Below are 72,089 nucleotides of genomic sequence, written 5' to 3'. Positions count from 1 at the left end.
CGGAAACCCACAAAGGCTCCTTCATATTCATGTCGCCAGCTAGCTGCTCAATCATAATATAGCAAAAAGAACAACTGAATGCAGAACAATATCATACATTCACCCCAGTACAGAGATCTGGGCCTAAATCCATTGTTTCTTTGCTCACCATGCCATTCAAGTTTGGACCCAGCCATATGCAAATCAGTCTAGATTCTGCTCCCAATAGGAACAGTCCTGCCCCCTCCCTTCTCCTGCCCCCGTCACCGCTCCTGCCCCCATCACATCTCCTGTCCCATCACTTCTCCTGCCACCGTCACTTCTCCTGTCCTGTCACTTCTCCTGTCCCGTCACTTCTCCTGTCCCTTCACTTCTCCTGTCCCGTCACTTCTCCTGTCCCCGTCACTTCTCCTTCTCCTGTCCCTTCACTTCTCCTGTCCCTTCACTTCTCCTGCCCCGTCACTTCTCCTGCCCCGTCACTTCTCCTTCTCCTGTCCCATCCCTTCTCCTGTCCCGTCACGTCTCCTGTCCCGTCACTTCTCCTGTCCCGTCACATCTCCTGTCCCGTCACATCTCCTGTCCCGTCACATCTCCTGCCCCATCACTTCTCCTTCTCCTGTCCCGTCACTTCTCCTGTCCCGTCACTTCTCCTGTCCCGTCACTTCTCCTTCTCCTGGTCCCTTCACTTCTCCTTCTCCTGTCCCGTCACTTCTCCTTCTCCTGTCCCGTCACTTCTCCTTCTCCTGTCCCTTCACTTCTCCTGTCCCTTCACTTCTCCTGTCCCCGTCACTTCTCCTGCCCCGTCACTTCTCCTGCCCCTGTCACTTCTCCTGTCCCGTCACTTCTCCTGTCCCGTCACTTCTCCTGTCCCGTCACTTCTCCTGTCCCATCACTTCTCCTGTCCCGTCACTTCTCCTTCTCCTGGTCCCTTCACTTCTCCTTCTCCTGTCCCGTCACTTCTCCTTCTCCTGTCCCCCACCTTCCTTCTCCTGTCCCGTCACTTCTCCTTCTCCTGTCCCTTCACTTCTCCTGTCCCTTCACTTCTCCTGTCCCTTCACTTCTCCTGTCTCCGTCACTTCTCCTGTCCCCATCACTTCTCCTGCCCCGTCACTTCTCCTGCCCCTGTCACTTCTCCTGTCCCGTCACTTCTCCTGTCACTTCTCCTGTCCTGTCACTTCTCCGTCTTCTGTCCCGTCACTTCTCCTTCTCCTGTCCCTTCACTTCACTTCTCCTTCTCCTGTCCCTTCACTTCACTTCTCCTTCTCCTGTCCCGTCACTTCTCCTGTCCCCGTCACTTCTTCGAGTGGAGGATGGGCACATTTACTTATTTTGCTTGGTGTGCATCAGAGGTTTACTGCAAAATGGGGGGCATTCTAATTTTCTGACTACTCCCTTGGTTGGATGGAGCATTGAAGGCCGCTCTTTTAGGGAGTGCAAAGGACACTCTCATCACGTGCTGCTTGCCATTATAAGTGTAGTTCAAAGTTCGGGGCATTTTGATTTTCTGGCTTCTCCCCTGAGCAGAGCCTCACACCTTAAAGGCCACAGGATCGCAGAGGAGGGCTTAAGATCACGTTGTCCTCCAGTTAAAGGGGTCTGTCAGTTTAAAGGAAAACCCCGTTCTGTTTATCAAGACCTGTATTTCGAACAATCCCCAACAATAGGTATCCCACGATGTTCCCTTGTTCAATTACGTCTACTGGGTGTTGAGACTTATGAAATATTCGCCGGATTTCCCCTTTAATGCATCACGTACCGAGCAGCAAAACACACTTCTAAAAACACAGCTTAGAGCACTAAGCAAAATATATATTCCATAAAACGCATTAGAAGAAGCAAGCAGTTTCGGGCACGCCATTGACAGCCACAAGTGTTTTTACAAGTATACTGTCTATAAAAATAGCTTGACCGAATGTAATGCTTTTTCTCGCCTCCTCCGCGTCGTGGACGTCAGGGTTGTGTTTTCCAAACAGCAGATTACACTGCCTACAGCGCACCTCTCACGCCCCAGCGGGATTGTTTAAAAGTTTTGATTACACATTTGCGGACCCATCTCGTATATTTGTTGCACAATGAGCCATGGCCTGCACCCAGATACCAGAGACACCTCATGCAGATCTCGCTGGCATATGCAAAAGGCAGAGGGCGGGCACATTGTCATTCGAAAGGGGATAATCAGCCTCAATCGGAATGATAATGGGCCCGCCCTCGGTCTGTGCAAGCTCAGGGAGGGGCTGCTGCAGCCTCTGGAGTTCAACAGAGAATGCGAGCAGCCCCTGAAAGCTTAAAAAAAAGTTATCGTTTTTAGTAGGACTATTCTCTCCGTCCCGGGATGCTTTTTTCAAAGAAAGAAGTAGGGGAACGGGCTGAAATTATTTTTAGAAGTAGGGGCACGCCGTGCCCTTCCGTCCCCGCCCACTTCTACCGCTGATCCTAGCATATAAGATACGGCTGGATGAAGTGTTCGCATCATGGGGCAGCTTCAGATATCTGCACCAATAGCTATTTTATGGGGAAAGACGGACATTTTACAGCATATGCTAATGAATATTTACAAAATAAAAACAAACAACAAATAAAAGTGTTCAAACCCAAAATAATAGACAATAAAAATATGTGCATTTAAGAGCCCAGGAGTGAGTGACTGCCCAGGGCATTCTTCACACCGCTAACACACAAGAGGGTGGGTGCATGTAAAGGGGAGCTGCATGTTTTGGGACAACTCAAGCACAACCAAGCTAAGAAAGCACAGAGCTATTTGTCGTGTAGCAGTCTCTGCATAACCTTGATCCAAAGCAAAGGGTATTTAGTCACTGTTTTTTGCCGGCTTGCGGCACTGATGTGAGAGTAAATTCACACAATATTTATACTTTAAAAACCTGTGAAGTATTTAGCTGCGGCTCCAGAAAGACGGACACAAAGCCACGGAGCTACTTTGAGGTGATTTGTTTTTTTGTGCATATAAAGCATACAGGGGCATATTATCAAGGGGGTTTATCTCTGCATTTTTGGCTTTAAAAGCCAAGAAAGCGGAGATAAAATTATCTCCCTATTACCTAGCTGTCGCTAACACCAGTTAGAGACAGCTAGTAGGAAGTAGGAGATAGCAACCATCTTGGGCCCCGCTTTGCATGTCAGTGATATTTATCACTAATGACATGCAAAGTGGGCGTGCCAAGATGTTAGCGACTGGAAACAGCGCTAACATTGCTATCTCCTATTACCAACTTTTGGAGATATTCGCACTAAGCGCGAATATCTCCAAAAGCTAACACCTGCCCCTGAGCAGTTCTTAGCCATGTTATCCAATGGTAGGTGGATAACATGGCTAAGAGCATTAGCTCGGTAATGCATCAATATCGCTGACTTTTCAGCGATATTCATGCATTTCGACCAATTTGTATCGCTTAGGAGATAAACCTTGATAATAGCAAGGTTCCTAAGCGATAAAAATCGCCGCTGCTCGGCGATAAAAATATCGCCGCTAAACCAACATAGCGATAATTATCGCTAGTTGTTGGTAATATGCCCCAAAATTTCAAGAGCACCTGGGTGCAGCTTTAACACCAAGCAGCAAGATTAAACGTAATCTCTTAAAAGACGACCGGCACACACTAAACAGCTCTAATAAAAAAAAAAGTGTGTGTTTTGGCCTAGAATGCAACTGATCGGCAGGGGCTCTAACTTTTTGCATTTCATGAACATCACCCGCTTAGCAAAATACAAAAAGAGCATAGCATAAAAATAAAATGTAATCCAAAATAATAATACCAAGCGGACCAAAACTAGGCAACATCTGGAAATATATATAAATGATAACCCGATATTCACACAGTTGGTAGGGGGAAAACCTTTTACAGTCTTTACGCATTGCACTGAAAATTAAAACTGATTGCTTTTGCTGGCGAGAAAGTGTTGCTTACAGTTGTTAAATATAAGTTATAATTACAATAAAATTAAGAAAAAGACACATATAGCAATCTCAAATTTTAGCAGCTATATGCAGACAATTTTGAACAAAAGCGCCTCCTGAGTTGGGCTTATCTCGAGGAAGCGCATTCCTCAAAGGCTCTGTGAAAACTAGCTGAAACGCGAGAACAAGCCCCCAGTAACAACAGGATGTTTATGGGCTGTTACCAGATCTATTATACACATTAAACCAGGAAAAATTAGAAGTTGATCCCAAAGACTATTTAAACCTATGCACAAAACAAAAAAATATAAAACACACACTGATTTGCAGCAAGCAAAATAACCTACAAAGTTACATGCAGATTTAATGGTTAAAAAGAAACAACGCGATTAAGATGGCACATCCTTTTTATCCCCGGTCACAAAGTAATGTTGGAGAATAAAACGTGAACTAGGTGAAAGTTCCCCTTAGCAGCAGACAATCACAGCTACACGGGGAAATAGAGGATATATAAAATATGTGCATGGAGCGCACGTTCTACCTAGGTGCTCTAGGCACTTTAGTACGTTGAGGAAAGATACAAGGTCCGTAAAAAAAGCTATGAAGGTTCTGGTGTTATGGTAAGGTGGATGAGAGTTATACTTCCCTTACTGCAGCGGCTCTAGGGGCCTATGGAGAGTCTCAGTGGCACCATTAAAGTATAGTGTACACGGGCCAGTCATTAAACCACAAAAAAGCAGAAACTGATCCCAAAGACCGTTCCAACTATAACTGCTGTTCTTATAGTAAAATACTGCACCTGCAAGGTTCAAGGTGCCCGGTGCCACTGCACCTACTGCAGGTAGGTACACCCTTGCTCTGCAGTCCTGGCAAGCCGTCTCTTCGGTAGCGTAAATGGCGTCTATTTTAAGAGAACATGGGAATCTTCAGGTCACGGACTTTCAGTAAAACGCAGTCGGTTCTCGAGCTGCTCTGGGCCCGTGGCGGGTCAGATGCTCCTGGGGCCTACTCAAGGACGGACCTTGCCCTGGCGCTGAAGGAATGCAGCCGGCCTAGAGAGGCACTTCGTAGTGAGATTTTTTCCATTTCTCGCAGAGAACAGGCTGGGCTGGGCAAAGTCTGCAAATAAAGCGCCCTCTCGCATCCCTGTGAATTTCTCCTTCCCTGTGTGAGTGGGCTGAGATCCAAGAGGCGCTCCCCGCTGTCCTCTTTACGCTTTTACTTCCCGAGGCAGGAGGCAGATGCAGGGCTTTCTGTTCCCGCTGTTCAGATCCACCTTTGGCGCGGCCATGAGTGATTTGCCGACCTCAGTAGAGGAGAGCAGTGCGCCCCCAGGAGGTGAGTGTGTGCGCGTGCCCGTGTGCTAGTCCCAGTGAAAGGGTCTGTCAGTGAATGCTGTGACGTCACTACCGTTCTCAAAGCCCACACTCTGACAGTGTGGAGATCTGTCTGATGTCAGTTGGCGTCGACTGATGAGGATGTATTGATTGGGTGACGAGGACAGAATGCGATTATAAATTCAACAAGAGGAACAAGCCGTGAGCATGAACTCTCCCGAACTTCCGGTGTCGGGATGTGCACGGTCACGGCTGTCGTGGGGCGGGACTTCCGTCTTATGCGCCCACGGAGTGGATGGCCGGCCCAGAGGAGCGGTGGCAGCAGAAGTCAGGAGTGGCGGCTGAGGCGCTGATGCGGTAAGTGGGGCTTAGTCTTGGGGGTGTGTGTCTGTGTGTGCGTGTCTGCGTGTGCGTGTGTGTGTGTGCGCGTGTGTGCGCCCGCATGTGTGGGTGTGTGTGTGTGCTTCTGTGAGTGTGAATGTGGAGCAAGAGATGTGCCCGCACGTGCGCATCCACGTTCCCGAATCGCCGCGCGTACCCCGGCCTGTCTCCCTTGAGAGCCGACTCCACAGCAATAGGTCTCGAGCGAGAACTAAAAAGTACCACAAGAGGATGTGCTGGAGATTTCATCAAGGGATGGACATGGTGACATACTAATGCTATGTGGATCAATTATTGTGAGCTTGGCTCTGTGTGTTATCTGTATTGTGAATATAGTTGGTTTAAAAACAAAAACAAAAAATTGTAAAAAAAAAAAATTTAAACTTTGATTAAGCTCTTGCATTATCCTCACATTTTTATGAGGGGAATTTCTGGAAAATGGGGATGTAGAAACTTCCTACCGACCGGCACTCACACACTTCTCCGGGGTTTGCGTACCTGAACCTATTACCTGAGGCAAGAACGAAGTAACCCATGGACCCTGCGAAGACCACAATGATAGCACAGTAAATTCATATGGCCAAATTTTTCATCTGTACCTGTTGCAGGCACATCCTTTTATGAGCTCTTAGCCGGTGTGACATGTTTTGCTGTAAACTGATGTTTACCGTGATAATACAATTGTGGATAGGAGCTGAGGTGTGTGCCTAAATGAATGTATATTTTCCCCAATAAAGTGAATTTGAACATACAAGTGAACAAACGCAACAGAATAATAAATGTGCACTGGAACAGCCTCCCCCCTAATTTAGGAAGCACTGCAAGTAGGCCGGCTGCACCTGTGCGTCTGCGGCCTCTCTCCATCGGCCATCACAGGCCTCTCATTCTGTGATGTTGCAGCCTCGGATCCCCTCTGGAGCCAGACTCCTGGTGGCAACAACACCGGAACTCAAGTGCAAAATATAGGAGGGCCCGTGAGTCTTCATCTTGGCCTTTTCATCCTGCGTGGTGAACCAGGCCTGAGGAGCTAATCTACAGGCGTTCTTCCCTTTCCCTTGAGGCTGTTTCACTTAGGGGTGGGCAGACCACTGAGCGCTCGCGATAGGCTCGAGCCAGATGCCAAGATCTGTCTCAGCTCAAGTCCAAGTTGATTACTCAAGCCCAAAGTGAGACGAGCTTTTATGTGGCTGCTGCCAGCCACTCAGGCTGTTGCCTCATGCACCAAGAAACAAAGACAAAGCTTGGATGAAAAGAGCATTTAATGTAAATAAGACAAGAGAGAAACAGACAACCGTCTAGTGGTAAACATCGTTTACAACAAAGTCGATACAATGCATGCCATTACAACGCAGTCATTACAACGACCGCGTTGTTACATCACATACCATTACAATGCAAATCATTACAATAACTTGCTGTAGGGGGCAGATGGTGTTGGATTTGAAATCCAACACCTTCGCTACTGTTGCACAGACTGGAGTTGGAATAGTAAATTATACTATTCCAAACTCCAGCGCCCTCCCTACAGCAAGTCGTTGTAATGACTTGCGTTGTAATGGTATGTGTCGTACCAACGCGGTCTTTGTAATGACTGCGTTGTAAACATGTGCATTGTAGTGTGTCCTATTCCCATTTAGGGGCCAAATCGAAGTGTGTAAACAAGAAAACCTGGCTTTTCCCTTGATGACATTTTGTGAGGCTAGGCAATTCTTTTTTTCACTAAGACTCCTTTTTCTCCATTTGAGATAGCCTTCACATTTGTGCATTGAGGATATTTGCTGCATAAAAACCTCTTGTTTTTTTGTTTAATAGGCCATAATCTTGCTCCGTCCAATAGAAATCTGCACCACATATAAAGTAACCCTGGTCGGTGAACTCTGTTCCCGGACGCGGAATTTGCTGAGTTTTCTGCATTCCACGCTCCACGGAGCATGCAGAGTTCCCAAAAACTCGGCTCCACGGAGCAATTTTTTTTTTCCTCACTCGCTCTCATCAACGTCAAGTTGGTGAGAGATTAAATTCCACCCATGGTGAGAATTTTCCTCACTCACGCTAGCCAATTACTAGTTGGCGAGAGCAAGCAAGGAAAATCAACCTCCTGGCAAGATTTCTCAACGCAGGCGGTCAAATTTATCAATGCGAGTGGTCACATTTAGAAAGCTGCAGCTCGAGTAGAACATCTACTCGAGCAGCAGAAAGGAAACTGTGCAATCTTACACTGCGCTTGGTTCAGTTTGTGATGATTTTACAGCACGGGACAAACACTCTCAAATGCTCAAAATCACCTCATACAGCATGACCATAACGCAATCTGCCATTCACGGAACTCCACGTAATTACTTCTTGGTTAACTAATGGCATTATCAGGAAGGCATGAATGCTTTCATTTTAAGTGCAGGGAAGATATATTTTTGTTGGATTACATCATTATGCTCTTAGGACAAACAAGGTCTCAGGGAAAAAATATGTCTTCAGCCAGGGATCACATTATGGCCTTGCACCAGCTACAAAAAATGGGGGGACAGCTTAACTTTGAGCTTAAAATCATCCCCATGGCCCGCCCATTCTCGTGTTCCACTGCGCAAGCAATGTCAGGCCTAAAAGAAAAGCACCACACTTGGTTGTCCGCACTCAGTTTTCTGGCAGGATATGCAAATTTGTATGGCATTCCTGCGTGATTTTAATGGCAATGTGGCCCGGCCCAGTCCCTCTATGTCCAGCCCAGAGCTGGGCCTAATGACAGACGCTGCAGGAAATGAGGGGTTTGGGGCCCTCCTGGGCCTGGTGTGGTCTGAGCAACATTGGCCAGCATGGTGGGTGGAGTCTGGCCTGACAGTTAACATCGGGTTTTTAGAATTGTTCCCCATTTTGGTGGCACTAACCACCTGGCAAGAACAGTTTCGCAATCCATATGTGTTTTTTTGATCTGATAACATGACGGTAGTTGATTGCATTTACCATCAATCAGCTAATTGTAAAATGATGCTGTGGCTGTTAAAGTAAATAGTACCCCAATGCATGAGATTGAATGTGCTGTTAAGGCGATACATTTCCCAGGAGTGCTGAATCACGCTGCTGATGCTCTGCCTCGTTTTAAGATGCAGGTTTTCAGGGCTTTATTCATGTATTTTGGTTTTTCTGAATCATATGTTTTGAGTTATACATTTGGAGCTTTGAAATTTGTTTTAAGTCTCCGTAACTTCATGCTTATTAAATATGAATTATAAAATAGAATTGTGGTGAACATTTGAATTTTTGGATTTTGAAATTGTTTTTTGAATTTTTTGAGTTTTTTTCCATTTGAAGTAATTAAACGCTGACCCCTATTCAACGTACCTATTCCATGACCCAGGTCAGGCAGTTTTCAGGGTATATCCCATTTAAACTCAACAAACCACCCAGGAGCAGCGGAAAGTTCAACACCATTTCCAGACTAGTTATGGCATCTTGCTGCCCCAACCTATCGGACCTGGTGGCAGCTAGCCTAGCACCCAGGACCAGGCGGGCTTATGAGGGGGCTTTTAGGGCCTACTGCATTTTTCTTAGGGATGGTTGGGAAGGGGGTTGGCATGTGTCATCTGCTGTCGTATCTTTCCTGAGGGCATTGAGGGATGGGCGGCATTCTGCGTCGTGTGCAAGGTGCCGCATGACGTGATCTCTTTTTTGCGCAAAAAAAGCGGGGTCACCAGGATCCCACCAGCTCTTTCAAAGTGCAAAAGTCACTGAAAGGGTGGCAGTGTTTGCAAGGTCACCAGCCTGATGTCGGGTGCCCAATTAGCATTGACACGTTATCAGCGATAATGGGGGCACTGTATGTAGATCCACAGGGGAGGTTCATCTCTTCAGGGCGGCCTTTACCCTGGCCTTCTATGGCGCCTTCAGGGTTGGAGAACTGGAGGCGGGTAACAAGCAAGACTGCCACTATTTGGCCATGTTCAAATACAGGGCGGCTGGCTATCTTTTTCAATCTCTAGATCAAAAACAGACCAAAATGGCTCGGGAGACCCAGTTATTGTTTAGAAAGCGCAATGAAGCTCATGCTCCAGTGAGCTACCTAGAGTCTTTCCCTTGCAGGGCGGCATCGTTGTCGTATTTTATGTGATGGTATCCTTGGTCTGTGGGAAGGTCATGATTGGCTGGGCATTTTACAGTCCTTAGTAGGCATCACCATTGTTAACCCCATGGCTGCTAGGCGTTTTCCCGTCCTGCGCTGGGGATTATTGTTTTACATTATTTTATGACGAGCTGGCCTTGTCATCCGCGCACGGCAGGTAAGCGCCATGACGAGCCCAGCTCGTCATTAGCCTCGAAGGGGTTAATGATGACACCTGGGGGGACAGTGGTCTCTCATGGAACTCCGGGGGGGCATTTACGGCCGCTAGGCTGGAGGGTGCAGGTGTTGGGAAGTTCCACTCCTGGCAGGCCTTCGGACCAATCCCCGCACAGGAGCCAAGTTGGCATAATAGCACAGGCCCTTGGAGGTAGTATTTGAGGGCGCAGGGGGTGCCCGAGGGAAATAATCTTCTGGGTAACCAGACCTCCTGCACAAGGTCACTCCGGTAGGAGGGGTGGACCTAGCACGTAGTTGGACCAGTCATGACCTTGCCCATAGGCTTACATCGGGATGCAAAGAAAATAAAAAATGGACATCATTTAATTTTAGGTTAGGACTGGCTATGTATTAGACAATATGTTATGGTTAGCCATCCAAAATAATTGAAAATACATTGTAAAAGAAATTTGGTTGATGCAATAAAATTCTGTACTGATGTATGGGTTTTCTGCGTATTGTAAATATAAAAACCTTAAACATGTTTTTTATCATTTAATAAAATACAGCCGGGGTTCTTCTGACCCCTAACCCAAGACAATAGTGTTGATTTATATCCATGCCTCGGGGGGGAAAGGGAAGCTTGTTGTGGTACCCATGGGGTCATGATGGGAAAGGGATGTCAATTTGGGGAGCGGACCCGGCAATACCTGGCCATATTATAATTGAGTAACATCACATGAACAAGCGACAGGGTATTTATCATCAAACTCTCCCCGTCGAAGGCCGATCAGCCTGCCGCAAAATGTGGGTGAGGGTTCTTTTTTCTCAATAAAGGATTCTACAATAAGACAACACAAGAGCCAGTCAGCAGGACAGAAAATTTCCCAAAGGGCCACTTAGTTTGCTGGACTAGTTTTTATTTTGTGCACTGGAATGGGCAGCGCACATCACTTGCAGTGCATTACCATGAGTCTGGCTGGAACACATGATCCCTTAGTTCCTGGTTGTGGGGAGCACAACACCACAATATTGTGTGTCCTTGTCTCCGTGGAACTGCACTGACATTATGAGAGGAATTATTGTCTCAGACCTTAGCTTTATTTGTCCTTGAAAATGGTAGAAATCAATTGTATGAACTTATTTCGGGTGAATTGGTTTCAATGTGTGGTTGTTTCAAGAAATGCTCATTGCCTGGTCCCATATGATACCAAGGAAGAGCTGGGGCGAAATAGGGTGGTCCAGGGCATTGAATGCCTGAGTCAGGTGCCTAACTACAGCTATTACCCCTCTGCTCTGGTCCCAGTGCGTACGTGAGGAGCACACTGCATAAACTGCTGCAATGGGAAATTTGCTACATAAGGATAAGCTCCATCTATCCCCTAAGGGACAGGTATGGACGTATTCATCAACACCTTCCGGGCTCCTTCAGCATCCATTTTGGCAGGTTGGGTGGGAGAAGGACCTATGGGCCTTGGTGCCTGTGCGGCAGTGAAAAAGATCTCGTCGTAGCAGTGCTTTGATGTCTCTAAAGGACTTGGACTTTGATGGAACTGGAGTAACTGTGTGCATTTTCAGTCATGTCAATAATGTAATCTCTGAGGAAATGGGTGATGGGTTCAAGCTGCGGTATAGTGGCGGGGACACATAACCTCTGATCCTGCCCTCGTAACTGGGGTGGAACCTCATAGCCAATCTGGTGATAGTAGGGTAGCCGGTCTAAGAAGGTTGCCCATTTGGGTAATGCTTTGAAATGCCTCCCCTGAATGTAAAACTCTATATTTATAAAGTGTGAACTAATTACCTGTAAGGGTATCCAGGCACTGGGGGCCATCAGGGCGATTAAGTGAGATATTGCCCAGAGTCACATGATGCAGAGTTGACCTGCCTCTGACCCTGTAGATCAAACTGTGGGCCTCTCGCTTGCCCTGGCCGCTGTGCCACACCTCTCCCCATGTGGGTGCGGTCACCAGTGGCATAATACAAAATGATGCTCCCACCCCTCAATATGTGAAGAAGGGCCCCTGAGTCTCCCATATTCCACAGAGGTTCATTGGCCTTTGGCTGAATCAGGCCTCCTGAAGGGTTGAACACCCCGCCATGCCACAGAGGCCTGAACCACTCCTGGCTCCACCCACAAGATGCTGGACACAATAGGAATGCAGGGTTTGATTATACACTTATGAAGTATATCTCCTCTTTTTCTTAAGTGTAAATATTGTAAATCGGTCAGACATGGGCTAGAACAGTTCTTGATGTTGCAAAACTAGAATGTAGGGTGAACATATGTCTTTCTTTAATGCTGTTCATGGAGAAAAAAAATTGGGGTTTTTGGAATTGGCAGTGTATCTTAGTGCTTTAAATGGGCCAGTACTCACTGGTACTGAATACCGGCACTTCCAAATTGTCTACCCTTCAGTACCAGCACTTTTCATTAGTCAGGGAGAGTACCAGTACCCTCATTGAGGGCACGGCAGGCTCAGGTTTGGTATCTCCTCCAGATGCCGCTCTGCTTCTGGATCTCTGAAGTCGACTTTTGCATAGAGCCTGCTAAAGTCCAGAGGCGCCCCTTTGAATGTCCCTCAATGCAGGGGTTTGAGAGGGCTTGCATCAAGCTGTGATTAACAGGACAGGGTCTAGGCAGACCCTGCACTATTAATTAGGCGTGCAACGAGCATTCAGGTGTTAGTGCTAACTGCCAGCATGAGGTCTGTCAAGTCAAGTCAAGAGATTTATATAGCGCGCTACATACCCATAGGGTCTCAAGGCGCTAGAGGGAGGGTGGGGAATTACTTGTCGAATATCCAAGTTTTTAGTTGCTTTCTGAATGCTAGGTGGTTCTGGGTAAGGCGAAGGTGAGTGGGAAGTGAGTTCCAGGTTTTAGGTTTTCCTTGTCTAGAAACGCCTGGCTCAGCAAACTGGTGTCTCGCTGGTGACGGGGCACTGTGTAAGCATTTTTTCAAGGGCATGTACATTTGTTTGTTTACTGGCCTCCTTCGACCCCGTACTTGTGATCTTTACAAATGCTACTTTGTATGCTGCTTTTCGGAGTGGGACATTGAGACATTTTGGCATTTCCCCTGAAAACGTCGGAGTTGTGAGTTGCCATTTTTCCCGCTATGATTGCTAGCCAATTACCGGCATGAGGAACTTAATGAGACAATCATGTTTCCTAAGGAAATGCGTTTTAACTTTTGGCTTTCACTGAGTTATTTCTATGATAAAATTGCCCTGTACATAGGGCTTATGTTAATTTGCAGTAGGTTATGCCTCATATTTGACTTTTTTTTCATGTCGAGACTTACATAATTTACATAATTTAACCTGAAGCATATGGGACTAGTAGTCCCGGTTGTGTTATGAATGTTAGCATGTAGGCGGACATTTTTGTCTGTAAGATTACACAATTTGTGTTTTTCAGCCTTTTGCATGTTGTTCATTAAGGTTATTATTTGATTGCCCCTACCTGTTGAGTGAGTATGTGTAGTATCTTGTGGCACACTGTTTATTGGGCGCTTTAGAATATCGCTCCCCTCTGCAATACAATAATAAGACAGTAAGCCTTATTGGTATGTCATTTTCCGATTTTATCCCAAATGAAATACTGTCAATCAATCAATCAATCATTTGTAAAGCACACTACATACCCGCGAGGGTCTCAAGGCGCTGGGGGGGCGGCGGGGAGGGGGGGGGGGGTTGATCAACAGTCTCCTCTTAATTGGTCTAATTATATATCAGCAGCAAGTTTTTACTATATGTTTTAACACGTTTTTATTGAGGTTACATTCACTGAAGGGTCAGCGCCATCTTATGAGTCTAGTCATACACATTTTTGTGTTTTTAATAGTATATGCCCAACCCTTTGGCAATTTGGTCTTTCGTGTGCTCTTTCATATTCACTGGTAATGTGGACAGATTACGTCCCACGTAGTCAAATGTATTTTATAATTTTGCAGACTGCTTAATTATGTTTTTGGCTATTTTTCATCTAAATAGCCACACTATTTGAGTGCTGAGTTGTGAATTATTCACTTCATGTGTCAGAAGCTCCACGAAACGTCTCATTTCTATGTTTACCATGTCTAATAGTGGTGGAAGGCCTAATTAAGCTCACATGTATGGCGCAGGCAATATTGAGAAAGGCTGCTTTGGTAGCCAAAACCTTTCTCTTCAGTTGTAGGGTCGAGGGAGACCTTAGAAAATAAAGAATGCCATTTACATTCAATCCTCCAGTGCATGCCTTCTTCTGATGGGAGCAGGATGGATTGTGAATATATATACATATATATGTATATATATATATGTATATATATATATATATATATATATATATATATATATATATATATATATATATATATATATATATATATATATATCCTGTTTAGTTTACATTGTGTGTAATGTGGTTACCTGTTTTGTTTACATAAACACATTTCTGGTGTTTTAATATGTACTGCAACTTGCATAGAAGTCATTAGCTATAATTATGTCTTGCCCTTAGCCCCGCCCTAGCCCCGCCGCTAGCCCCGCCCACCTGCCCCACCACTAGCTCATTTTAATGTGTACCTGCACTTATTTTTTCCCATTTAAAGCACTGGTGTAAAGTGATTTAAAGAATGATTGTTTTGCATTATTTAGAAAACTACGACCAAGGTTCTATACCAAAGATTTATTGGAAAAGTTTTCATTGCCTCGTTCAGTGGGGAGGGCGTATCTGAAAACCTCCTGGACTGATACACAGACAAATTTGCATTCGCACATTAGCCACACAACAGATCAGGCATGCAACGCCCATTGGGCTTAAATGGCGTCAGACCCCCCCCCCCCCCGCCCCCCCCCTGTGTGCCAGCCCGGGCTGAGACAGCTTCCCGGACACACACTGCCGCACCCAAGTACTCCACGTGTCATTCAAAGACTATTTACTTGCTAACGAGGCTTTGTTGTGTTTTCACCCCATCTTAGAGCCCCTGCATCTCCACTCTGCCTATTGATGGAAGAATCACCCACCCCCCCCTGAAATTTTTAGTAGCCTCCTGAAACGTGGCCCTAGTTACGCCTCTGCACAGATTCACTGAAATCACCTAAAGATGTGAGAAGTGAAGGGACCACTGAAAGAATCGCCGCCCCTTATCAAGCACCCTTCAGCAGGGCTGCTGTGCCTTCAGTGGGACGGCACCGGCGCCTCCCACCAGGTCCACTGTGGCTGCAATGGAAGAGTTTCTCTCTGATGGGCGCCTGTGCTTTTCCGTAATCTACAGGAATGTGGTACCAGTTATAAAATACCCCAATGTAGCAGCTGGAAAAGAAAGTGTGCCCAGCATGTAGGGGTTCGCCCACACTCTCTGACGTCATGAAAGCACCCCGCCCCCTTCCTCTCTGGTGTGAGCTTCAGAGACCCTTCAAGAGAAGTCAGGTCTCCCAGCTGTGTTTGTGTGTGGGTGAGACCAGTCAGAGCAGCTCAGCACCTCGGACAGCTCCCCTGTTGCGTAAAACAAGCTCTCACAAGTCAATGGCGCTCCGGGTGTGTTGGATTGTAGTTCTTCCATAGCGCTTCATTCCAGGGGGGGGGAGGAGGAGGAGGAGCAAAGCGCAATATTGTTTCTTATGAAAGAGAGGACTTCACGGCAGCACTCCACTCGTCACCACAGTATCATGGACTGTCAACACAGCCAGTGTGTGATGTGTTCTCAGCAGCGTGTTTCTCCCCTCACTTCCCTTTAGGAGGACGCATTCCAGTGTACTGCCTGTGGTATGTGTGTGTGTTCTAGCCGTACCAACACCACAGACTCCACCTCCTTACCCCCCGCTATACTGCTAGAGAGGTGCTTGGTCCCTCTTCGATTTCTGCAATCTCACCGGTTCACCCTGTTGAGTGCTCCATTCATCTTCTCGCCACAACTCCCCAAAAGTGATGCGCGCCGCCCACCCCAAGTAAGGCCTGGTATGCCTCGAGCGCTGCCTGCCCGAAGTCTGCTAATCCACCAAGTCTTGGGTGTTGGAGAAACAGTGAAGTGCTACACACACGACCTCAAAGTTCAGTCGGACACCTGTGTGCTTTGCGCACTCATTCAAACTCCCCAGAAATATATATATTAATTAGGAAGTGGTCATCGTAATGTAATAAGCAAAGACACATCCTGTTATTAAATAGCTATTTACTTTGCAATTTGTTTTTAAACGAATGGCTCACCCTTTGGCCTCTTTGCATATATTTAAACAGGGGTGAAGGTGTGCGGTGGGGGAGGGAGAAGCGGGTGTATGTGTGTGTGTGTGTGGGGGGGGGTATATGAGTCAATGCATCACAAATTAAAGCAGAGGTTGACTTGTAGAAGGGAGTCAGTCTGTGCCCCGCCCTGTTAGCTCCTGAGTGCAGTCCTTTTAGAATAATAAGAGAGTCCATGGGTGAAAGTCACTTCGTACAACCCCAGACCATGCAAATGAAAAGCGCTGCATGCATTACCTCGAACCCGAAGCATGCCCATGCACATTGTGCCACCCACACTTCTGCCAGCCCTCGGCGTGATCAGTGCCCGCCCTCCTCTCTGTGGTGTCAGACCTCACATGTATGAGAGTGTCCTGCAGGAGTGCGTCAGGTCTCCCTGCTGTGTGTGGGGCACACTCACACGAGACAACAACCAGCTTAACTCTGACACCTGGTCCCTGAGGGGTGAATCAAACTCTCACACATTGTGCGTGGAGCTCTCTCGCACATCAGAATAATAACTTGCTTTTGTACAGTGCTGCGCACCGCGCTTCTGCCGTGTTGGGGTACTTAAAATAACAGATAATACTCTTACCAAGTTATGATACTCAATGGGTCAGTTGTGCATAAAACTCAGCCGTCGAAATGAAAAAATTGCCAAAGCTGTTAATATTGAAAGTCTCTTTATTGAGCTCTGTCATTGAACAGGTGACATTTCCACAGAGTGCAACAAATCCCTTAATAAAGCAGGAACAGTGAAGAATCACATGACAGATACACAATGTCAGAAATGTCACATCTGAGGCAAGAGGATAAACACAAGACATTCTCTGGTACAGTGAATGTGCTCATCACAGGACAAAGCACTGAGTTTAATTCTGTAACTGAATGTGTTTCCACTGATAATCAAAGCCCTACAAATATTGTAGAAGACCCAGAAGTAGGACATACTCAGTCACTGAGATACAAATCCATGGCTTGGAGTTCACTAAACTGAACATCTTTATAAAAGAGAACACAGCATTGTGTAAGTTACACGTACAGTGCCAAGACTCCTAAAATGAAGACTCAGCACTAGGGATAATCGTTCCTCCTGTTCATTCAATAACAATAAATGTTTGACAGAGGAGAATACAGAACACATGTGCACATTGTCACATACACTTTTCAGAGAGTGGTCGCACATCCCCAACAGTACATTTGCCTTCACTGAAGGCAGAGATTTTACTCATACATTTTCAATCGAAAATACAGATATACCAGCGCTGATTTTTAAAATACTTATTAAATGAGCACACTGTCACTTACATTTTTCAGGCATAATGCATGTTTCTAAAAGTACAGAAACCGACCTGGCCTTCACAGAAGGGAAGTTCTTTTCTTGATACATTGTCAATTGACAATACATGTATATCAACATTAATATTATAAGCCCAACATCAATCAGCGGACTCAGTAATTCATAATCATGAAATATGTAAATGTTAATAAAGTGCATGTTAAACACATACTGAAGGCGCACCAGGACTCAGCCGTGTGTGTGACTGTTGTAGATGTATAGATTCACTAAGCAGCCAGCGTGTATGCTACAGAGGTATAATATTCACACTGTAGGGCCTATCATCATATAATAATCTTACACTGCTGGCTGTACGGTGGTATAATATTATCACACTGTCCATGATATGAGGATATGATAGTCGTAAACTGTCCATCATATATACATTCAGGATATACAATAATCTAACGCTGCCCGTGGTTCTGGGGCAAAATATCCGCACAAAGGCCATTATGCATGTTTATAACAATCACAATCCCCTTCCTATGTAGATATAATATTCACACACTCCCATCCTATGAGGATATACATTGTCCATCACATGAGGGCGAATAGTCATGCATTGTGGAGATACGGCATACAGGCTGTCCATCACATGGGGATGATTCGCAGACTGTCCCTTCTCAGTAATCTAATCTACTCGTGCTGTCCATCCCATAATGAGGTAATATAAACTGTCCATCCTGTGAGGATATGATACCTCTCTTCATTCGCTCCTTGGAGTGCAGTAAACTCCCCTGCACAGCAGGGCGCGCTCCAGGCACGAGAATGAATATTCTCCCTCAGAGAGGACCGAGGCCGCGAAAGAAGTCCGAAGAAAAGTCCAGGCCGCGGCCTCCGCATTACCAGGGTCTCCACGGGGCTCTGGGGCTGTCCTGGGCGGGCTCTTTAGTGCTGCTGGGACAGGACGGAGGCCGAGAAGGACACACCGCCTCTGCTGCAGGTCTATGGAGGGCCCGCAGCAGCTTCATTCGGGTCTCTGCGGGGGCTCCGTGGAGGGAGAGGAAGTGCAGAGAGTCCTGGAGGCACCGGGAGTAACCTTCACTGGAGGCCGCGGCTGCAGGGAGAGACGATGGGTTAATGTTTGGACAGCCTCACAGCAGGAAGTGACAACACAGAACAATCATAGCTCTGACCTCTGAGTATTGCATGACATGAAGACTAAAGTGCTACAATGTATCCTAAACCAGATGCTCCTTGTATGAAAAGTTGGCTGTGCGCCCATAAAATCATATTACAGACCAGTAATGTAAACATGCATTTATAGTTTGTGTGTTTCCTTTATTGCTAGCTTAGTAACTATAAGAAACAACGCCCACGCTTGCTCTTCACCACCTCCGCCTGTCCTTATACAAACTTTCAACTTATAAAAGTCAAACTCCAGTCACGAGCTCTCACCTGGTGCCGGTGTCTGCACGCGCTGGGCCAGGTACGTCACGGCCATTTCCAGGATATCCGCTTTCTCTGCTTTGGCCGGAAGTTCATGTTCCTCAAACTCTCTCTGCAGTAACATCCTCAGCTGCTCAATACTGCTGTTGATGCGATCTCTCCTCAGCTTCTCCACCACTGGCTTCCTCAGCTGCAGAGACAAAACGCAGATTTGTTATTGAATTATAAAACCACTTGAAATTTGACTGCGTTTACGTCATTGTAATACGAGTTGAATGAAATGATAATGCTAATTTAGAATTACACTAATTTGATCATGCAAACAAAAAGCCGCTACCGCTTAGTATATTACATATACATCGTTGCTTTGAAAGTAGTGTCATTTCCCTATAGTACAACAGAAATATGCATCTTGAACATTAATTTCCAGACTCTTACCTTTCTAATGTGTCTCTCCTCGCGCTCCTCTTCATATTTCCTCTCGGTGCTGAAAGGCGCCATCTTGCCCGGTGTGGGGTGAAGAGCGGGGTCTCTGCAGTGAACCCACAGTGATCGGTATCTGAAGAGCTCGCTCCCTTCTGCCCTATTTATCCCCCTCCGCCTGCAGGGTAGTGTGTGGGTCTGGGGCTGGAGAGAGGTTCCCACACTCAGCAGCCAATCAGAGAGCAGCAGGGACAATGGAAGTGTGGCACATTACAGGGAGGGGGCGGGGGACATCTGGGGCCGGACACAAAGGATCAGAGTGTGGGAAAGAGCTGCTCGTTCACATAATCTTTGGTTCATTTAAATCACAGCTCCGCCTCTGGCACCTGCCAGCCTCCTGTTTTCTAAGAACATTATATATATACTGCAGTTATCAATAAACAGTGCAGAAGAATCGGTGAAATAAAGGCACAATGCTACATTTTACACATTCAAATGTCCAAAACGTACTTTTTTCCCCGGTAATCAACTTTGTTGTCGAACACTGCTCATATTTATTGTACATTATACTAAATATTGTGCAACATTTAGCAAATAAATACACAAACACACGTTTTCTGTGTTAAATGCTTGTACGTCACCAATAGAGATAAAATGGAGGAGTGGGTTCTCTTCGGCGCCGCTCTGATCTCTCTGGATTCAGAACGGGGGATTACACAAGCGTCAGGTGTGAGTGACAAGAACCCCTTATACAACACGTGGCACCATCGTGCACAACAGATGTGTGTACAGTAACCCGGGGCTGGTGGGAGTACACGGTGTGTGCAGTTGTCCAATGACGTGAATCTGTAGGTGCAGGGTTGGTAAAAGCTCCTTCCCTGTAGCTCGTGTTTATTGTCACAGGTGTGTTCGAGTGATAGATCCAGAGATGGCCGCAGGTGTTGCACCGATATTCACCCCAGCCTGCAGCTGCTCCGCCTGGAATGCGTTTGTAATCAGTTCAAATAGTTAACTTACATTGTTTTTTTATCTTTACCTGGACTCGGCATCGCCGGTGGGTTCTTAACCACGTCGCTGAGTTGTAACCCGGGCTGGGGTCTCCCAGAGGTCCCCACACTGTCGCCCATCCGTCCCATTCAGAGGGGATACAATAGAAGTCTGCCAGACTGTATTAGGCCTCACTCCCCAAGGCACTGTCCGAGCCTCACCGCTGGACAACATCTGGAGAGAAGCCCCAGCATGGCCGGTCTGGCCTTTGTACGCTGTGGCATTACCTCCTCGTCACACCTCCAGGTATTGGCTAAGGAGTTTTGCTTGGAAGTTCTCGGGAGAAGCTATTGCTCATATGGAAATGACTGTGACGGGATGTCTACGACTCGGAGTGATGATTATTACCTGTAAGTAACCGGCCAGCTGCCTGCTGGGAGGCGGGGGGAGGGGGGGGGGGGGGGGCGCGGGGTGCTCAGAGCAGGATGGGTTACCGTGACCCAAGCATACCTGCATGGCCCATGGTAGTCGAGTCACCCTGCAGGTCGGGAGTAGAGAGGACAGTTTTGACAAGGCTGCTTTTGGTTAGTAGTGTGACCTTGGCCCCCAGCATCAGTCTGGAACTAATGCACAGGTACTTGCAGGCTCTCGGCACTGGCACTTTCTGTGACTAAGCTGTAGGACGCTAGCAGGGCTTTGCATGAGACAATAAAGGCACTTTACTCTCAGCTGTAGCATTAGTGACTCCCAACAGAATTGGTTTTGTTATATGGTGGAGATGGCAGAGTACCTTCTCGTGGCAGCAGGATTGTCACATTGAGTGGGACTGAACAAGCATTTCACCAGGGCAACTTCAAGCAAAATAGAACAGAACCAGCACTTCTCAGGTGAGCTGCTACGGTTTATTGAGGCAGTACCTGAACTTCTCAGGTGAGCTGCTACGGTTTATTGGGGCAGTACCTGAACTTCTCAGGTGAGCTGCTACGGTTTATTGGGGCAGTACCTGAACTTCTTAGGTGAGCTGCTACGGTTTATTGGGCAGTACCTGAACTTCTCAGGTGAGCTGCTAGGGTTTATTGGGGCAGTACCTGAACTTCTCAGGGAAGCTGCTACGGTTTATTGGGACAGTACGAGCTCTTCTCAGGTGAGCTACTAGGGTTTATTGGAACAGTACCAACACTTCTCAGCAGAGCTCCTCTACGTTTTAGGGAACAGAACTGATACTTCTACAAAGACACTATACTATTTATAATCGTAGCGTACCATACTAAAGATTGGGTTTGTAATACGAGAGGAGATAAACATATTCTCATCCGACATTCGCTGAATTTAGATAGACAATTCCATTACTTATTGTGACGTCCATCATTCCTTTATTTGGATAGTGTAGTGGCACGGCAGCTGTTCTATAATTAAGGCTCCCTGTTTTCCGTTTTTATTGATTTTTACAGATAAATACAGATAGAAAACATTAATTTTCTTGTCTGTATTTATTTTTAAATGTGGATAAAAACAGAAATTGGGTTGCTTTTTGAGTAATTATAAATACTGTCTGCCATGACTGCCAGGCCAATAGATGTGTGGATTGACAGATAAGGGTGGTAAAAAAAGGAAGGAATTTTAGTAGAGGCTTTAACAGCTGCAGATATGTACAAGGTTGATAATGAAATGTGCATATTTTCATAAAAATACCCTGATTTGTCTTCTGCGGTTGTTCATCGCACTGAAACCTGGCAGACATTCAAGCATGAGAGCATATTTATCAGTTAAATAAAAGTGGAAATATACAAATTTCAGCTTAATGTTTCCTCAAAACCCAAAATAAATATGGATAAATGCAGATAAAATTAGAAAAAATAAATAAGGATAAATACAGACAAATGGCAAAAAAAAATACCATAAAACCGGGAGCCCTAACTATAATTGGGATAGTAACTGTGATTCTCTTTCCTAACATCATGATAGTACATTCCTAAAATACCACATCAACATGTGAAGCGTGCCCAGCGGTCAGGGTGTTACCCAGAGTGCTGGCAGCCCCAGCATCATCAAAGCACCGCCCGGTGCCAGATCTCTGCGGGTGTGTAAACTCGGAGCCTCCGAGGGCCCTGCAGGGGGCGTCAGATCCCACAGCTGCTTGTGAAACACGTGCTCACACTCTTACACCAGAGAACAATCTGTCTTCATCAGGCCCGATGTCCCCGGCGCTTGAACGAGTTCTCACTCTGGGATCGGAGTCCCCCTCCCCCAGCAGGCCATGTTCCCTCCGCAAGTGCACGTGATGCGCACGCAGAGTCGCGCGTGCCACTGAACAAGCGTCAGGGTGATGTAATAGGGACAGTGGGCCTCTACACTTTTACCCCTCACTGTAATTTCAAGTGTACTAGGAGAGAGGATGGGGTGGGATCCTCTGAAGGAAAAAATGATACAAGGTGACGGCGACGCATCTCACCATTTAATGGGCCAACGCACGTTATATGTTTATTTATAAAGTTTTATATAGCGCGAACAAGATCCTGAAGGATATCAGAGCGCTTTACCAAAAAAAAATGATGGTGGTTTTCTAACTAACCCTCACTTCCCATGTGGTGCTGTGATGTGCAGGTCTCTGTGCGGTCCGGCACGCGCTGATTTCTTCAGCTTTGTTTTGCAGGCGGTTTGCTCATTTATTTATTTATTTATAAAAGTTGTATTTAGCGCGAACAAGGATATCAGAGCGCTTTACAAAAATGATGGAAGGAAGGACATAAGAGCAATGACGACATCGAGTAAGAATAAAAACAAAAAACAAAAAAAACAAGGAATAATCACATAATTACAAGGGAGGCCAGGACACGCTGCACATCAAACTAGCCTGTCGTGGGACAGGCCGAACTCTTTCAACTTGTGTCCAGGGGAGAGAGACAACTCCTCGACTTCTAGAACCCTTGCGGAAACATACATTTACACACCCTTGTATGTTGCAGACTATACACTTGCACGTGAAAACAGCTTGCAATAAAAATTGCGCCCCTTTAATTTCTGTCATTTTAGCCACGTGTTCATCGTGCTGCCGCCGGTGCATCGGAGCAGTTACACTGCAAGCAGCTGTAACCCCCCTGTTCTGGAAGGACTTTCCCTGCCTCATCAGAGTGACAGATAAATATCGACAACATTCTATATACAGAGACGCCGCCTGTTGTGACCAGACGACCCGGAAATGGAAACATTGATTTTTGGAAACAACAGGTAACATAAATGACTTCCGATGTTACTGCCACTTACACCTTATGCACGTGTATTCATCCCCCAAGGAACTGTATGCACGAACACAGCTTCTTGGTCAACACACTAGAAATGTACACTAGAGAAAAGTTCGACCTGACGGCTGTGAATGTAATTCTATATACTATTCTCGTGCCACATTCGTGGTACTTGGTGGGCCCGTAAATAACAAGGACGTGTTCTGTTGACCTCTTAGGGGTTAAAGCGGCCAGAAGCAGCACCCCCGGGGTGGGGAGGCTCTCGGGTGACTCCGGCAGACGCATGAGCCCTCTGCTCATTTTCACTGCCTCTCTCACGTCTCGTTAGCCCCCTCCTCACATTCCGTCGATTGGCCCCCTCTAGCCCCCTCCCCCGTCACATTCCGTCCATTGCCCCCTCCTCTCTGCAGCTGGTCCTCGGCCGGACTCCACCTCACGTTGTCCCTTCAGTCTGTGTTTGGGCCTCAGCGTGGGAAACCCTTGCAAGCTTCAGATCCGTCCATTCAAGCGCAGACTGAAGGGCGGGGGGGGGGGGGGGGGGGGGAGGTTTATTGTGTGACCACGTGGAAAGGTCTTGTCCCTGAAAGTGATGTATGTCTGCGGACTTGAATGGCTTGTGTTGTGTGTGCACATTTCACTAGTGCTGTGCCCTAAAGCCTCACGTGGGGTGGAAAGATGTCCGCATGAAGGTAAAGTTATCATACTGTTAAACGCGAACGAATCGTGTGAGAGGATGTGGCCTAACAGGCGGAGCTGCCGACTTTGAAGCTGGGAAACCAGCTTCGAGTCTGGGCGTGGCCTCAACATCCTGTGATTCTGAGCAAATCACGTATTCTCCCCGTGACTACAACAACGTAACGTGTCCGTGTGTAATGTAACTGGTGCTCGTGTAAACCTCCAAGACCTTCGGGGCGAGTTCGAGCTATATAAAACTGTGAAATAAAAAGCCACATAGAATTCACTGGTGTGTGAAATCCGCACTTCAGAGAACCTTCAAGCAGCCACGGCTCGTGGAGGGAGTTACGGTGGGGCAGGAGGGTGGGGAGGGGGAGGGGCAGGGTGGAGGTTGCTAAAAACCGGCATATGGATAATTGCAGGTAAGTAAACAATTTAATTAATAAAACGAATTTCGTAGTGCGCCTTGCATCGCAAAATGCAATGCAGTGCGAGCTACGAAATTCGTTTTATTAATTAAATTGTTTACTTACCTGCAATTATCCATATGCCGGTTTTTAGCAACCTCCACCCTGCCCCTCCCCCTCCCCACCCTCCTGCCCCACCGTAACTCCCTCCACGAGCCGTCGCTGCCTTCAAGAGGTGTCTGCTGTGTGTGTGTGTGTGAGAGGGGGGGGGGGGGGGGGGGGTGTCACAGAGGGAGGGGCATCGGAGTCAATGCAGCGCCAATTTACACCCGAGGATAATTTATAAGGGAGGGTCAGACCTGTGTCCCACCCCTACTTACTAACACGGTGAATGCCAGGTTGTACAATATCTAAGCATGTAAATAAAATATAGTGTTGCATGCAGCACCTTGAACCCGAAGCATGCCCATGCACATTGTGCCACCCACGCTTCTGCCAGCCCTGGGCGTGATCAGTGCCCGCCCTCCTCTCTGTGGTGTCAGACCTCACTCATGTATGAGAGTGTCCTGCAGGAGTGCGTCAGGTCTCCCAGCTGTGTGTGGGGCACACTCACACTCTCACACGAGACAACAACCAGCTTAACTCTGACACCTGGTCCCTGAGGGGTGAATTAAACTCTCACACATTTTGCGTGGAGCTCTCTCAGCACATATTAATACCAGCAACGTGCTATAGCGCTTCATACCATGTTTCTGCAGATTCTAGGGGGCATATTTACAAGCCCCTGGCGCCACTTTTAACATTGGAAAAGTGACGCAAAAGTGGCGCAAGGGGCTTGTAAATATGCCCCTAGGTCAGTGGTTCCCAAACTTTTTTGACCTGTGGCTCCCCTGACCTAATCGGCAGTTGGCCGTGGCTCCCCACCATTTTTTTACCGGTGGGTGGTGTGTACCTCCTGTTATCCTCCTTAAAGTATTTGGGACGCAATGAAGGTATTATTTTGGTACTGAGACCCGCTCTGAGAAAATGGAACATTGAGTTTGGTCTGTCGTAATCAGTATCCCCAGCCTTATTTTTAGACTAAAAAGGTCTGTCCTTCCATCTGTGTGCCCATCTATATCCAAACATATTCAACCAGTTGCACACCTATCCACCATATATCCTTCCGTCCATCATTTCACTCATCCATCCCTCCATCCACCCTTTCACTCATCCATCCATTATTCATCTACCCACCTTTTCACCCCATCCATCTGTACAATCATCCATGCATCCACTCTTCCACCCAGCCATCCATTCACTTACTCATCCATTCACCCAGTCATTTATCCTTCCACCCATTCACCCTTTCAGTCATTCATCCTCCCGGATGTATGACATTACAACGCATGCTTTTACCACGCACGCTTTTACATCGCAAGTTTTACTACGCATGCCTTTACAACACACCCTTTCACTCGGGCCTAGGTGCTTCAACTAACAAGTGGTAGTACTTTTATTCCTTCACGGTACCCCCGTGGTGAATTGTACATAAGTCTCAGTCGTCCAAATGAAAACATTGAGAAAAGCTGTTAATATTAAAAGTCTCTTTATTGAGCTGTATTGAACAGGTCACATCTTCATGGACTGCAACAAACTCCTTCATAAAGGATAACAGTGAACACTGACAAGAAACAAGGTCACAGTAAGGTCACAGCAGAGACAGACGATCAACACAGGGCATTCTTAGATCGGATACAGTGAATGTCTCCACCAAAGGAGCGAAATCCTGGGTTTCATTCAGAAACTAAATGAGTTTCTGCTGATAATCAAAGCCCTACAAATATTGTAGAATAAAATAATACATACTCAGTCACTGAGATACAAATCTATGGCAGGGGGTTCACCACACCGAACATCTTTATAAAAGAGAACAGAGCATTGTGTAACTCACACAAATAGCGCCAAGACTGCTTCTAAAATGTAGACTTGTCACTAGTGAAAACTGCTACTTCTTTTCATTCAACAACAATGAATTTTACACTTTGGAGAATACACAATACGTGTGCACTTTGTCATACACACTTTAGAGAGATATTTCACGTACTTCCGATGAATGTACACAAAAACACTGGGACTGCACAGAAGGCAGACATTTTACTCATAGGTTTGCAATTGAAAATCGAATTATACCAGCACTTATATTTAAAAAACAATGTTTCATAATGTAGAATACTTATTAAATGTGTACACTGTCACAAACATGTTTCAGACATATTGTTTCCAAAAGTACAGAATCACACTTTGCCTTCATAGAAGGGATGTCATTTTCATGATACATTTTCCATTGAAAATACATACATACCAAAACTGATATAAGCTATTTTGTGCCACAAATCACTCGATAGGCTCAATAATTCTTAATCATGTACTGTGCACGTGGTAAGAAAAGTTAATGTTTAAAGACATACTGAACTTTCATCGGAGTTCTGATGCCAGTTGTATATATGATAGTTTCAGGTGTGTAAACTAATGTTTACTAAAATCACAGTGCAAACAGCGCCCCACCTCAGAGGAGTAGTTTGCACACCCTGGTCCTTCTGTGAGGATATATATGATATAGACACTGTCCATCCTATGAGGATGTATTATAGTGACGCCTCAATTTTAAATGCCTATCATTTTCACTTCGTCCATCCTATGAGGATATACGGTGACTCTTCACTCCGCTCCTTGGAGTGCAGTAAACTCCCCTGCTCAGCAGGGCGCGCTCCAGGCTCGAGCATGAATATTCTCCCTCAGAGAGGGCAGAGGCCTCTAAAGAAGTCCGAATAAAAGTCCAGCCTGCGGCCCCCGCATTACCAGGGTCTCCACGGGGCTCTGGGGCTGTCCTGGGCGGGCTCTTTGGTGCTGCTGGGACAGGACGGAGGCCGAGAAGGACACACCGCCTCTGATGCAGCCGCAGGTCTATGGAGGTCCCGCAGCACCTTCATCCGGGTCTCTGCGGGGGCTCCGTGGAGGGAGAGGAAGTGCAGAGAGTTCTGGAGGCACCGGGAGTGACCTTCACTGGAGGCCGCGGCTGCAGGGAGAGAGGAGGGGTTAATGTTTGGACAGTCTCACAGCAGGAAGTGACATCACAGAACAATCTTAGCAGTCAGTGCTCACTGCGTGACTTGAAGACAATAGTTCTAAAATATTTCCGAAACAAGGCGCTGCATGTATGAAAAGCAGCGTTTACACCACATCTTTTTTTTAACTAAGCCCTTACAGACCAGTACGCCCAAACATAAATTCAAAGGGCCTTATGCCTTTATTTATGAAGGTCTTGCGCCGCCGGTGCGTCACTTTTAGAATGGGAAAAAGTGACGTTCCAGTGGCGCAAGGCCTTCATGAATGAGGCCCACAGTTTGTAATTTTTTCTAGTTTGGTAACTAAAAGAAACATCAACCGCTTTTGCTCCCCATCACCTTCACCACATGCGCCTGCACTTATCCAAACGTCACACTTCACCACTTTAAAGTCAAACTGATGTCACGCGCTCTCACCTGGTGCCGGTGACTGCCCGCGCTGGGCCAGGTACGTCACTGCCATTTCCAGGATATCCGCTTTCTCTGCTTTGGGCGGAAGTTCATGTTCCTCAAACTCTCTCTGCAGTAACATCCTCAGCTGCTCAATGCTGCTGTTGATGCGCTCTCTCCTCAGCTTCTCCACCACTGGCTTCCTCAGCTGCAGAGGCAAAAATGCGGTTTTGTTATTTTATCGGAACAAACTTGGTTGTTAAAAAATAGTCTACGTTTAGAACATTGCAATATAACAGTTTAAATTAGTAATAATGTTACTTTAGATTAGAATCAAACTATTACGATGAGCGTACAGTAATATAAACTAATAATAACTACGAATCGCTGTTTTGTAAGATTATTTCTCTATAATAGAAAGGCGAATATAGATTTTAAATATTTTATTCCAGACTCTTACCCTTCTAATGTCTCGCTCCTCGCGCTCCTGTTCATATTTCCTCTCGGTGCTGAAAGGCGCCATCTTGCCCGGTGTGGGGTGAAGAGCAGGGTCTCTGCACTGAACCCACTGTGATCGGTATCTCAAGAGCTCGTTCACTCCTGCCCTATTTATCCCCCTCCGCCTGAAGGGCAACGTGTGGGTCTGGGGCTGGAGAGAGGTTCCCACACTCAGCAGCCAATCAGAAAGCAGTAGGGACAATGGAAGTGTGGCACATTACAGGGAGGGGGCGGGGGGCATCTGGGGCCCGGACACAAAGGATCAGAGTGTGGGAAAAAGCTGCTCGTTAATGTGATATTAGCTCAGGCTTGTGTCAGTGCCCCCGGCATCTGTTACCAGCTAAACAGTGTGTCATAAACATTAAATAAGTGTGTGTGTGTGGGGGGGTGGGGGGGGTCGTTCCTGGCAGTGCGGCAAGCCGGGAAAGAGCTGGAACTATCAATTCACCATTTTAAAAGCTACTTTTTATTCCGTGAATATATACAGATGTTTGCTCTTTAGTCGACTCAAAAAGGGAATGGATGTTTGCAAAACAGGAATTGTCGCACATATGCTTTCTGATAGTAACACATTTCTTTCTAAAATCATATATTTGAAGAAAAGATAGATGTTTAACGTAACGCGACGCATCGTTGCGAATAGTACAAAATAAACAACACGCCAAAAACCTAGTGTGAAACACACCTTGTTGTCTCTCCTGCGTGGAACTGTCCAGTGCTGAATGTCAGGGATTGGCTGCTTCGCGGGACACCGCTAAGGCTAATAACTGCAATCAGGGGAGACGGGCAGAAATAAACAGGTCGGGTTATCAGCAAAACACCGCTTTATTATGAAATGTATGCAGCTGGAACTTTAGCCACATTGCAAATCTTGAAACAACCCCACCTCACTAATACAATGATTTGCCCTGTCCCCTCCCACCCGTAGGCACCCCCAAACTGCAAACATCCAAACTGAAACTCCCCCCATTCAAACCACTCCTCCTTTCATTCCATTCACCATCCTTTTACGCTTGCCCCAGTGTGATTCTCCTGTACTAGCCGGGTCTGGTAGCCAGTGCACTAATGCATCCACTGCAGGGGCCTGCGTTCGACCTCATTTATTTATTTATTTATTTATTTTGAAAGTTTTATATAGCGCGAATAAGATCTTTGCAGATATCAGAGCGCTTTACAGACGATGGGTACAACATGTAAGTAAATAACAATTTGGGTGGGGAGGGTAAATGTAGGAGCGTAGTCAGATAGATACATCAATGGTGATACAAATAAAAATAGGTGGCAGCATAAACAATCAGGTAAGTCAATAACACGAGTCATACACAATGCAAAATGATCAGTAGAACAGAATGGTTCAGCGTTTGTGAAAATCTTCCCTAGTGCTAATTCAAGTGTATTTAGCCATGAGGATAGCCTTTACTTCTTTCTTAAAAAGTATGGTGGAGGAGATGAGTCTGGTTTCAGGGGGGAGTGAGTTCCAGATCCTGGGTGCCATTCCTGAGAAGGAGCGTTTATAGGTTTTTTCCTTGCGGAATGTTTAAGGCTTTAGCAAAAGATTGTTTGAGCCTCTAGTGTTTCTGGAGCCTCCAGAAATCGTCAGCTTCTGAGCGAGGTATCCGGGTGAGCTCAGGTGGACAGCCTTGTGCGTCATGCAGGCGATTTTCAAGTGTATTCTGGCTTCAGAAGGCAGCCAGTTCAGCGATTTCAGATCAGGGGAAATGTGTGAGTGTTTTTTTGATCCAGTGATGAGTCTCGCTGCTGCGTTTAGAGACGCTCTTATGGGTGCCGTAGTAGTTAGGGGGAGACCGCAGAGGGCGATGCTGCCGTAATCTATTCGAGGGATGACTAGTGCTTGTACCGCAGTTTGGAAATCTTTGGCTGGAAGGAAGGGTTTGAGTTTCCTTAGGGTATTGATCTGAAAGTTCGCACCCTTAGTTGCTTTGTTGATGTGTTCCTGCATGTTGAGGTTGGTGTCAAGTGTTATGCCTAAAGATTTTTCTGAGTCCACGATGGTGGGCTGAACATTGAGTGCCGTTAGGTGTTTAAGCCAAATTTGAGCGGTAGTGATCTTCGCGGGAGGTGAGATCAAGAGGAACTCTGTTTTAAGAGCATTGAGTTTGAGATGATTAGCGGCCAGCCAGGATTGGGTGCTTCTGATCGTAGAATTCAAGAGCATAATGTCTTTGGGTGATTGTAATTTGAGATACAGTTGGGTGTCATCGGCGTACATGTGGAAGTGAACATTGGATGCTTCTAGCAAGGTGGTGAGAGGCTCCATAAGTCACAGGTTCTAATCCCGGTGGTCCACTCAGCCATTCATCCATCTGAGGTCAATAAAATGAGTACCATTGAATTGGGCAACAATATACATCTGTTATTCAGTGCCTTGAGACCTTCGGGTGATACGTGCGCTTTACAAATGTACATGTTATGTCCTCCGTCTGCCAACGTCCCACCATCAAGGCCCCAATACTTTCCGGCCCAGTGCCTTATCTGCCTTGCAGCTTCCTGTCCTAAGCAACAACTAAAGTTTAGCTTCTTCCTGTATAACCAATAAAGCAAGCGCTAGCTACTGTAAACGTTTTGTAACCAGCTAAGAAGAAAGAGGGAGGGGTCTTGGTGCACAGGAAACATAGTCTCTAACTGGCAGGACCACCGTTCGACTTGCTGCACTATCCTTCTGAGGGAACTTAACTGCATTGAAGACCCCGTCCCCGCCGATGAGCTACCCACTGGGAATACCCACTGGTCCTGGCCTGCACCACTTGGCTGAAATAACTGCGGAGTGGAACTCCTAAAGGAAGCCACCCCCAGGAGACTAAAGAACACCACAGAACAAAAATAAGAAGGCCAGGTTAAGAGCAAAAGGCTGCTTTGGTAGGACAGGGACCCAGCTGAAGCTTTAACACTCTTACAAACCTTGAAACAACCCCACCTCATGTATACAATAAATTGACCTATCCCCTTCCACCCTTAAGCCTCACTCCCAATCAGCAAAAACCCAAAATGAAACTCCCTGCATTCAAACCACTCACCGTTTCATTCCATTCACCATCCTTTCACACCTGCCTCCAGTGTCACTGTTCTGTACTCCTTCCGCCAACATCTCCCCAGCAAGCCACCAAAACGTTCCGGCCTTGTGCGTGACCGCCACCCAGCAAACCCTATTCAGGTGTCTTCCGTCCCCCTTCCTCTGTATTGTTTATTTGTAATCTGGTTGAACCTCTAACAATCCGTATGCCTTTTCCAGGACCTGGCTGTCACCCAACAGCCTAATCACCCCCAAAAACCTCTGTCTAGCTGTCGCCCAACAGCCTAATTGTATACTACCATCCCTTCACAGGAAAACCCCTGTATGCTGTAGACTGGCTTAGGGATTGAATTGGATCCTGTGGAGATGGAGTCACGACTTTTCTGTGATCAGACTGGAGATCTGATTGATTTGTTGGAGGAAGATATAGCAGTGCCTAAACTTTCTCTGTATCAAGTGCAGGGTCTGCTTGGACATTTGAACTTTGCATGTAAGGTAGTGAGAGTGGGCAGGTCTTTTTGCAGAAGGTTGGGTTTTGTGATGTCTGGGGCTACATTGCCCCACCATAAAATCAGGATTTCAGCGGCAGGTTTGTGTTTCTGAAGAACTTCACTGGTGTGACTATGTGGTCGTTGGATTTGGGCTTTGCATGGTTGATACAGATTTTCTCTGATTAAGCTTTCACCTCTATTGGGAGGAAAGGTGGTGCTCTGAAAAGTGGCCTCTGAAATAAATGCTAGAAGGGAGAAGTATTGCTATCTTTTATTTTTTTCCACGGTAGGCAGCTATTGCAATCTGGGGGCAAGAACTAGCAAACAAGACAGTCTCTTTCAATGTGGACAATTAAACAGTTGGTGAATGGGCAAAGGACAGGAAACGTCTGAAGCTTTTGCAGCATTTGATGCATGGTTGTTTAATGTACAATATTGTTTTTAGAGCTAGACATGTGCCAGGTGTGAAAAATAACATTGCAGATGCATTGTCTTGTTCACAGTGGCAAGGATTCTGTGGGTTGGTACCCAAATGCAGACACACTGAACACAGAGGTACCGGAAGAGATTTGCATGTGCTAAGTTTAGTAGAAAATCCAATCGCCATACCCATAGCCTTGAAAAAGTTCAGGCAGACAAAACACGTGTCAGCTGCAGCATTTTTGGACAACATTGTATGGGAATCTACACTTGGAGTAAAACACGTTGTGCAATACTTTGGTTTGTATGGACTGGATTTGATGACTGGCTACAAACAGGAGACTCACATTGTGATTGGAACTGTGTGTGCTTGAGTGCGTTTTTGTTCTTATATCTAACTATGGAGGGCCCTATGACATATATGTTTATATCCTGGAATGTCCACGGGCTTAATAATATGTGCAAACGTTACAAAGTGTACAATTATCTCAAGAGGTGGGATTCATATCACCCTCATTTGACTGCATCGGAGGTCCTTGTGCCCTATAAACGCTGGAGGGATCAGAGCTGAGCTACTGTTCACTCAGCTTTTGCGAGGAGTGTTCTGCTGTGGATGAGACCTTGGGTCCCTTTCCTGAAGATTGGGGCTCTAGTGGACTCAGCTGGGACATATGTGGTGGTCATAGGCAGCTTGGCACTCCAGGACCTGGCCTTAGTCAGTATACAAGCCCCTAACTCAGACCAAGTTGGGTTTTTGATGAGTTATCTAGGGTCATGGCCCCATACATGCTAAATGCTGTACTCCTGGGGGGAGATTTCAATAGTGTTGCAGAGCCTGCACTGGATAGATCCCCCCCTTGTGTGCATCTCCAGTTGTTCGAATGGTGCAAAACTTGCACTTGCAAACTTTAGTGGGGGCTGGTTGATCCGTGGAGATCCACTCACCCTCTAGATAGGGTGCTCCTTTTTTATTCCAGTGTGCATGAATTACATGTCCGCCTCAACACTTTCCTTTGTTCACCATGGTTGCATGGGGCCCTACAGGATGTTGAATATTTGGCCAGAACAGTTTCTGATCATAATCCGTTTTTGCTGCCCTTGAAATAGGAGCTGGTGCATTCCAGCATCCCTGACTGGCATTTGAAGGTGAAAGCGCTGGAGGATCCAGTGTTCCAGCAGTAAATTGACAAGGAGGTGAGGCGTTACTTTGAGGATAAAACAGATACGCCAGGTTCACCACTAATTGAGTGGGATGCTTTTAAAGCTTAGATCTGGGGCCGTTGTATTGCAGAAGCGGATGGAGTGTGGCGAACTTTGTTGTAGGAAGAAGGAACTCAGGAGGAGGCACTGAGATAAGTGGAAAGGGCTAGACCTGGAAACCCTGCTTTACAGCAGCCATTGCCGGACACCAGGGAGGCACCAGCAAGGCAGGTGGAAAAGCTCTGCTGCTTTGATTATTGGGAGTATATGGGCAGGGTTCATGCAGAAAAGGACAAAGTGGGTACCCTACTGGTATGGCTGGCTAATCCCATCAATAAAGGGGTAGTTGATCCAGGAGCATAAGGCCGAGTGGAGGGGGGAGAGCGACTTTATGGGCAGGACAGTCTTAGCAAGAGGTTTGGTGAGTATTATACCGCTTTGTGTGCAGGGACCCCTAGTCGGGGACATCAGGAAGTAGATGCATTTCTGGGCCACGCGGTCCTCTTGGCGATTATCTGAGACGAAGCTGAAGTGCTGGGTTTTTCTTGCGCTCCAGTAGGTCATGGCAGTGGTGATAAACAAGGGGAAGGTGCTTGGGGAAGATGGGCTCACGGTAGACTTCTATGCTGCATATGGAGATGTGCTAGGCCCCAAACTGGTAGTCCTATACAGTGCGACATGGAGCGGCTTCCACCTGTGTGGCTTTAGTGATTCCTCTATTGAAGCCTGGCTCCCTCCCCATCATGTGCGGGCCTATAGGCTATTATCGATGCTCAACGTCAATTATAAGAATCTTAGTAGGATATTAGCCACTCTTCTGCTGCCCTACATTTAACAGTTGATTCAGGCTGATCAGGCGTGGTTTATCCCAGGGCCTAATACTGTGATCAATATTCAGAGATTACTAACCCTGATGGTGGATGCCACATATGATAAGGAGAATGTGGGGGTCATGGTAATAGATATCGATAGGGCATTCAATAGTCTGGATTGGGGGTTACTTTACCCGGTGATAGATAAGATGGGATTGAGGCTTAGCTTTGTGAGATGGACTAGGCTTCTATACTCTAGTTCCACTGCACCAGTGAAGACTGCCAGAGAGTCCCAGGTTTATGCATAAATTGGCAGGCATCTAATCTGTTCCCTTTAAGTAGGGATTTGCACCCACCCCCAGACCTGAGAGGACTGTGATGGGAAGCTAACTGCCTGCAGTATCTGGTAGTTTATCATGAACTGCAGGACTTCTTAGGGGGTAACGTGGGAGCTGCTGTCTGGGCTCTGCTCTCCAGTGTGTATTTTTGGAAATCGTTGCCCTTATCTGTGGGTGGTCAGGTCACCCTAACTAAGATGGTTGCTCTTTTATGGCTGCCCTACTTTTATTTTTCCGTTACTTATCCATCGCAGTATATTCTGGGATCTTGACTCGCTGTTGATTGAGTATGTTTGGGGGTCTGGCAGGCAGTGGGAAGCAATGACTTAATTGCGCCCGGTGGCGGAAGGACTCTCACTGCCAGATTTTGAGGCCTATTACCTGGCAGGACATCTGCAGTGGTTCATCCAATGGATATACCGGTGCCAGACTCCTGAGGGGGAAGAACACCAGCTCGTTCCTGAAGCCGGAGAACTATTTCAAACACTTTTGAACCACCGCCTGTTTATCCAGAAGTGCCCTATAGAGCTCCTGGTCATGAGACATTGTTGGCTGTAATGCTTACAAAAACTCGCATACGGGACCCGTATTCTCCTTATTTACCATTGCAGTGGCTGGGGATTATAACATGGGGCACTGAATGGCAGGGGCTCTCTGTGTGGGTGGCCACTGGGCTCGTCCGGGTGGGAGATCATTTTGGGGTCTGAGAACTACTCCAGTTTGAGGGCCTACGCCTGAAGTGTTGACTCCTGGGAGGTCAGTTCTTGCTGCATAGGGCTGTAGTTGTGACAGTTAGGAGACATGGGGCTATGGACGTCTGACCCCTCATACATAAGAGCTGTCATCTGTATCTCCACTGGGCGTTACAAGGCGGTTACATGCAGGTGCTCAAATGTTTTTAGGAGGCCACACCCACTTCCCCCAAATCCACCCACTTCCTCCATTGGTTCCACCAACTTACTCTATTGGCTCCACACAATCCTCAACCCTCAACTGGCACTGCTAAAAGCTAGATGTAATATCACCATACAGATTGGTGCATGTAGTGCTCCAATGCAATAAGTAACACTTCACAATACTTGAAACACACTTTTACCAAGGTCCCTACAGCACAAGGGGGACCGTTTATCCACATGAACAGTTATCACATGGAAGGAACCATGGATCACACAAGACATTTTTAATACACGGTACTTGGCCTTTTAACACACAATTGTGAAGCAGGATCATCTTAACTCAGTGACTTACTGTACCACACAGACATTTGCCACATGTCAGGCTCATTACCACACGGATGGAACTTAATCTTCCACTGCGAGCTTTACCACACTGGCATTTGTCAGCTTTTCACACACGTGTTTCTTAAACAAGACCTTTACTGGAGGGATTAATCACATGGCTGTTGGCCCTGCGGAACTTTGATCATACACACCATGTAGCATCCATAAAGTTGTTTTGTTTGGGTGAAACCAGACTTCACATATTCATAACAGGAAAGGGTCAGCGAGTTTATTTACAATAATATTGGTCAGCTTCTGTTTTACAATTTTGAAAACATATCTCACTATCCCTGAATATTAGATGAAAACACATTTAGAATTTGGACGAGGGTGCTTCGTCCCCTGTCTGTAACTTGGCTAAGGACGGCACGAAAGAGCTGAAACTGGATCATTAAATCCAAACCTGTTCTGAACAGGGTCCCACAAAATTAGTTTAGCCCATGGACCGCAAAATCCTTATAATGTTCCTGATCTGTCCTTCCTAAAACTCAGGCCTTCTCCAGTCATTTGTATAAGTATTAAGTGTGAGTGTCAAGTTGAAGCTGTGAGGCTCTGTGTTTTGTCCAACACGTTCAAACATTCACTTTTGTCATTTAAGTAACCTGGACGTCATAAAACAGCAGCTCCTTGCAACTATGGACCTGCGCGAAAAAATGATTAAATAGATAAAATGCTTAGGAAAGTAACGTCACAAATAAATTCAGTTTTGACATTAAAATGCACAAGTCGTTAAAAAGAAATATGTACTGCCTTTTACAAATCAGTGGTAGGTCGTGGCCACATACAGGTTAAATACAAGAAAGAATTATGGCAATCAGAGCATTCTTAAAAAGTATGCGAACTGTTAAAATGTTCACAATGGTTGTATGTTGTTGGAAGAAGTGCCATTCTCATTTTAGCTTAATTATTGGTGTGATAATATCTTCATTTTTAGGTACGCCTGGGCTGGGCTGATATAGCAATATCAACTGGGGAGAGGATAGGGCCTAACCGCCAGCACTACCGACCTTTGTGCTGGAGAACCAGGTGCGAGTCTTTGTGTCAGCTCAATATCCTGTGTTTCAGGGCAAATCACTCAATCTCCCCACGCCTCCCAAAACATGAATGCGTCCTTATGCAAACGTAACTTTCTCGTCGACTTTGCACTATATAAATCTGCAAAAGAAAACAAAAAATGATATCCTCCTACCCTTTCTCCTGTACTGATGACGGCTGCAGCAGAACATAAAAGGAAATGTTGATGAAAAGCATGACCGTTTTTCGCACAGATTGCAGCGTTGGTATAGACTGACGCTCTGCTGCAAGACATCAGAAAGCCCTGAACTCCAGGATTCACAGAGTGAAAGTGAAACTTCTCGACGTTCTACGCAAACATCTTTCTATGGACAGAGACTTCACTTCATCGATTGATCCTCGCCCTCTCTCTGCTGCAGGCATGGACGATATTGTCCTCCACATGTCCCCGGCCATTACAAAGCATAGCCACGCAGTGACAAAAAACAATCTCCGGCGGGGTGGCCGATCTCATCACGTGGGACAGTGACGGCCAATTGGTAGTATCCTCCTGCACAATGCATGTGCAGACTGCGCATGACACAATCTAGTCTCGCACCCAAGATTGTGCCTGGACCTGGGTGGTACACACTCTAGAACTACCAGGCAGATGTGCAATCGAACCAGGAGAGGTAGGTAAAATTATTTTTATAAATTACTGGGCCCATCATACAAGGGGAAAAATTCAATAGCCCCAACCCTGTTAAATAAGTGCCAGTGCTTAGCACCGGAAAGCACCAGCACAAATTAAGCACTGGTTACATGCCTCTATTGGGCTCTTAGAGCTGATATTGTCAATCCCCTGACAGACCTCCTGAAGTAGTGGGAGAAGGATTTGTGAACTCAGATCCTAGAAGCAGACTGGTCAAAAATCCTAGAACATGTTCCAAAAGTGTTAAAGAATGCCAAGTTCAAGCTAATCAACTTTTATTTCCTCCACTGAGCCTATCTTATGCCAGGCAGCATAAATAGATACTACCAGTCTGTCATAGTGACATGCCCCAGATGTGGAGAGAGGGATGCAAAAATGTATCATATGGTGTAGGCCTGTCCTTCTCTTTTGGGATTTTGGGAGGAGGCGATAGATTGTGTAAATGACAATACTCATTGCTCCATTCCATGCTCCCTGAATTCATGTTTACTGAGGTGGTTCCCGCGTCCATCCAAATACAAGGCCAGCAATAGATTTACCACTATGGCCATGATTCTGCCTAAACAGGAATTCATGATGCAGTGCAAGGCCTGTCGAGGTCCAAGGATAGTTAAGTAAGGCAGATAACTTGTTAAATAGGTGAGCAATTGATTCTCCCCTAAATGAATGGCTACCACATCTGGGCAACCTTCCTTGCCTAGCAACCCGCTCAACACCAATAACAATTCCTTCCATAGAATACCACCTTTACTGTTTCACATCATTCTTATCCTTAGCACATCAAAGCCTAACTGGGCCCTGTGATGTCTCCTGCACAGCCGCTTCTGCTCCCCATTTCACAAATGAATGGCCCACTATCCAGATGGTCATATCCTCCCTGTTCGGACCTGGAATGGTACCTATAATAATTACCAAGAAAGAAAATTAACAGCACATCCATTCATGCTTCTTTGTCCTCCTGATACACATATCTCCTGTTGCAATATAGTGAACACTTCTCCATATGCATTATCCTGCCCCTGAACCAAACACAACTACCCACCCTTGTCTCTGCCTCTATTCTAAATGAATGTACTCCGTATTCAGCTATGGGTTATGATGGAGTTTGGATTTATAGCTCTGTTTTAATGGTCATGTATTGATGATTTTTTCTTTTTTTTTAATTGTAAAATTTTAATTAATCATGCAATAAAGTTATTATTATATTGTGCCACTGTAGCCCTCAATTTACCAGTGTCTTACGCAAAGCCGCTGAAATGCCTTCACCTCCAACCCATCTTGGTGCTAGAAAACCCTGTCAAACATGTTCCCTCCTTGAAACTATTGACACAAATACACTGGGCAAAACTGCTGCACCATATAAGACAGGGGTCTTCAAGCTGGAGGGTTGGGGGGGCCTAGGGAGGCCTCAAGTGATCCCAGAGGGTGCTTTAGGCTCTAGCCAAAAGAAGCATTACGCTGATTATAATGGTTTGTTTTCAGTGGGAAAAAATGAGCGACAGTAAGCCGCTCTGTAATGGGCCATAACTAACATCTTTGTTGTTGGTCTTTACGGCTGTGTGTTTCACCTTTACCCAGGGATTGGAGAGTGACCTTTTGATGCCGCCGGCCTCCGGGTTGTAGGCTGTATCGGCTGTGTATGCAACTTGAAGGTGTAATAAAGTACAAATTTAATTAAAAAAAAAAAAACTAACATCTTTGTTATTTACATCCAGTCTGGGAGACTCCAAATATTCTTCAAAACCCCAATTTCATATACTCACCCTGTGGATACTTTTACACATTAGTAAGGCATTCCTGACCAGATTAGTATGCAATCATGTATTGGATTGCATTTTTAAAACTGTAACAGAACTTACCAGCAATGTATAAATAAGTCTAGACATATTTAAACATTGTCAGTTTAATAGAATAATTGTGAACATTTTAGAGCGGGGACACTATGATTTATATTTGCTCGGGGGGATTAATAATGTTTGAAGATCACTAATGTAAGATGAAAACAACCTCAGTTTCCTCCCTCTGGCCCTTTCATCCATTTTCAACCTCCAAAGATGTATTTCTACGCTATCCACCTGCACCTCAACATCCGCCCAGTCCACAATGCGGCCCTCTTTTCCAGCAACTTAGATACCCAGAACAACCAAGGAACATCCAACTCATGAACAACAACAAAAATATCTCGTCCTCTTCACTGTGACATCTTGCGTGCAAAGGGGAAACGTCGTTTACGACGCAACTTTTAGCACGCAGTGCTATTACAATGCAGACTTTAAAACGCATTCCATTACAACGCATTACACTGGGGGGCGCTCTAGGATAGGGAATAGTTTTAATTTACTATCCAACACCTTCCCTAGTGTCCACGGGGACTGGTGTTGGAATAGTAAATTAAAATATTCACTATCCAACACCCCTTAGTGTAATGCGTTGTCATGGAATGCGTTTTAAAACTTGCCTTGTTACAGCATGCGTGCTAAAAGCATGCGTTGTAACAATGTACATCTGTGCAAAGTGCCAATCACTCCGTGAAACACTAACCAAACCAATGGCTTTTATGTACTCCCCCTATTTTCTCTGTCTCTTACCCAACCTTCCAGCAACCTTCTCCCATTTCACTAGCAGAAGGGGCTTAATCCCAAAGCAATGCCTGCCAACTGACCCAAAATCATAACTCTGGCCCAACCTTTGTCTATCAAATCCATGATTTGATCCACCAAATCTTCACGTCTCCACCAGGCCTCTGCATCACTCCATCCCAATCATTAACTTCCCAGGCTCCAGAAACTCGTTCAACACCTGCTCATACCCCCTCCTCATAGACTTTGTCTAAGATCCTATTACCAACTGCAAAATCCTCCTGTGCCTCTCTGCCACAGCTCGTCTGGTATTGCTGTTTACTTCTCATGTGCTCCCAAAGCAAGACCACATAATCTCTTCCACTGCGAATGAGATAATCATCCACAATATCATTATCAATTCCAGAAACAGGATGAATCATGAGCAGGATATTATGGCCCAAAACTGCCAGGTACAACTGCCCTCAACCGTTTCAGTACTTTTGTGTCCCTTTCTGGCTGACTTAACTATTTGAAACACTACCATATTCCTCACATTGAGCTACATTTTAGTTGGCAAACTTGTTGTCCCACAAAAGCAAAGCAATCACCAAAGGAAAAAACCCCATGAATGTTTCTCCCACCATTCTTCCACTGATCCGCCACTGTTCCGCACTCCAATGCCCTTGCCAGTATAGACCAAGTCCTGCACTTCAGCAACATCCGAGAAGATCTTTCTACTCCACTCCGCTTCCTGCTCTATTCCTAGTAGTGAAATACTGTTGGAATGCTCCACAAATGAGTGCCTCATGCTCAAGTCCTCTTTTACGCCTGTGGCTAGCCTTAGCCTGAGGTGCAGGAGTGACAGGCCTGAGAAGGCCAAACCCAATCTCCTGCAGAGCCTCCTGCCTGCCCGAAATACTCCGCATGAAAAATTCAAATACCCTATAAGCACTTTTTTCTCCCACACTTGCACCTTTTTCTTTGCCAACATTTGACCAATCAGCAAAATCATCACCACTTTCTTATAATCTGGCAACCATGTCTCAATTGTAATTGCAACCTTTTCAGTCCCCCAACATGTCAGCACCGTGTGTGGTTCCAATGTCTTTTGAGCTGCTAAAGTCACTCCTTTGTCCTCCATTAGCAACATAAAACTTACCAGCATCCACTAGCAGTCCATGCAGCCAGGTGCTTCCAATAAAAAGAAGTCACCTAGGTAGTGTGTTACTGTCTTCTGTCTGCCACAAATGTGAAAAATTATGCTAGAAATGAGCTAAACCTCTTCAATAGGGGGCCTGACATGGAGCAATCCGTCACCCACATAGTGTAGGCTGGGAACTGCACAGATACCTTGTGGATTTCCCATATTTTCCCACCCACGAAAACCATACCCTCACTCTACCTGGTAAGGTTTCTCAGCCCACATAGCCAGAGACAAGGCAGTTGACATTTTTGCATTTTGAGAATAAAACTAAATTTTAATTCAACTCAATTTACAATTACAGAAATGGCTTTATCATAAGAACCATGGCCATATGTGTAAAATTCCAAAACAGCAATTCCCCATATCGAATCAGTAAAAATCAGTATTTGGGAATCACAAATTGGAATGTATGTAATCTGCGATTTCCTAATATTGATTCCTACGGATTCGCATTCGCTATTAGGAAATCGCTAATTAGGAAATTGCAAAATTGTGATTTCCTAATAGGGAATCACAATTTTGGAAACTGTGCTTTCAGTTGCAGAATGCTGATGTCAGAGCAGGAGGTTTATAAATATAGGAATCGTTCACATCCCAGAGGCCTAGGATGGAAGTAAGGAATGCTCCTGCGCCACCACTGCCACTGAGGAGCAGAAGACCATGGCCACAGAAGATAGGTGCAAGGACTCAGGGGTTAGCAGAAAGCAGAAAGGTCCGTTTAATGAGAAGGAGCTGGAGCTCCTGACTGCGGAATGTGTGGCCTTTATGGACCAGCTATTTCGAAAGGCCTCCTTCTCTGTGCCAGCATCCTGGAGAAGTTGAACTCACTAGGAGTCACTAAGAGGACCATTCCTGAAATCCGCAAAAGGTTGGTATGACCTGAGGTCTCGTATGAAGGAGAAGGTGGCCAGCAGGATAGCAAAGGGATGTTAAACCAGTGGAGGACCCTCAAACACCCCCCTCCAACTCCCATGGAGACACTCATAGAGTGGACCCTGGAACCAGAGAGTGTGGTGGGAATAGCTGACATTGACTCCTTCAATCCACCACACACCATTCAGGGTAAGTCATCTTCCCCTTACTTACCTAACAAAACACAATGTTTGCAAATCCATATATAATACATCACAGCATGTGCAACTGCACTGAGATCCTTGTCTCACCCCACTATTGCATCATGGGAGTTGTAGTATGCATCATAAGCTTGCTAAACTGTGTGCTGATGACAACACCAAACATATCTGTAAAACATAAAAATATCAATGTCACTGACAAAGTACCCAACCTCAGAGTCTGAAAGAAGTGAAACACTCAGTGGGATGAGTCTCCTTTGTTTTGTTTGGCATTAGTCACTTTGTTGTTAATTTTCTAACAATGTTACCTTCACAAGGATGCAGTTTATCCTTGCGTGTAACAATGTTGTTGCTACCTGAATAAAATGTGTTGTCTCAGTGATGCATTACGCATTACCATCATGTGTGATTTCTCATTATTTGATATTTTAATTTCACTTACCACAGAAATATTTGTTGGTGATCTCTGTGCATCATGCATGCCCCTCTGATGAATGTGTGTCTTCCTGATGCCCCTGTAGTGGTGGTAACTGAACATCAGAGTCGGAATCTGGCTCAATGAGAAAGTCGTGCTGACACCTTTTCTTTGCAATGTTGTGTGTATTGGCACGAGTGGCGATGATTTTACAGCATGTATCCAGACTGTATTGTAGTGCCTCAAGTCTTTTGGAGGCAACGAAAACAAGGCTTCAGGATCCCAAAGGTCCACTCAATGATGGAGCATGTTGCCTTGTGTGCCCTGTTGTATTGCCTCTCACTTCGTGTCCGCAAAGTCAGGTACGGTGTAAGTAGCTAGGGACATAAGGCATATGCATTGTCACCTTAAGAGCATGAAAAGTAAAACCATTAGGTAATATTACACACATCATGCTGGCCACTGTATTAATTGAGTCTGCAATACCGCTACCAAGTAGGAAATCATCGTTAAATTCACCATGTACCAGTTGATTTTGTTTTTCATTATGGCGGAATATGACTGAGTCATGGGTGCTGCCTGGGAATCTAGCTGCAAGGTCTGTTATGATACAGGAGGTGACACACACTACCCGCACATTGAGTGATAATGAGCTTTTCCTCTTCTTGTATATGTTTTCAGTTGCTGAGAGGAGACATATGGCAATATGTGTGCCATCTACACAGCCAATGACATTGGAGAACTATGCTACCCTGCAAAACATCAATTTGGTTTGCTGCAATGATTGAGGAAGGTATTGGGGAATGAGATATATTGTTCAAAATTGGTCACCATGATGTCAAGGAGCCTGCAAAGGAACCTGGAAAGGGCACTTTATGACCCCCTCCCGCCAATTCCTTGACCCCCTGGTAACTGCCCCATGCTATGAGGAATAGGTAATACAATATCTGCTCATGTGGAGGTATTGCGTTGTTTGTGCGTGTAGGGTACTGTAGCTGAGGTTGTAACTCAGCTGTTAAATCAACTATTACCTGACTACTCAAGCTTTACCTTTCAAAAATCTCCTCCTCTGTCTGACAGAGTGATCCTCACCCTAAATATCTTCTCCTGTCTCCTCCTCCTTCTCTGCCTCACTGCAAAAATCCTCATACTCCTTGCCAAAACATACAGGGCTGCCATTCTGAAAGAGCCTGATGCATTTTGGGTGCCTTTTTATGGTGAGCATCTGGTACCACCTGATCAGATTCAATGGTAATTGCATTTCCTGAATAGTCATTTTGTGACGTCGCAATTAGGAAATCGGTTGTACATGCGGTTTGCGATTCTCTATTAGGAAATCGCTATTTTCGATTTCCTATTTTGTGATTTTCAAAATGCAGCTTCTACAAGGTAGAAATCCCATTTGCACCACCTCAAATGCATTTTGTGCATAGGGAAATGGCATTTTGCATTTCCTAAAAGTCCGAAATAGCAATTCGGACCGTTAGGAAATGCAAAATCCATTTGTACATATGGGCCATATCCAGTACAATCTCTAACACATGAAATCTCCTTTTAAATTCTTCAAAGGAGTCCTGGTTGACAACCCCTCAGGCCCTTAGCACTTCAATTGGCTCTGAGATCCTAGGTACAAAACACCATAAGCTGTAGCTTACAAGGTGAACTCACCTGATCCCTCAAGCTACAGTGAGCACTGGTGAACATGGAATCTGTCCCCCAACTACTGCACCATGGTTGTATGCTGGAACCACGCATGCGGTTACCATGCATGCCTTTACCACACAGTGGTTACAATGCGGGTACGGTTATCATGTGTTACCTTTCCCATGCCTGATGTTATAAAGCAGCATGTAGTAGCTTCACAACTAGAGTGTTGACAGGAGTGGGATCAGGGAGTAGTAACCCATGGTCTTGATGAATAGTCTTGGGGTAGGACTTGAAACATGTTGACCTTTAAAACTCAGGAACATAATTCCATTGAGTTTCATTATTTTCCCCACTTTTTAACCACATCGGCTAGAGGTACAAATACAATGAATGTTTCCTACTAGGCAGGTATTTTTAATCTTGCACAAACCCTCCCACTGCTATTTTTATATACATTCTCTTCATCTATTAGAGACAACACCATAAGTGCTACCACGTAACTCGTGGGTCGCAGCATGCCCTATTCCACAGCAGGATGAGAGGAACCCAATGATGAAGCATGCCACCAAGGGAAAACCCTGGTAGTTGAGGGTTAATTAAAGAAAACAATCTGTTTTCCAAAACCAGAAGTGGAAACAAAGTCCAAAAGTGACGGATGAGCTCACTTTGTTTGCGGTTAAGTTAAATAGGAGGACGAGTCCTTGTGTCATTCTTCTCTACCTCCCCCGTTGATTGATATACTCCTATCATATGAACAAATAGGGAAGTGGCTCCCAAATGGGGATGCATCTGAACGAAATTGGGTCTTGCAGCTACCAGACACCTGGCAAACCCTCCAACTCTCCTCAGTATTCACTGGTTCCCTTTCCCAAATTGGTCCGACTATGAGCCTACTACCATGGCTGCCCCGCCTTTCCCATCTAGCACATGTGCTTGAGTAAAATGCTGCCGTGCATGTCCTAATTGAATCTTGCCACTAATCCTGAGACCCTAAAGCCCCACATAAAGCAAGAAAAAAGGCTGTCTTGAACAGTGTCACGTTATACTCTCAGTCTCATACCTTGGGCAGTACCCCAATGATTGTTACCAACTTGTTAATATCCAGGGGACATCTGTGGTCTGGTGATTATCCAAAAGTCCGAGGACCGTACCGCTATAATACCCTAGCAATTCCTGGAGCACTCTGGAGCCGCCTTGTGCACCACAATAGTCTCTCTACCCGTGCCTGATGTAACTCATCAGGATGCCAAAAAAAAGTCCTTCTCTCCTAACCTACGCTGTCACTCAACCACCTCCAAGGGAGTCCCGGCATCCAGGTTCACCCCACCTTACTTGTGTCCAGTGTTACCTGTCCCTGGTGTCTGCCGACAGTTACCGGCTGAAGATCTCAAGTGCAGCAGAAAAAAGGCCACTCAGGCACCATGTGGCAATAAGGAATGTTTCCCTGCTTTTACCCTGCCCCGGATACCACCCCTAACCATCCAGGAGTACACACAGATTTCATCCCAGCCAATGGCCGCGGGTACAACCAAGCCTGTGAAACTTAAAATGTTGGTGTCTACTGTGGGCTCCAACACGGACTGATCTGATCCAGCCCACGCCTGTCACCTGAGCTCGGAATCTCGAGGCCATCACCCTTGGTTCATTGTCCATTGAACTGTATACCTAGCAACTCAAAATCAGAGGGTGCACCGCAAGTAGTTGAATTCTGACTTTATGTCACTCCTCGACATGCGGGCACCTTCCCCCTACCAGGTTCACCAGTTCAATGGCAACGTCGTCTGATGAGTATGACAGCCATGACAGTTCATCTGAAATATAATCATTCACTGATTCCCCCTCCGTCCATGAAAACTGTTGAATCAGCATGGCTGCCCTTTTCTTTTGTCTGTACTACTCTGATAGGAGACATAATCAAATTATCTACAGAACATGTATCAAATGGGCCTGCCGTTCTGCCTTCCTGTACTTAATTTTCCAGGTTTTCTGTCACCACTTGAGGGGAGTTTCTTCACAGATTTTAAGTTCTCTCTCCATCTCCTACCCTGCAGTATGACATACCTCAACTCAAACTTGTGTTGAAAACCCTCCCACAACAACCCAGCATCCTCTTTCGTTCCTTACCATTGCACTCAATATGCCTGCTTGTGTAAATTAACTGGCGTATGAGCCTTTGCCTGCAGGTCCCTGCATACCTCTACACTCACCTTTTGATGTCTGCTGTTACCAAGTCTCTTCTAGCATCCCTTGAGCTCAACTTGCATTCACTCAGCAGTGGATAAGCAGATGCATGGCTGCACTTGTGGCAAAACTTGCAGTGATCTCTTCCTCAGAAACTCCTGTTGAATGCCCAACTTACCTGTCCTATCTGTCCTCTACCCACTGTTTCCGTCCCACTATTGGTGGGACTCCCATGAAAGGACTGATAAACTACCTTCAGTCTGCTGGCCATAAAGACCATCTGAACTTGTCTTGTAGGCAACCACTAGTCGTTAACTAACTTCCCCCATTTTTCCTTCATGCTGTCCGCCAGTCTTGCCCTGAACTTTTGATCAAACTATACCCATGGATATGCCCCCCACATATGTGATGTGGGCCTTCCTAATGACATTCATTCAAATACTTTAACATAGCAATGCAGCACTGAAGGAATTGTTGCAGTAGACACTTATGTATATCAAATACGCTGTTGTCAAATTCTCAACTGTGAATGAAACTCTGGGCCTCTTGGTTAACTTGTATTCCTCCTCCTTTGATTTCTCCTTGGCCCTTACTTCCCTGTGCAGAAGAATAAATAACTTTGTGTACTCACCTATTCATATTGGTTATTTTGTGGCCCTTAAGGCTTGAGATGAACACCCAAGGGCTTCATAATACCACATATGGCAGATTTTTAACCTTAAGCTCTTTACTTTCATTATTGTCTTCATCTTTGTCCTCCTCCTTGTTAATTTCTCTGTCCCTCGCCATGTCTGTCCCCTTGCTCACTTCACCTACCTCTACCAGTCCTTGCCCTGCCTACCTTTTTGTAACTTTTTAAGTCAGCGCTTTCTTACCTGATACCTTTTGTTTCCATCCTCCTGTCTGCCACATATGTCCCTCACTTTAATATCACTTCTTACCATACCAATGCCCCATCACCACATGCCTCAACTTCTTTAAATGCCATAACAGCTAGGCCACTTTCTTTCATGTTCTGACCTGGCTTCAAGGTCAGAGCCTACACCAAAGCTTGCTGTCTGCCTCTTTTGCTACCCCCTCCTGGGGCTGGCCTGTTATCACGGGCTAACCCCCCTCCCTCTCCTGACACCACAGCTTCAATTGATGCCTCCAACCTGGTAGTTCGCCATCATCATGTGCTAAACGAGCACTTCTTCCTTAGTTCCGTTCTATCCTTGATGCCTCCTCCTGGTGTAAACCTAAGATTCTCTCCAAAAAAGGGGGACACTGTTCCTATGGTGGTGTGCAAAAGTCACCCATGCGCCTTAATAAGAGGAAAAAGGTAAAGATTCCTAGGTAAAAATGGGACCCACTGAGGGGGAAGAACAAGTCTTTCCTCCTGTTGCCCTCACACAGCCCCGGGGAGTGTCATGCTTCATCATCGAGCGTTTGCCCCTCATAGGGCCGGTGCTGCCATCCCCTATGGGCCCCCCCAAGGGTCACTTTATCTGAGATTTTTTTGTAATGCCGAATGGTGCATGTGGGTATGTGTGGTGTGAGTCCTGTGTGGGAATGGATAGTGCGTGCAAAATAGTTAAGACCATCAGGGGAGTCTCATCGGCAAGATAATAAATGTAACAGCTCCTGTGACAAATTAAAAAACCCATAAAAATGGTATAATCTCTGTAGGCCGACGATGCCCAGGTATGAGGTCAACATGTTTCGCTCATTTATCGCCAAAAAACTGTCATTTGCGCTTCTTCAGGACCGATAAAATAAAAAGTAAAGTGCACGTGAATTAAAAAGATGGAACCCACAATATAACTCAGGGCGGGCCATTAAGCTGCTCCTGATGAAACAGGGTGCGTGTCAACAAATTCTCTGTTCTGCTTTCCCTGCTTGCTTTTTGGTCATGACATTCCCTTAAATCACTCCTGAACAGCGATGGCTACTCAGCTCTTCTATCGCTGCGTGCTTTGTAGTGTCAGCGTGTTCTTCATTTGTTGTTAAAGCTGAGCGCCAACCCAACAAAGATGAAATATTTTAACTCCCAATAGCAACACGTTTTGTTCTGATTATTGGCTGCTCTGAATCAAGCACCGCATGATCTCGGTCAGTCAGGCGATTCCAGCCAGCAATCTGTACTCCACAGTCCCAACTTGTGTCTTCTCCACCACAGTTTTCCCCCATCCACCACATATGTACCTCATCGCAATTTCACTTCTGATCCCCCAATGCCCTATCACCATCCACCTCAAACCCTTTAGATACCATAACAGGTAGCCCACTTCCTTTCACATGCTCACCTAGCGCCAGGGTCAGAACCAACACTGGAACTTGCTGTCCAGCCAGCAATTTGTCCTCCAGAATCCTGGCTTGTGCCTCTCTACCCCAGAACTCTGGCTGGTTCCTAAAAAAAGACTTATCAAAACCTGTTTATTCTTCCAGATCTCCCAAGGTACTCACCTCTAGACCACTATTGACATTCTGCTACCACTCCATCCTCATCGAGGTCAAACAACTCCTCTTCTTTCACCTCATTGTCATTGTACTCCAACACCAGGTCCTCACCTCCATCATCATTACCCTTTATCCACTCAAGCTTGCAATTTCACCATCAAGAATACAGTCATCCCATCCATCTCCTGGTCTCTACTGCTCCGGTCTTCTTGGGTGATCTACACCAAACTGTCCCCTCTTTTTCACTGAGGAGCGCCCACCAGACCTTCCCCCAATGGCCGGGTCCCTGTCCATTGCCATATTCAGGCCAGCTACCCGGGATAATACCCTCTCTTCTTCTTGGGGTGGCATAGCCACACAAAACTCTCCTAAGTTTGAGTTAATGCCTAGCCGATAAACGAAATTGTGGTCAATGAGGCCCGGTGTGCTGTGAATCGCGACCTCCCTGGACCTGTCCTCTGCCCCTTTTGACACCCAGACCTACTTTTCAGGCACACTTAAGTTCCTACCTACTCTCCGTAAACGTGCCTCTTTGCCTAGTCCTCCCCTCGATGGGTCTCAAACCTCACACAATCTCACTACCCATAGCCCTCCATACCTGCCCTCTGCTACCAACCACCCCCCTGCTACCAACCACCCCCTCTATGTGCCAATCACATCACAAGCGAGGAGCCCCTCCCCCCTACTGGTACATGCCTTAATTAGTTTTCCTGCTGCCACTCTAGGGCTAAACAAGTCATCCACCGCCTTAGCATCACTCAGCCATCCATTTACCCACTGCTTCCTCCTCCTCCCTGCCACGCCATTATAATATGGCCAACACTATGGCTGAGGACTTTCCGATCTATGGCCCAGCCAAAATGATTCTCTTGACCCCTCTGCTACTTGCTCTTGCCGCATTCTGTGGGTGCACACATGTGACATCTGCCAACACGTCATTTGTTATCTGTTTATGTGCCTCTTTGGGTACCCCCTCTTGGGGCTGGCCTGTTATCACGGGTGTGAGAAGTTGGCCTGATATGTGATGTTTCCAATTCTGGAACCACCTTGTATCAGTCCAAACAATCCCTTATGGTGTCTGGTTGTAAGTCAACCTTATTAGACAAGCTATCCTAGTGGTAGCATGGACTAAGCAGCCTTAAAGACTAAACTCAAGAGGTAGTGTTAAGCGAGCTGTTTTACCAATCACAATCCTGTAATACCAAAAGAAAGGACACCACACAAGTTGTATATAAAAATATATGTACTTATTTCTAAAATAATCCTCTGTACTCTTTATGAGTGCAGAGGCACAAGCGTTAAAACAAAAGCACAGTTAAACATATGAAAGTTGCACAATTATGGATGAGGCCGGGGGGCCACACAAACATATATTAAAAAAGTGGTATAAGAGATACCAATCGAACAGTGGTTAGGCCTAGGGCCTAGGGAATCACTGGGAGCAGTCGGGACTAGCAATGCTGAAGTCGGGAAAAGCCCGCGGGATTCGGGTGCAGCGCTTAAAGCACACGCACGCACCAATGCAAAGTCAATGGTGCGTAAAAGTTATAAAGTTATAGTTTAAGGAGACTTCCGCATAACCTAGCAAGATGAAACTTTAGACACATACACTAGAGGTGTGTACCAGTGTGGGAACACTGGCGTTGATGAGTTACCTCACCCACAGGAAGCGGGTGCACAGGTGCGAAGTAGTGTCGGGTTTTGTCACGTTGGTTGATGGTGCTTGGAGCTGAAGATGCTGCAGGCGTCGTGAAGGAGAAGTGTCCGGTGGGATCCAAGGGTGGATCGGAGTTGTAGAGTACATGAAAGCAGAGGGGACAGAGTCTTGGTTACTCAGCAGTGATCAGGATGGAACCAGGACAGAACCAGGCAATGTCGGGCGCAATCAGGTGGTTGTTGAGGAGCTTCTCTCCGCTACCACGTGGACTCTAGGGCATTTGCGACATCCAGAAGTGGATCACGAGCTGTCCCACAAAGACTCTCGCCGTCTGCGTTGTCGGCTTCAGGATTGGAGCAAACAACACTTGCAAGAGCAATCCACGCAGGACTGGAAGATTGCTTCTCACTCGGACCAGGAGGGTCAGAGCGGGTGCTCCTTTTCAGAGGAGCGAGTGCAAGTCTGGAGCAACCAGAATCACAAGTTAGATTTCATGGTTCGTCGGCACAGGGGCCACAAGCCAACGGGCAAGTGACCAGGCCAACGCGTTGAGCCAAAAGATACAGAAGGGCCCCACGCAGCACTCGGTGAGTGTAGAGGGGTGAGCTTTGATGCAAGAGTGGCTCAAGGCTGTGGCTTCTCAGACCCCGAAGTACAGCTTCCAGGGTCACTCGTGGGCTGCACGGTCAGCGTCTCGTGGTCTTTCCAAGATGGCAGGCTGCACGCTTCCGGTCACCTCCACGGGTCTCAGCTCTGCAGGGACTGTGGATCCGGCTGTTAGAAGGCAGGCTCGCTTGGTCTTGTCGATCTTTGTCACTTGAGTTCCGGCAGGAACTGCAACAAAGCAAATGACGAGGTGCTGGATGGTGCCTGTTTGCACAGGGTGGTCACTCCTTGACCACAAGGGAGATTCTTCAGTCTTCTACGTCGACTAGGATGTCGAAGGGTCCAGAGTTTCGTTTCATAAGTTTAATCGGAGTGCTTTGGCACTGCTCCCATTCTTATACCAATCTAGGGGGCTGGATTACCTGCTAGGTCCCCTCCTATGGGTGGGACCCAGGAAGGGGGTGGTTACACCCCTTTCCCTTTGTCCAGGTCGCGCTGGGACTGGGGCTGGTGTGCCCCAGAACCGGTTTGACCGGATTATGCCAGGGGAAGCCTTGTGCTCCCCAGGCACTGTCTGGTTTCTTTCAAACCTCCCTGCTACAATCCACTATCTCCTGTTTGGGGTGGTGTGACACCTCCCTGTGACAGGAAACCCTTTGTCCAGGCCTCCTTGGCTGAGTTTCGGTCAGCAGCAGGAGGTCAGACCCGTGTCTGTGGCAGAAGCATCCATTTTGTGGTGCTGAGGCTCCTTTTAAAATCAACCGCGTTTTAGCAAAGTAACATGTCGTCTCCCTCTAGAGGGGTGGAATGCTATCCCCATCGACTGGACTGTCGAGGGGATAGTATTCCAAATCGTATGACACCTTACACGACATTTTATGATAAAGCCAAACCCAAGTTAACATATAACCGCAAGGATTATAATGCACTTAATAGTATATGGTATGGCATTATCCCGGAACAGCTTAGGGAATTGGTCCCGACAGCTGCAGACAGGCTCAGCTCATGCTAGAGCACAATCTCACATAAAACCAAGCACTCTGCCTCCAGGATTGCTAAGGCCTGCCTTATGAGTGACTTATAGGTATATATAGGTCTATATGTGCCCAGATAGTTTTAGATATAGGCATACTATATCTAAGCAAGGGGTGATTACACCACCTTTCCCCAGCTGAGTGATCAGCCAGTTGTGTCAATTTTGGATAGCCAGCCAGGGGTGGCAAAAGATATGCTGCAGCCCCTGGTAGGCCTTGGATGCACCTATGCCCTGGGCACCTATAGTGCACTGTACAGGGGCTGATAAGGTGACCCAAGCCAATTTAGTTATGCACCTAGGGTACATGGAATCTATTTTGCAGAGAGAGCAGATAGCCTGGGGCCCTGATTAGCAGGGAACCAGGCCAACTAAGTCGAAAACCAGCTAAACACAAGGCAAAAAATCTGGGGTAACCATAGTCAGGTAGCCACCTTCCTAACCTCCCTCCCTCTCCTGACACCACAGCTTCAATTGATGCCCCCAACCTGGTGGTTCACTATCATCACGTGTTAAACAAGCACTTCTTCCTTACTTCCGATCTCTCCTTAGCGCCTACTCCTGGTGTAAACCTAAGACTGCAATGAACGACCAGAAAGTGTCGCCTCATGCTCTGCACCTCCTGCTGCTACGCAAATGTACTGTCCTCTGCAGCTTTGCCTGTTCTCGCATTCCACTACCTTCAAGCAATGCTCGCGCAAGCTCCACCGCTAAACTCACCATGCGGCCAGTGGACCGCACGCTTCCCAATACCTGACCTTCTCTCAATAATTTAGTGCGTGGCAGTGAGCAGGCAAATACTGCCACCACCAGACAGGGTTGGATTGGGAATGAAAATCGGTCCGGGCACGCACAAAAAAAAAGGCCCACATTTGCATAAACACTCCTCATATCACTGCTTTGGTGTAATCTTATAAAAAAACTTTAGGGGGGCTTAAAAAAATGCACGTGTTAGTTTACACTGATGAAACAAGTGAGGCCACTTCTACTCAGGCCCCCTGCCCCCACACAGTATGTGCAGACATTAATGGGCCGTTCGAGAGACAAAGGGAGTGATACCTCTGCTAAATGGAGGTAATGAGCGCCCATCAGCCTCTAGAAAGACCACTCAGACACCCACTGGGCCGCTGACTGTATCAGAAGAACAGAGACAGCGCCCAAATAGCCCCCCAGACTGCTCAAAAAAGCAGCCCACAGCAGAAATCGGACACCGGCCCCTCAGGCATTGCCCGAATGCCTGCGTTACTAATCCGACGCTGCCACCAGACCCTCCGATAGGCAGCGTGCCAATCGGGGCCTAACTTGTGCCAAGGCTACCATGCCTTGAGCTGCATATGAGCAGGTTTTCCTGCGCAGCCTCTCATAAAAGGGAAAGCACTTCCTCAATCCTCCCATGCTGCATTGCCTCTAAATTCTGCCTAAACTATGGGATTTACATACTACTACCTCAACAAAACTGCCCTACTCTATTCTCACTATCAAAAATCTGGATCCCTGCCTATGATATTAGTCTCTGTGTCACCTTTAATCTAAAATGGTGGCTGGTAGCCCAAAACCCTGTGCCCTATACCTGCTGCCTCACCCCTAGTAACTAAATAAAAAGTGCTACACTGGATGACAGTCCCCTGGACATTACTACCCACCCAATCTGCCCAAAGTTGCATCCTGCCCTATGGTCAGCTTTCCCCAAAGCCCCTAGTGTGCTCTTCAAAGTGACAGGGTGTACCAACTGCATATATTATCTCAAATGAGGGGATGAAGAGCTCAATATTTAAAGAGGTCCTATGCCTATGCTCCTCTTAGAGGTAAACTGTCTAACCATCAAAGTAGGAGTAGGTCCTCATAAGATAGGGGACCACAAGGTGGTAAAGCCCCCAAGGCAGTCTAATTATGTTTCAGAGGGACCAAAAGGTCAGATCTTAATGCCCTCTCACACCTGTTGGAGTCATCATTGGGCACTCCTTATCTGGCCAGCGCTGCAATGCCTGATGGGCCTGGGGGCTCTTAATCGGAGACCCGAATATACCGCTTAGGTGAATGCACGAGAGGGGACAGTGCAGAAGTGTATCTAGTGGAAAGTGAAGTTTGTCTAAAATAGACTCTGGTGCCCTAAACAAATTCTTTATGGGGTAAGGGTACCAGGATAAAACAAAAACAGGGGTGCTATCATTCAGTCACAATGTACCTAGACAGCTATGAACAAAGTGAGGTTGAGAAGTTTGATTGCCTCAGTTGCCCAAAGGGTCAGTGTGCATTTCATCAGGACCCAAAAAATAGTCGTTAGTTGTCCCCTGAGGGGCAGGGGACCTCCGTTCTAATAAAGGATGGCCACTCAATAAGTACAATACTGCACCTGGATGGTTGCAGCACAATGAGTCCACCTAAGGGAAAAAGAAAAACGAGTGGTGGAATAGCACATGTGACAGAATTAGGATGAAAACCTATGTCCACAGTGCAGTAATACAAATTCAATTGTTCATTAATATGTGCACTCATCAATAATGGTGTGTGCCTTCATGATTAATAAGTGAGACGAAAGTTTAAAAATCTCAAAGCAAGCACTCGCATTAAAACTCGACGACACATGAAGGCACAATATTAATGCCTAAGGCTCTCAAATTGGTGTAATGGTAGGTGTAGATCAGCCATCAGGCATATTCAAGTGGTGCAATATATAAGCATGCACGACTGCTGTTTAGACTTATCCCAAGGTGAGCAGGAAATTACCTTTTAGGCAAGGCAGAGGGTCCCAGAGAAACTACGGGACACCTTTATGAGAGAGAAGAAAAGAAAGAGGCAAACGCTGCTGTGTATTGAAAGAGTCAAAGATAAACTCACACAGAAGTGTACATGAGGATTGTGAACCGTTGTTGAGACTCACAGTACAAATGTGCACATAGGTGAAGTTGGTGCTCATATACTCAGCGTGGTCCAGGACATTATCACAGATCAACACACACAAATTGTACCACTATAATAGATGACGATACGTGTCTTTCTCTCTAGGCAATTTGGACCTGCTTAACTGGATCATGGTATAAACGTACACACCAGCGAAGAGTGGAGATTTAAAATCCAATTGGCAATATTTTTATAAAATTTCCCGCAGTAAGTTCCTGGTAATACATTAAAACAGATCTGTTTATCAAATACAATTATTGTTCTCTATAGAACAAACTATGTGGAAGACATAACTATTGGGGATATTTGCCCTTTCCTGCTAGGCACCTGTCGGGCTTAACCAGTCTAAGAACTGATATATTTTTACACCAGCATTGACTGGATTGAGAAGTGGAGATTGACAATTCCATTGATTACTGGACAAGAGCATATATACTAAGACAAAGGTATTTTTAATACCAATACAGAAGGGTTATAGAATAAATCCTGTAAAATTTGATGTTATAGAATGAAATGATGAATTGTTTATGGGTTAAGTAGTATGGAAAAGGAGCACTTGTTAAGATCTATTAATATCACCAAGATATGATTATTAATCAGTAGTCACAACAAGGTTTTGTAATGAAATGCATTGTTTGTGAGTTTAGTATTGCTAGATTAGGTCAGTTTATGCTCACGCAATGCAATGTTTTTTTTAGATAACATTTGCTGCACAATTTTATTTTTAAACTCCATTTTGTATGCTGATCGAAACTAATCTTTCTTAGTTCAGAGAAATGCCCTTCGCTAAGTTTCGTTTCTGCAAAAAAGACTGTTAGTGTCAGCACATGACTTTCCCACTCAATAAAGGTCCTCCACCACCTGTCTGGTAGTTTGATCGCAGCCCAAGGTGAAACGGCCTTGGACTGTGCTGAGTTGTGCAAGATACGAGAACAGAAACCTTTTTTTTGTAATTGACTGACCGGCTGCATCTGCCTGGAAAATTCCACTGTGGGCGTGTTCTTAGCTAACCATGACATATACATAATACATCTCTATGCTTACAGTTCTTCAGTTCCCTCTGTAGCACTCTTTTAAGACGGTGCAGACAGGGCCCCACTCTGAGTGTATATGAAAAAAGTTATTGGTATATATTCTCCTCTGTCTCTTCGACTCTTCATTTGGTATGGAAGGCTGAGAGGTGGTCAGTAGTGACCCGGGTGGCCCTAAGCAGGTCACTTCCTTCAGTATACATTAATTTGATGTGTGGTTTATGTTTTTTAACATTGTTTTGATAGAGTAACATTGGTGGGAGATAGCGTTCTTGCCTGAAGAAGGTGGTAAAAAACGATTAAATCTCTACACTAGATCATGTAAACATACATTTGATTGAACTATAAAATAAGGATAAAAGAACCTCATTTTGGGAAGGGTTTGGTTCAATTGATGATATATTTGTGGTTGGTGTCTTCTTTAATGACAAAATCAATTGTCTAATGTATTCTCCCGTTATGTACTAATGTTTTGTCCAATAATGTTTTAATGTTTTTTAATTGTCGCTTTTAACTTTTCATGGTTTTTATTTGTTTAATGAAACCCATTGTGATTTCTCTAAGATATTAAATGTTGTGGGGTAACACAGAATCCCATGTATGTTTTCTAAATATATTGGTTTTGTAACCAATGATTTTTTTTTTAATAAATAGCTGTTTATATACATTTTCCAGTTTTTATCTTGGTGATATTAGTTGGTCTTTGGAATGAATGATTGAGACTGGTATAACTATTAAAGTTGATTTGTGAGTTAACCCAAGGGGGAGTTTTTATTGACTTATTGTCTGGTAGGCGACAAAGCTCTCGAACTAGGATAAACAATTGCGGCCTGACTGGGGTTTCGACATGGCCACATGGGTCCAGAACCACTTCCTTGTGTACGGCAGAGGAGCACTCAGCTGACACTGCAAGATCACTGCATGCTAGAATTCCAGCTCAGCGGATTTCTATTTACTCACACAAGGGATGTCCAGCTCTACAGTAAGATGGACAGCCTGATAACACTTGCCCACAGGTAATAGGGAGTTAGATTACCCAGCCGAGATTTGGCAGATCACCCACTCTTAGTCAAAACTAGGTTAGGGAGCGCTAGGTAGTACTATAGACACAGTACTTATATGCCCATGTATATTCATTGATCTAGCTCAATGGTGGAATTGTTCATCCTTTTCACTATTCTCATAATGCTAATTACATTATTCTGTTTCCTTCTATTAATCATTGCAGCTCACGTGTTTTATCCAAGAATCACAATGCTTCAATAAATATTGAAACTGCAGGTTGTACATTTCTTGTGTACTTCTTTGAGTATGCATGAGAGTCCAGACAAAAGGGTTCTAGATCTGTTACCACAATGTCCTTGGGGAGTCAAGGTTGCCATGTTCTGAGGTTGCATAATCTATCTGTTATCTAATTGGGGTTGGGGGTATGGATAGGGTATGGATAGAGCACTGTGAGCTAGCAGGACTACAGGCCACTCACATACCTAACGGATTCCTTTGCCGCTGTTGAACGAAGGGCGACTTCCACGCAAATCGTGCTCAGCTGTGCCCAGACACCTCGGAGGTCGCGCCGCTGGTGGGAGCTCTTCCGTGATCGACGGAGTGCCTACCAGCTCCCAGCGTGCGCTTGACCCCATTTTCCATTGGCTGCCTGCACCGGGGGACTGCGAGGACCAGAAGCCCTTGCTTCTTCCACCTGGTGCCTCTTCCCCCGGCGGTAACGCCCTCCACCGGCTGCTGCCTATTTACTTTTCGTGACACCCGCTTCGCGGGTGCCACTCACATACCTAACGGATTCCTTTGCCGCTGTTGAACGAAGGGCGACTTCCACGCAAATCGTGCTCAGCTGTGCCCAGACACCTCGGAGGTCGCGCCGCTGGTGGGAGCTCTTCCGTGATCGACGGAGTGCCTACCAGCTCCCAGCGTGCGCTTGACCCCATTTTCCATTGGCTGCCTGCACCGGGGGACTGCGAGGACCAGAAGCCCTTGCTTCTTCCACCTGGTGCCTCTTCCCCCGGCGGTAACGCCCTCCACCGGCTGCTGCCTATTTACTTTTCGTGACACCCGCTTCGCGGGTGCCACTCACATACCTAACGGATTCCTTTGCCGCTGTTGAACGAAGGGCGACTTCCACGCAAATCGTGCTCAGCTGTGCCCAGACACCTCGGAGGTCGCGCCGCTGGTGGGAGCTCTTCCGTGATCGACGGAGTGCCTACCAGCTCCCAGCGTGCGCTTGACCCCATTTTCCATTGGCTGCCTGCATCGGGGGACTGCGAGGACCAGAAGCCCTTGCTTCTTCCACCTGGTGCCTCTTCCCCCGGCGGTAACGCCCCTTAAACCTCCCCTCAAATTAAACCGCATCACACGCAACGCGGGACGCGCGCGAGGAGAAGCGCGAGGCGGAGCCCGGGCCAAGGGCGGGCCCGTTTCAGCCCGTTACAGACTGTGCAGGACTGGACTGGGCCACTGTATTTGTGTTTCTTCCTATCTATTCTTAGACTTGTTCTGAAAAAACTGTGGGGACTTACACCCATATCCTAGTTAATAGAGAGACCAGTCTGTTATTGCCCCATCATCTTTGTGTAGTCTGAGACGTATAGCATTCGATCATGAGCAGAGCCACAAGAAGCAAAAAGACAGATAAAACTACTGACATAACTGGACCCATAGACCTATTTTTAAATAAGGCCAATGCAGTTATCGATAATACCATCCAATTGATAGATCGACGGGTGTCACATGAACTGGAGATTGCTAGAAAAAGATCGTCAATGGGCCCCTTGGCTCTAGCACAAACTCCAATTCACAAGGGTCCGATCACTCCCTTGTTAAATCAAGCAAGTGCACTAGTTCACACAGTCCCAAATACTGTGGACCTGTCAGCAACACAATTGTCATTAGGATCTGATTCTGTGGAGGACTTGGAAAAAACACCGGATTTACAACTCCTACACAATCAAGACATGGCATTAGAACCTAACTCCACGGGGGAAAGGGAGGGTGCCATATCCAAGAGGTTAAGCAAGGGGTTGATTATACAGGAGAGCACATCGGCCCCTCCTAACTGCGTGAATCCTTGCAACCTGAATAAGAATAGTAACAACATTGTAGTATTGCAAACCCCCCCATCCACCAATACAGTGGTCCCTAACATGCCCCCACAGAGCATTGCGCCACTGGGGAACCTAGATGCACTAGGTGCTGTAGGTGGTATACACAAACCATGCACTACATGTGTGACACTACATGACTTTCTTACAAATAGCATGGGGGAATTGTTAAAATACCATCTGAAACCCTTGGAAAAAAGTATAAGGATAATTGAAAAACAACTTGCTAAATTAAATACTCCTGCATTCACTCAGAAGTCACTGAGCACCCTAGATATGGGGGAGGGGAAAACCAAAGAGCCAAGTAAACCGGCTAAAACGGCTGAACCACTTACTTTAACAGCTGCGTGTCCAAAGCCCGTGTACAAGATAAAGAAGCAAACATACAGACTACTAAAAGCGTCAAACTAAACCCACAAAATACCCCTAAACCCCCAATTGTAGAGGGGAAGGGCCAATCCGATATCACCAGCGATAATGCGCAACCCACCCCGGCCCTTGTGGCTTTAAATACTCAGCTAGCTAATTTAAAGGAGACTTCACACAAATCAAAAAAAACCCAGTCTCACCAATCTCAGGGAAAACAGAGGACGGGCACTAGGTTCAGGCGGCCGTTCCATCTGCCACCTGAGGCTATCCCGTACACTGTCGTCCTAACAGGGGTGTCAGAACTGCCGGACGGCTCGGATGAGCCCCCGTGGTCACTAAGGAACAAAGTTCTGCAATGGTTAAGTCAAAACAGACCCATACAGCCAACGCATCATAGCAGAATAAACTCAGTTAGAAGAGTGTTTTGGATTGGGGACACGAGAAAAAGCTTACAGGGTGACTGTGTTATAGTCAGCTGTGACGATCCTGCCATGGTTGACTATATTTCTTCATGGCCAGCGCTCGAAAAAAGGGGGGGGGTTGACGTACAGCGTCTTTCGTTCTTCTACCCACCGCTAAATATTCCCAATTACGGTAATACAACTGGTTGGGACGAAGTCCAAGACTGGCCTTGGACGCAGGTGGGGTACACCAACAGAAGTAGAAACAGGAATAGCAATAATCACTGGAACAGAGGCTTGGATTCTCGCCCCTGGTACCATAGCAGAGGTAACCCAAATCCTGATTATTGGGGGGGGGGGGTTCCTACAAGGAACAGATACGACTGCTTAGACATGGTCGATTGACCAATAAAGGTCACTATAGGGGTAGCAGAAATCTTAGCCCCCCAATTTAAGATCCATGATGTCTCCCCCCAGGTAGAAAACACTAATCCTGTGATGATAGAGACTACATCAGATTATGACACGGGTGGTGGAAATTTGTCAGGCCAGCGTCTAACAGAAAAACCTAGTAAGCCATTGAAGGAGAGTGGACTTGAGTCCACAACCGAAACCACCAGTATGCATTCACATCTGAGCACAGTAGATAAGACTAAGATTCAAACTGACAATGAGATTGGAGCCCTGCCCGTGGGTAATGTCCCACTAACTAGTCAGGAAGAATCCAGCCCACACAATGAGGGGAAATGTTCGTTAAAAATAACATCATGGAATATTGCTGGGTTGGCTAAAAAAGTGCGGGACCAGTTATTCCTAACTTTTATGGAAAGGCAGGACATAATCTGCCTACAGGAGTGCTGGGACTCAGAGGAGACCCATATCGAGGGTTTTAGCACTTTTTATGTTCCCTCGATTCAAGGCAATCGAGGCAGAGGCTCAGGGGGACTGTGTATTTTCACCTCCAACCTCTGTAATATAGAACAGAGTATGTATGAGGCAAGCGGACCAAAAGCAGGCGCAGGGAGCTTATTACAAGGCCTGTTTATTAAATCAAATGGGCGCTCCTTTTTCCTGATCAATCTTTATAACAACGCGCCAAAAGTTGAGGTCAAAACCTTAATAGCGGAGTTGGACTCACTGCTAAAGAGAGGTGGGCAGGAGGCAGACTGCTTACTTATAGCAGGGGATTTTAATTGTCACTTATGCCCCTATAGTCAAACAAAAAACTGTGGCATCTTTGACTTAAAAGGGGACCCTACTACACACTTTGAACACTCCATAGGGGGCAATCTGTTAAATCAACTCATGCATGAGTGGGATTTGGCCTTCGCAAATGAACTTTGTCAGCCACCCGTAGCGTTCGAGACAACTTTTTTTGGCCATGGGGCAGGCACTGTAATTGACTTTATTTTAGTCTCTAACAGGAATCAAGGCTGGGTGGGGGGTTTCGATACGGAGGATCTAGCAATAAGCGACCATTTTCCTATCAGCACTTCCATTAGTCTAGGGAAATCGGGGACCCAAAAAATAAGTACTACGAATATACTTCATGGTCGTTCAGTGGCGCTGGCCAGAAAAAATGGCTACGCCATTAAATGGGCAAAAATTGAACCCACAAACTTTCTGAAAGATCTGGTCCAGAAAGAATCTAGTCAATTTGCCACCTGTTTGGAACCAAGTACCAACCCCGAGCTAATAATACAGGCGTATGAAGGGATCAAAGCCACAATAAACACCAAGTTAACTAAAAAATTAAAGTTAGGGGAAGATACGAGATTACATGGCTGGTTCAATCGAGCCTGTACAAAAGCACACAAAGCCCTATTACAGGCCTTAAAGATCGTCCCTAGGGATAGTGGACAAGTTAAGGAGGCTAGACAAACTTATAAGCAGACCCTTCTAACCAGAAAGAAAGAACTTAAAAACGCAGCTTGGGAAGCCCTGATAAAGGCAAGTGCTCTAAGGGACAATACATCGTTCTGGAAAGAAATTAATGCCCCCTTCTTTCTGGATAGGAAGGTAGACTCCATGGAAATAGGCATATCAGAAGATGTCTGGGTTAATTATTTTACCTCCCTTTATAAGAAAGAATCACTTGCTTCGATCCCACAAGTTGAGATGGATGCGGGGCAAAGGGTTCTTCTACCATTTCAGGGAAATTTCCCACTAAAAGTAATGTTTACCCCTGTAGACGTGGAACAAGCGATTTGCCAGAGTGCGAGTTTAAAGGCCCCTGGACCTGATGGAGTCCCCATTGATTTGTTTAAAGGGAACGTAGATCTTTGGGCCCCCTTACTAGCAAATGTATTGAATGCTTACACCAAACTAGGTTTTCCCAATACATGGAATGAAGCAATAGTTATTCCAATATTTAAAAAAGGGGACAGACAAGACCCAAAATGTTATCGCCCCATCTCCTTGTTAGATAATCTAATGAAAGTAGCAGGCAGGGTGTTGCTAACCAAATTACAAACCTGGTCCAAGAGTAATGGGATACTCTCAAAATTCCAATATGGTTTTAAGTCGGGTTTGGGAACCATAGAGCAGGGTCTAAACCTGTCCCTCATAATGAATAAATATATTGAAACAAAAAAAGGGAATCTGTTCCTAACATTCGTTGATTTAACTTCGGCGTTTGATTGTTTGGATCATGGAATGCTGTGGAACACCTTGACCACAATGGGGATAGATAAAAATATTTTAAGTTTTATCCAGGAGTTGTATAGAGATGCAGGCGCCACGGTGAGATTTGGCAAAAATGGCGAGCAAACTAGAAAATTTCCCATAGCAAAGGGTGTTCGCCAAGGCTGCATACTTGCGCCATTTCTATTCAACCTGTATATCAACGAGGTAGCAGCTTTTTTGAATGATCTGGAGGTGGACTACCCCAAGATAAATGGTCTCGCAGTCCCACTATTGTTATACGCCGATGATGCGGTGATCATGGCCCGCACACAGCGGGGACTCCAAAAGGCACTAACGGGCTTTGCAACCTTCATGAGCGCTAGAGGCCTAAAAATAAATGTGGGGAAAACTTTCACGATGTCATGTACCACCAGTAAAAAAGTTCCTGATTGTAAAACCTTTGTTAATGATTCAAAGATAGCAATGTCTAAAACTTTTTCCTATCTGGGTATTATTTTTAACAATAGGGGGACATGGTCCTCAGCGATTACCTCCCGGAATTTGGCCTTTGCCCGCTCAATAGGGGCGGTCAAGCAATTTGCCAAAAAACTTGGCGGGAAACCGGTAGACACACTACTTAAGATCTATGCAGCAAAATGTGTGTCTACAGCTGTCTATGGGGCGGGGATCTGGGGACTTGCAGATAGCTCTCAAATCCAAAGGGCGGAAAATGCTTTCCTGAGGTATCTTCTAGGAGTCCCGCGTTCCACATCTACTACCATATGCCACAATGAACTTGACAGATCCCATATTAGTGATCTGATTAAGATAGCACCAGTCATGCTGTGGTACAAGATTTGGACATGCGAGGACACGACATTCAATAGGGAAGTAATTTATGATTGCCTGCAGCAAGCTAAAGGCGCTAAGCAGCCATGGCTGGCCTATGTTAAAAAATTCTTGAATTCCATCGGCCAACCAGAATTCTTTTCAAACCCAACCTCATGTGCCCAAATGTCAAAAAAAGTATTAAAAGAGACTTGCCTCGGTCTTTTGGAGGAGAGGAGATATTATCTAGATGGGAATAAGTCTACTATCGTAGCCCATCGCCAGATCCTCCATGATCGTGGCCTTCATCCTTATCTGGCGCCAAATTTTTCATGTTATCACAGAATGCTTTTAGCACGATTGAGGACGGATTCTTTTTTCAGGCTGATAACGTTCCCTGTTCCAAATGACTGGTCTGGGAAATTGATAAAATGCCCGTGTGATGGAGTAGCCACTCAGTCTAATATACATTGTATCCTTTTCTGCCAGTATTATCAGTGGGGGAGGAAAAAACTCCTGCTACCATTATTAAAGCTGTGGGGTTTGAGAAGTTGTAAAACTGCCCTCCATAGATTTGTATTTGCTCCAAGATGAGCTTACTATTGTAGTGGTGATAAAATTTTTGTCGTTCATTATAAATGTAGAGGAACCATGAGAAGCGATTAGAAAGCTGAGGGTTTGCATGAGTATTATTCTGTGCCTAATAACACCATATAATACATAAATATGTTATATTTACCTCAACCGTTTTATCAACCCATTGAATTCATTTTTGTACCAAACGTATTTTTATGAAAAGATTTTATGGCGTTTAAGATTAGAATAATTGATTGACAAGTGTAACGAAGTGCATTTGTTGTAGTGATTTCTTTTTAATACCCAAGTTTCTAATGTCGTGTTTTTGATTGTATTTTGTATTGTCTGCTTTTATGGTGTTTGCCAAATACCGAATAAAGCTATCTTTGAATTGAATTGAATTGAATTGACTGGTATAACTATTAAAGTTGATTTGTGAGTTAACCCAAGGGGGAGTTTTTATTGACTTATTGTTTGTTAGGCGACAAAGCTCTCGAACTAGGATAAACAATTGCGGCCTGACTGGGGTTTCGACATGGCCACATGGGTCCAGAACCACTTCCTTGTGTACGGCAGAGGAGCACTCAGCTGACACTGCAAGATCACTGCATGCTAGAATTCCAGCTCAGCGGATTTCTATTTACTCACACAAGGGATGTCCAGCTCTACAGTAAGATGGACAGCCTGATAACACTTGCCCACAGGTAATAGGGAGTTAGATTACCCAGCCGAAATTTGGCAGATCACCCACTCTTAGTCAAAACTAGGTTAGGGAGCGCTAGGTAGTACTATAGACACAGTACTTATATGCCCATGTATATTCACTGATCTAGCTCAATGGTGGAATTGTTCATCCTTTTCACTATTCTCATAATGCTAATTACATTATTCTGTTTCCTTCTATTAATCAGTCAGTCAGTCAAAGTTCTTTATTGCGATAACTTAATATCATACAAAGACAATGGCATAAAAACACAGACAACAAATAGCTTCTATTAATCATTGCAGCTCACGTGTTTTATCCAAGAATCACAATGCTTCAATAAATATTGAAACTGCAGGTTGTACATTTCTTGTGTACTTCTTTGAGTATGCATGAGAGTCCAGACAAAAGGGTTCTAGATCTGTTACCACAATGTCCTTGGGGAGTCAAGGTTGCCATGTTCTGAGGTTGCATAATCTATCTGTTATCTAATTGGGGTTGGGGGTATGGATAGAGCACTGTGAGCTAGCAGGACTACAGGCCAACATATCCTGAGGGTGTACACTGAATCAGTCTGGCAAAATACTGAGATTTATGTTGTCCAAAAAAATGCACAGTTTTTACTAGGAAGTATAAAGCTGTACGACAGTATAGGGGTTTAACACCTTGGGTGCTACAGGCAATTCCCGCTGGGTGCTGCTGTTTACATTTTCCCATTGTTTGTGACAAGGTCAACTCGTCATAAGCACAGGGCAGGTAAAACCCATGACGAGTTGACCTTGTCATGAGCACTGAAGGGGTTAAGCAATGCCTCTCTTAGCTTGAAAACAACTTGCTACCACCTGGCCTCCCCAAAAACTGCTAGTTTGATGTGCAGCATGTCCTCTCCCCATGTGCAGACCATCTCCAGAGGATTGCTGTAATTAGCATGTGCCGGATCCAAACTAATCCAAGACCTGCATATCAAAGCATTAAATGAGAAGGTAGCAGACCTGTAAACTCGCAGGGTCCCACTGAGTGTCATACAACAGCAGCCTTCCTCACACCTTCCCCCATTAAAAATCAGATTTCTCACAGTGGCAGGGAAAGGGAGCGAGAAACGTATACTTGGTGTGGGTTACCAGATCCTCTATTGAGGCTCAAAGCAACTGATGTCCATTAAGGAGTGTGAAAACACCTCAGGATATGGGTGGCAGCTCTAGCTTGTTTTTTGTCTCTTTTTGTAGTGGAGTCAGTGAGGAGAGCGGCAGAAGTGCCTCTCAGGCAGGCACACTGAAAGTATGTGATTGTGCGGCCTGGCGAATTTCACATAATTGTAGAGTTGCTGCATTTGCAACATAATCAATAATCTGCAGATTTTAACAAAAAAAGTTGTTTCTAGGTTAAACTGTTCAAAAGTTGGTAAAAACACAGCGACACGTGTTGTCACACAGTGGAAGTCCCTTTGTTAAGTTTGACTAGTCACCTTTTTGTAGTGTATTGCTATATTTGGGTGATAAACTGGTACTAAAGAGGTACAACAGACAGTGTTAAAAAATGTTAAACTGCCAAAATACAGAAGTAATACTATCACAAAACCTGCTGCATAATTTGCCTATTCTTGGCATATAATTTACTCAACCTTGCCCATAATTTACCACCCTCTGACGCATAATTCCAGTGGCCATGCTCTCAGGCAGCAGTTATCATAAAGCCACGCCCCTCCTCAAATGGTGAACTTATTTAGGAAGTATCAAGTCTGTGGTAGGGTTAGTTAGATGAGCTTGCAAAGATATATAAAAAGGCGGATTCCTACAAAGGCCCTTAAATCGCAGATTTGGTTATTTAAATGAAAGCTGGTAAGGTAGTGTTGCAGCGTAAAGCTTACCAACATTTTCTTGTAACTCACACTAAATCAATATTACTAAGCCAATTTTCTAACACATCCAGATTTTATAATCCCTTTATTCTCTACCCACCATTACCGTGACTTAGGTCCTCCGGCTGATCTTTTTTGTTGGGCCGATAGGGACTAGACTACTCTGAAGATGAAAACAATTATCCTAAGAGGACCGGAAATAAATAATTGTTAACGTGACCATAATCTTCTCAAACCTGAAACAAAACCTTCCTTAGCCACACATATAGACTCCTTGAGATAATAGATGAAACCAAAAGAATGAGACAGAATCGATAAAGATAATTCAGGAAAAACATTTAGCTAATGCCTCAAATTGCACAGGCAGATCAGGAATATGTTTCAAGAACAGATTTTTTATGAAAATGTGTTAATGAAGTAATCACACAGTTTAGCACAGATCATTTCAGCAGCACGGTTCAGCCTATAGAGCACATGGGAAAAATACAGATTCAGTTATTAATCATACAAACCAAAGCAAGGCAGTTCGCTTCAGTTCTGTCTTCAGGTGATTCAGTTCAAGTTCAAGCTACAGTACCACATGCCATAGCAGGAGTCAAATGACCTTTCAGCCAAAAGGTTATTTCCCCGCACACCCTTACCAGCTGGCAAAGTATAGGATTTGGAGTTGCAGTGTGAAATAAAGTTTAGTTCATTAGAGTCAAGTCCACCAAGAGTGAGTGGATAAAGGGACATAGAGTGAATAATAGGACTCAAGAGTCAGTCTGCCAGCATGTTAGGCAGGAAAGATAAATGACAGCCAGCCCCGTCTCCTCCCCAGATGGGGCAATCATACTCCAAATGTTCCAGGTTCCCACCCCTTAACATATCCATTTCATCAGTCCATGGGGTTTTATTGGTCACTCACAGTGGGCTGGCATGGGGTGATCAGTAAATCATAGAATTTCCGGATGAATTGGATAATCCTTTTTTGTAAGTCTAATTAAAATTAATTACGCTGCATTTAGCTAGCATTTCGTCACATCCACTGAAGTAATAGGTACTTGTATTTGTCCATAGTCAAACCAATCCCAGGCACCTTTCCATGGGTTTGCAAAAAATATTTGCTACAGTTCTATCTAATACAATTCTAGTGAAAAGTGAGTCCATTGCGAGGCAGAACAGAAGTGAAACTTTACAGAAATTTCTCACAGGGCTTAGGTGACTGTCTCACATGTTTTTACATTAGCGTAGAGTCTCAAGCAATCTTTCACTGAAGCCAAACAGTCCTGTTAAAAACACGGAAGTACCTGTACTGTTTCCTAAAATACATTGAAGTGTGGCTAAGAAAATGCCTGTAAAGTCTCGTGAAAAGTTGAGCCGACTTGATGAGTAGCACCAGTGGTACCCATTAAAATGATGCCACGCCCACTAAAAAGTGCCAGCGTAGGCCTCTTTAAATGTGCAGCTGTGCCAGCAGGGTCCCATCAAGACCTGGCAGTTCGACGGAGATACAACGCCAAAATACCTATAGGGGTGACAGTCTGTCGCTTTACGAATGCTGTTTAATTGATTGATTGATTGATCAAAGGCACGGGTGGGTATACAGGAAGCCGAAGACAGGTCTCCAAAAGGGCGACCATGCACATTCCGCAAGCTCTCTACTTTCTACTATTCAAACCGGTTCTTTCCAGTTTTCTAGAGCCTGGAAAGAGAACCTGACATGAAGGAACTAGATAATTGTTGGTGGGTGGAGTGTCAGGCATGAGGAGTATCGGGTGGAGAGTGGTTCTGAAACATGACACTGTTAGCCCTTTAACTCAACTATTCCTGCAACAGGTAAGGTGAAAAGCTTCAAACCTGCAGCTGGTAAGTGGGGTGGGGGAGGGGTAAAAGGAGCAGGTGTGCAAAGAAAAGAGTCATAAAACCGTGGTATGATATGGATCATTATGAAATTAAAAAAAGAGTGGGCGGAGAGGGATACAGGTGCCCCTACTGCTGAGGCGAGGTGTGTCTGCGGTGAGTGCTCTACTCTGCGCGCCCCACGCACCCTCAGGTCCACCGGTACAGACAGGTGCTGTCTTCAAGCGCTGCCCCTCTCACTGCACCCCAACCCACGGCACCTGCAGTTACAGGAGGGGGGGGGGTTCCAACGTCCTCCTCTGCCTCAGACACCCACAGAGGGGTGTGATATGCAGGGCTGCCTATGACTCCCAACAGTACAGGGAAGTTGGTTTCATGGGGTTTTCTCCGAGTCTGTCCCACGCCCCCCACTCCTAATACCTACAGGTACAGGCATGCGAGGGTGGGCAAATATCCCTCTTCAGGTGTATCCCCGCTTACCCGGATGCCTGCCGACTGCAATTACTGCCACCAGGTGTGTTTCGCAGCTACCCCCCCTCCAACACCCCCCCCCCACCCTACACACACACCGACATACACACACACTTCCTGGGTTCTACAGCCCTCTGTGACAGCTATCACTACAGGCAAGTGCTGCATGGGGGGGGGGGGTTCCTTGTGTCTTCTGACCTCTAACTGTTCTACCCATAATTGAACTAAGTAGTAGTTGATGTAAGTAATAGGAAGTACCTTCAATCACCCCCCCCCCCCCCCTAAGTTTCCAGCATGCTCTGACAACGACCATACCATGCGAACGCGGTCTGCGGATGAATCACGCTCTTGCCGCAGGCCCTGGGGCCGGAGACTCTCAGAGGTTCCCACACTGTCGCCCATTCATCCCATTCAGAGGGTACAATAGAAGCGTGTCACACAGAGGCCTCCGGCTCCAGGGAATCTGACCCTCCCATGGGTTAATCTGCAGCCGCCATCTGGGGAGCGGCCTGTGGTAGCGGCGAGGCCAGGCCCGGACTGGCAATGCCGGGCACCGGGCAATTCCCCGGTAGGCTGCCAGGGGTGGGGGCCGTTTTTTTTTGTCCGGGGGCCGGTTTGGGGCTGGGGCCGATTTTTTTGTAAACACTTGCTAGTACAGTAGTCACTGACTCGTCACTACTGTACTATGCTGAGCAGCGTTCGTCTGTGTGACTCACTTTCTCCTTCGCTCGGTGCTAAAACTTCATCAATATCTGCTGCTATTCAAATAATGCATGGAGTGCCAGTGCAATTTGAGGGGGTGAGTCGCACGCAGGCGCAGCATGCAGATGTCTCCGCCTGCCGCCACGTCTGCGTGGTCTCGTAGTCTTCTTCAGTTATATCACCTTAAGGGGGGTGTGGGTGGGGCGGGTGCGGCTGTTGGTGACATGCGCAATAAAAGTGCGCTTGATTTGACCCGTATTCCAACGAACTACGTCAGACGGCGAGAGAGGCGCCCTCTCTAGGCACCGTCCCCATAATTTAATAATTTCTGGCCCTGGCCCCTGCCTATCCCAGTGTCCCTGCTCCAGACTGGCTGCCACCCGCCACCCGCATGTGAGTGTCATTTGTATTTTTGCACTGTGGACCGGGGTTAAACAAAAGATAAAGGCTGGCGCACCCCCCCCCCCCCCTCTTCCCCAATGCCCAGGCCCATCGGCCACTAAAGCGTGCAAGAAACACGCAGATTAAGGATAGACAATGCAATCATGCTTTAAAAAGGAGAACAATTTTAGGTGCTGAATCCGAGGCCATGTAATCATGACCACAGCACGCTGAGGTAGAATGTATTAAGCCTGTTTTCAGTTAAACTGGAAGACTTGTGTAAATTAGACCTGCGTCGATATTTGTTTTTCGTTTTTTGTTGCAGTTTTATATATCGTGTAATCGACCCGAGGGTATGAAAGCGCATTTGCCCAGAATCACAGGAGGCTTGAGTGTCCAGCCAAATTCAAAGCTGGTTCCCCACTGCCACGATTGCTTCCGAACTGTACTGTGCTACCTGCAGCTCATTTACTTATTCAGAGTTTCTGAGTCTGGTATCCTCCTTAAACAAGGCAAATACTTTCAATAACACGCACAGTGACACAATAAGTAAGCGGCCGGCCCTCTTTATCAGCTGCAGCACTTCATAAATGTAATAAAAGGTTCGTATGTTACTGCAGAGAAACTATTCCGAATAAAAAGAGCCATGCATGTCCTTTGCAAAACAGGTTCACAAAACAATCAAAAAATGACGCTCATCCACTTGGCAGGCTCTCTAAAATCTATCATAACAACTAATTTGCTTGCCACGTGTTGTTGACACATCAGCTTCTAAATTTTATGGTATATCCTTCCACCTAAGACGAATTCTTCGAAAGAGCAGGAAGTTCGTTACTTGTTTTTAGTAGTTTTTGTTTTGCAACCCGAATGCATTAGAGCCCTTTACTTGAATCCCAGTCACATTACAAAAAAAACACATTCATTTTTGGTGGGCATGGGGAGATGAAGTGATTTGCCCAGAATCACGGGGTGTTGAGCTGACTGACGCCAAGGCTCGAACCCGGTTCTCCAGCTCCAAAGTCAGCAACTCTGACTCATGTTATGCCACATACTCTCCTTTGACACAACAATGATTGACATCCACTGGGAAACAGCAGATTTAAAGGCGCTGTCCAGGAAATGATGTCAAGATAGGTCTCACATCCCCATCAGACTTCAATAAACAAAACAGCATTTTAAAATGACTACGTATGGTTGGTGCAGGTTAGTGATGCGGACTGGATAAATAAAACCGTATTTTTTTCCTCTTCCTTTGGTGGCCCGTTAAACTAGGGAAAAAAGCAGAATTGGAGTAGACAAAATTAAATGAAAGAAGATGTTGATCTGTTAACAGAGATTCAAGGTGGGAAATGCATGTTAACACTCAATAAAGGCCCAGCCTGGGCATTGGCCTATACCTTTTTGTTTAATCCCCGGCCCGGTTCTGCGCAGGCAGGCGCACAGCGCACTAGTGCCCTGGACCCTGAGTGTGAATTTATTTGTGAGTAGACCTGCATGCTTTGGTTCCTCCTGCCATGTCCCACGGGCCGCCCCCTGCCCCCAGCAGTGCAGCACTAACCTCAAACCCTGAAGAGCTCAGGTCAGATTTTGTAAAAATGGGTTTTCTTTTCGTCAGGGTCAGGTGCTGTCTGTTGTTCGTGTGTGTGTCAGACT

General features: G+C 45.8%; 2 protein-coding genes across 2 annotated transcripts; both read right to left on the bottom strand.

The window, feature by feature from the left end:
* Positions 1-18,178: 18,178 nt before the first annotated feature.
* Positions 18,179-19,354, bottom strand: LOC147711466 (transcription factor HES-5-like). Its single transcript, XM_086920179.1, has 3 exons — positions 19,252-19,354; positions 18,823-19,003; positions 18,179-18,481 (listed from the first exon to the last, which is right to left on the bottom strand). Exons 1-3 carry the CDS (start codon positions 19,312-19,314, stop codon positions 18,267-18,269), a joined length of 459 nt encoding a protein of 152 aa, XP_086776305.1. The 5' UTR covers positions 19,315-19,354; the 3' UTR covers positions 18,179-18,266.
* Positions 19,355-27,384: 8,030 nt separating this feature from the next.
* Positions 27,385-28,567, bottom strand: LOC147711465 (transcription factor HES-5-like). The gene is made up of 3 exons (XM_086920177.1): positions 28,505-28,567; positions 28,072-28,252; positions 27,385-27,605 (listed from the first exon to the last, which is right to left on the bottom strand). The coding sequence occupies exons 1-3, from the start codon at positions 28,565-28,567 to the stop codon at positions 27,385-27,387; spliced, it is 465 nt and encodes a 154-aa protein (XP_086776303.1).
* Between the last annotated feature and the right edge of the window lie 43,522 nt (positions 28,568-72,089).

Source organism: Lissotriton vulgaris, chromosome 5, assembly GCF_964263255.1.
Source record: "Lissotriton vulgaris chromosome 5, aLisVul1.2, whole genome shotgun sequence".
Lineage (NCBI taxonomy): Eukaryota > Metazoa > Chordata > Amphibia > Caudata > Salamandridae > Lissotriton > Lissotriton vulgaris.
Note: the sequence above shows the minus strand (reverse complement) of the source record. Positions and strands in the feature narration are given on the sequence as shown.

Bases quoted from the DNA above. Each gene is read 5' to 3' on its own strand.
- LOC147711465 (XM_086920177.1), bottom strand. From the start codon at position 28,567: ATGGCGCCTTTCAGCACCGAGAGGAAATATGAACAGGAGCGCGAGGAG. The intron at 28,253-28,504 runs GTAAGAGTCTGG...TTGCCTCTGCAG, and splicing joins AGGAGCGAGACATTAGAAGG to CTGAGGAAGCCAGTGGTGGA. The intron at 27,606-28,071 runs GTGAGAGCGCGT...CTCTCCCTGCAG, and splicing joins CGGGCAGTCACCGGCACCAG to CCGCGGCCTCCAGTGAAGGT.
- LOC147711466 (XM_086920179.1), bottom strand. From the start codon at position 19,314: ATGGCGCCTTTCAGCACCGAGAGGAAATATGAAGAGGAGCGCGAGGAG. The intron at 19,004-19,251 runs GTAAGAGTCTGG...TTGTCTCTGCAG, and splicing joins AGGAGAGACACATTAGAAAG to CTGAGGAAGCCAGTGGTGGA. The intron at 18,482-18,822 runs GTGAGAGCTCGT...CTCTCCCTGCAG, and splicing joins CGTGCAGACACCGGCACCAG to CCGCGGCCTCCAGTGAAGGT.